Here is a 55,400-nt window from a genome sequence, read left to right as displayed (position 1 = left end):
ATTCAGAATACCCAGAAAACGGAAAATAGCCCCAAATGTTCATCAACTACTGAATGGATAATCAATGTGGTCTATCCATATAACTGGATATTATTTAGCCACAAAAAGGAATGAAGTACTGATTCCTACTCCAAAGCAGATGGCTTTGAAAACATTACACTAACTGAAAGAAGCCAGTCAAAAGACTATTTAGTATATGATTCCATTTATATGAACTGTCCAGAATAGGCAAATCTATGAGACAGAAGGTAGGTTAAGTTTGCGAGGGTGGAAAAGGAATTTTGGGGGAAGAATGGAGAGTGAGCACTACTGAATGTGATATCTGTTTGGGGGATGACGAAAATGTTCTAAACTTGGATTGTAGCCATAGTTATACAACTGAGGAAATAAACCAAAGACCATTGAATGGTATCCGTTAGATGATCCACCCGGATTTTATGGTACACAAACTATATCTCAATAAAGAAAAGGAGTGGAGGGAATGTTCCCATGGGTTCTCTTGGGTGCTTCCTCTTTATGCTTCTGGTTTCAATCAGGAACTAGGTGAGATTCCCCTACCTTGACCCCGCCTGTGGCCCATTGCCCTCAAATGGCATATACGGGCCTCTGGCCCTTCAGGTTTGAAAACCAAGCACTGGCCAAGGGTTCCCTGGAACTGATTCAGAGCGGATTCCACAGGAGAACCGACAGGATGCTCCTGCTGCCAGTCTCCAGATTGCTGTCCCACTGTCCAAGGACAGTCACCACCAGATTGTGACTGAGACTTTTCTCACAGTGGAAGTTGGGAGAGACGTGTAGGCTCTTTGGGGTTCTGTAACCTGACCAGAGGTTTATTGTCAACGATGTGACTAGAAGACGTGTGTCCTTCCTAACTTTTGTCATGTTAGCTATGCAACTTTAAAATGCTACCCAATCTCTCTGAGCTTGTTTCTCTCTCTAGGAAGTGCACATAAAATTAACTTGGGCAGTTTTGGATAATAAATGAAAAACTATATATATGAAAACTCCTAGCACCGTACCTAAATAGGTAGTACCTGGTGGAGTTTTGCTGAATCCCAAAATACTGTTTCTCCAGTGAGCCAAAAAATGCTAATACAGTCATGCGTTTGGGAGGTTAGTAAAAAGGTTCAGATTGTGGGAAGTAAAGTCATAATTCTGATTGAAATAATGCTACATGCCAGACAGTGTTGGGTGCTGGGAAACAGATGAATAAAGTGATTTTATTAGTCAGCTCTCTTGGGTTGAGAATTTAAACAGAATCCCAATTTAAACTAGTAGCAGTCGACAGGGGATGCAGAGGCTCACTAGCTGAGTTCAGTGGGAACTTGCTCTTCTCGTCATTTACACTGTTCTCTGTGGATGGGCTTTTGCTGTGTAACCTAGGAAAGTTCCCATGGTCCCTGGCTTACTGACATCAGCAGGAAAGGAGAGGACTGTCCAAACCAATCCCCTGTCTTCCTTCCTGTGGAATCAGAATGTCCATCGTGAGCCACGACAGGGCGGGACTGCAGTCAGCGCAAGGAAATGACAGAAGACAATTTTCCATCAGGAGCCCCAGCACTTCGAAGCCCGAAAAAAGCCTCAGTCCGTAAGGAGACTGGTGATGGCAAGTGACAGAAAATACAACTCAAACTGCACGAAACAGCCACAGCGACTGATTGGCTGCCAATAGAACTGAAGAGTGCCGTGCTGAGGTGGCCACGAGATTTATGGTGGCTCTGGCTCTCTCTGTGCAGTTCTCTGGGCTCTGCTGTCCAAGTGTGTCTGCTTTATCTCAGGTCTGGCTTCCTGCCAGGTGTTGTGGTTGTCACCATCACTCAGGGCAACAGGCTGCCTTGTTCCCATTTGGGTATAAGACAAGAAAAACTTCCTGCAGTCCCTAAAGGAAAGTCTGAAGCCAGACAAGGCCTACAGCTCCTGTAGCCACGGAGACAGGAGGCGTGGTGCTGCGCTGGTGGCTTGGATCCACCTGGGAGGTCCCAACCTGCCTCACAATGGGGGAAGATGGATAGACGCGGAGAATAGGAGCTCAACAGGCACCATAGGATCATAAACCTCATTTACAGGTAAGGAGATGGGGCCTAAGGATCTCCCAACGTCCAAAATCTAGTTTATGGCAAATCAAAGACCAGCTATCAGCAGTCTTGGCTGCAGGTCAGTTGGCTGCCTTTGAATCAATAATGACACAGAAGGCCTTGATGGAAGTCAACACCCCATCCCTGGGGAGCCTGAGGCAGGGCCATGGCATCATGGCCATAAAAGGAAGGCCCACATTGGTATCCAGGACCGGGGCCCCTAACGCGGAACTCCATGGGTCATGGTGGAGATGAACCCACTAATCCCAGGATGGGCCCAAAGTGAGGCAGGGGTGGGCTTGTCCTGTCCACTTTCTTGGATTCGTCATTTCCTGAGACCGACTCTGGCTTCCCCTCTGCTCTCTCCTCCCTGCCCTGCTCCCAGGCTGAGATGGACAAGCAGGAGTTGGTAATTGTGTTAGTTCAGTTTCCTCCCTGGCCCTGCCCTCCCCATAATCTGATTTCCAAGGGATAAAGGATGGTAGGGTCCAGGCTCAGGAAGAAATCTGTTCCCTTGTGTCTGTTGGACCTGCTAATTTGATAGAACTGCTGGCTGAGCTTCCACAGAACCCCCATTAGAAACAGATTTCATCTGGTTCCCGCAACCATGGCCCTAGAGAGCTTTCCTGTTCTCAGCCTAGAAGGAAATTCAGTTTCCAATTCAATTTCTGCATAAGCAAGTTAAGTCCTCATGATAAAAATGGTAACCAATGATTGAGCACCTTCTATGTGCCACTCTCCATGCTAGGTACCTTAATATCCAGGGATACACTAGGTATGCTATCACAGGTGCTCTGGGCCTGGGACTGTTTCCCTTGGCTGATCGTCCCCTTTTACAGGATTCTCCCTGTATTTGAATGGATGTGCCTTTGGGCAGGAGGACTGCAGTCAGCTTTTGAATGGTGCTCAAGAGTAGCCATGTTCTAGGGCAAGACACTACCCCAGTGTCCTCTCCTACCCAAGGACTCCCAGTGTCCATAGCCACTCTTCCCCACCATCCTGCCCCATTGTAGCAACGACCACCAGTAGCTACAAAGGCTCCTGAAGCTCATCCTGCCCCACTTCCTGGAAGGGCGAAGGGCAGAAAGAGAGTCAGAGGCTCCTGGAGAGAAGCAGCTCTGCCCTCTATTAGTCATGTTACCTAAACCCTGAGCTGAGGCTTCCCCATCTGGAAAGTGGGGATAATATAATCTACCTTACAGGGCAGTTAAGAATTACTTAAGGCTGGGGTATAGCTCAGTGGTAGAGAGCTTGCCTAGCATGCTCCAGGCTGTGGGTTCAATTCCTAGCATCACAAAAGGAGAAGATTAAAAACAAAAAAACAAAATGACGACAACAACAACAACAAAAAAAAAACACAAAAAGACTTCAACTTTTAAAAATTACTTAAAAGTTAAGAATACTTAACTGAAACTCTACCCTCCCACACATACCTCCACACATACAAGAGATGGCACTCAGGGCACTCTCTCACTGTGCTACACCCCCAGGCTTTTTATTTTTTGTTTTGACACAGTCTCACTAAGTTGCTAAGGCTGGCCTCAAACTTGTGCTCCTCCTGACTCAGCCTCCCAAGTCACTGGGATTCTAGGTGAGTGCCACTCATACCTGGCTAGTCTCGGTTTGAGGTACGAATTATGACTCATCCCTGGTTCCAGTGTTTTTCCAGAGTCTGGACCACATCTGGGCCTGGTTGTCATCAGCTCCCCCTGGACCTCCCTCCCGGGAATCCCAGGGTGCTCATAGTGGCGCTGGGCGGTGGGGTACGGGTTGCCAGTTAGCTCACCACACGCAAACTGGAGCCACCTGCTTGCTCCTTGAGGATCCCTGTCCCCAAGTAGCTCATGTTCTCAGCACACAGGGAATGAATGAACGTGTGAAGTGACATGTAGCCACACATGCTCTGTCCCAGCTATGAAAGAGGCTACTGGACACTGAGCTAAGGTGCTGGTATGACGGCCACCCTAGAGAAGTGACCAGTGATTCCCTTGTGCCACTCCACCAGACAGTAGGTACCCACTTCCCCAGGCAGCCAGCCCACTACTGGAATCCACTGGGGTGCTCCAAGGTACAGCTGGATTATCCCCCTCCCTGGAGAAGTCCCTTCTCTCAGGCTGCTTCTGAGGAACAGGCCTGGGCCCAGCCCCTGCTGCCCCATTCTGAGCACAGGTTCAGACCAGTGGCCCTGGACACTAGTGTGGAAAGGACATTGACACTCCCTCTCCAAGAGCTCCAAGCCTGGCTCTCCTATACTCGCGGCCCTGCCTCATTCAAATCTGTCCCAATGCCATGTCTCCAGGAGGACTTCTCTGCCATCTCACTGAATTAGCCAGCCCCACACATGACCACACCCCATTGACCGCATCCTGACGGCCTTAGCTTAGACTGCTTGGCCTGTTGAGCACATACTACTACGTGATATTTCATAGGTTCCCCAATTTCTTTCTTTCTTTGTTTTACTTTTTGAAATGTATTTGGTTTTAAATGCAGGTTCCCCAATTTCTTTGTTTTGGTCTCCCCAGGTCATGAGAATGTGAGATCCACATGGACAGGGCCTTGCACCTCTTATGGTCCCAAGTACACCATGAGCATTCGATACAGGCACGTTGAATGAATGAATGGATGGATAGGTGTATCAATGAGTGAATGAAAATATTATTTTTCATTGTTTTCCTAGATAATTGTTCATTTTAGTTTTGATTTCCTCTCCTATCTAATGATTAGGCATGTTTCTTAATTTCTGTATCCAAGGGTTCTGCATCCTCTGAGTCAACCAATGGCGGATAAAAAATATTTTTTTAAAAAAATTGCTTTCATACAAAACACATAGCAAACATTTTTTCTTATCATTATTCCCTAAACAATACAACAACTATTTATATAGCATTTACATTGTATTAGGTATTGTAAGTAATCTACAGATTACTTATACTATATAATGGTGATGCATGCCTCTAAACCCACGTTGAGGCAAAGGATCCCAAGTTCAAGGTCAGCCTCAGCAATTTAAGGAAACTTGTCTCAAATTAGAAGAAGAAGAAGAAGAAGAAGAAGAAGAAGAAGAAGAAGAAGAAGAAGAAGAAGAAGAAGAAGAAGAAGAAGAAGAAGAAGAAGAAAAGAAGAGGAGGAGCAGGAGGAGCAGGAGGAGGAGGAGGAGGAGGAGGAAGAAGAAGAAGAAGAAGAAGAAGAAGAAGAAGAAGAAGAAGAAGAAGAAGAAGAAGAAGAAGAAGAAGAGAAGAAGAGGAGGAGCAGGAGGAGGAGGAGGAGGAGGAGGAGGAGGAGATGGAAAAAAGGACCGGGGATGTAACCCAATGGCAGATTCCCTGGGTTTAATCCCCAGTACTGAAAAAAATTTTAAAAAAAGATTTAAAAATAAACTACATAGGAGAATGTTCACAGATATGTGCACATACCACACCACTTTATATAAGGACTTTTTTGAGCACCTGTGAATGTTGGTATCTGAAGAAGTAGTAGAACTAGTCCCCTGAGGATACTGAGGACAACTATAACTACACTTTTTGAGAATCAGGCTGGATGAGGTGGGCTGCTTGTAATCCCAGCAATTCGGGAAGCCGAGGCAGGAAAATTGCAAGTTTGAGACCAGCTTCAGAAACTTAAGGAGACCTTGTCTCAAAATAAAAATCATAATTTTAAAAAGGGCTGGAGGTATATCTCAGTGGAAGAGTACCCTGGGTTAAATCTCCAGCACCACGAAATCAAATAAGTGAGTAAATAAAAAGAAAAAGAACGTTAGTTGTAGTTCAATAATAGAATGCCTCTGGGTTCAATCCCCAGCACTGAAGGAGAAAAAAGGGATATTGGAATCATATATGTGTCTAATTTTATTGGATTATGATCAGAGAATATGGCCCATTAAATCTCAGCTTTTAAGTTTTTATGAAAGTTCTCTTTTTATTCATTTTCTTTTTTTTTTTTCATTTTAAAACCTTTTATATTAGAATAGTTCTACCGTGCACAAAAGGACAAAATATTGCCATGAAGCTTCACATCCCCATCATCGGGGTTCCACGATCATCAATTCATGGTCAGCCTTGTTTCTCTAACACCCCTCCCATTATTTTGAAGTAAATTCCAAAGTACTGACTTATGGAAAATGCCTCATGATCACAGGGAAAAATATATTCTATTTAGTGGATGCAATGAAAAATTAATTGCATCATTCAAACCCATTATAACTCTTTTCTTTAATGGTAGTTCTGTTAATTATAAGAGGAAAACTAAAACACTTTCATTTTTTATAAACTTCTGCTTGCGTTTGTAACAGTCTTTGCTGTCTATAATTAACTTCTATTTGGTGCACACAGGTTTATGGCTGCTTGCAGGCTAACATTTATTGAGCACTTTGGTTAAAAATAGGTCCAGAGAGAGAACCATTCAGTTCTCAGAGCTACTTATGAAAGTCCCCTTCCTATTGACATCTGGGATGGGAACAACACAGCCCGAATGGTAATGGTCTCAAAATTACCAGCCCGTGAAAATGAGGGTGGAGAATGAAACTGTTATTTGAGCCTATGCTGGAAAGAATTAAATTCCAAAACCCTGCATCCGGGTTCCACAACGAATGATGGTAAACTGTGTCAGAGGAAGCTAAGGTCACCTGGGGGGGCTCCATGAAGATTTCAGGACCCACAGAGCTCTCCCAACACACGTGATTCTTAGAGACACTAAGCCTGCAGGACAGGAGAGAGGTTAGAGGCTCATACACAAGGCAGGCTTCTAGAACCACAGCTCAGTTGCCCTCTTTAGACTTAATTCCTCAACATTAGTCTTAATTTTGTGTGGGTGTGTGTGAGACAGAGGTATTGAAGATGCAACCAAGGGCCTCATGCTCACTAGATAGGTGCCGTACAACTGAGCCAGACCCCCAAGCTCAATCAGCTTCTTTTCTTTAGGTAAGAATAAGGGACATGCTCTTTGGAAAGGCTGGTCTCTACCTGCCTACCTTCCTCTTTTCCTTCTTCCTTTGTTTTTAAATATATATTTTTAAATTTTTTGGAATTTCAATTTTTTTGGCATTTTGAAGGCTTTTTTTTTTAAAAAATCGGAGGTATAACTTTTAAACAGCAAGGCACACTCATCTTTAATGATAAATTCCAATCAAAAGTCCCTTTACAGGTGGCACACACCTGTAATCCCAGCAGCTTGAGAGGCTGAGGCAGGAGGATCACGAATTCAAAGCCAACCTCTGCAAAGGGAGGCACTAAGTCACTCAGTGAGACCCTGTCGCTAAATAAAATACAAAATAGAACTGGGGGTATGGTTCAGTGGTTGAGCGCCCCTGACTTCAGTCCCCAGTACCAAAAAAAAAAAAAAAAAGTCCTATAATTTTCACACACCTGTATAGCTGTACCCCAGATCAAGATGCTGGGTATTCCTGCCACCCAGGGCCCTCCCTATGTCCTTTCCTGCCCCAGCCTCCTCCACCTCCACTCCTACTCTGCCAGGAAGCTACTCTTCTGCTTCCCGTCTCCATGGATTGATTTTGCCTGTTCCCTAACTTCATAACGTGAATGTAAAGCCTCCTGGGAGATTTGGCTCTGACTCTCCCACACCTCCATGCTGGGTGGCCCCAGGAAGACCAGCCAGCTGTGCCGACAGCTGGCTTGCCAAGTACACAACCCAGTGAGACCAGGGCTGTCCCCACTGTCTGTTCTTGTTCAGATGGACACCATGCCCTGACCTACCAGCCCCCTCTTGTACTCGCTGACCACTGACCACAGACGCTCAGGAGGAGAGTGATGTGACAGGCAGACAACCCTCACTTCTGCCAGGAAGGTACAAAGTCATGTGGAACAGGGGTCTAACACCCTGGATTTTGATCCTTCTCCACTGATTGTATAACCTCCCTTGATCCCTCATCTTCTTCATCTGTAAAATGGCATGCTAATGATGTCTCCCTCACAAGAGAGAGTACAGGACAGTGCTTTACAAACCATCAAGTGCCATGAAAGAATAAGGAGTCGCTGCTGTTACCATAGGAGACTTCCAAACTCCAAATAGGCATGAGCCCAAAGGCACAGTCAACCTAAGCAGGCTGCCATGGCCCTTCTATAATGGCCTCTCTGCTTATTTTTCATGGCAGAAAACTGGAGTCTGATGGGAACCCCGGAAGGCTTTGATATAGCCTCTCCACCAGTCTATTATCAAGGGATCCTCGTGTGCCTAGTAAAGTCCTGAGAATTATACAAGCATGCTCTCCTTTACTTAGGGAAATTCCTCATAGATACTGTTATCGTTCAGTTGTACACATGAAGAAACTGAGGCACCGAGAGTTTAAAAAAATGCCAAAGTTATAAAGCAAGTGACAGAACTGGAATTTGAACCAAGAATTATGATTGGAGAAACTTCACACATTTTGTGGGGAGACGGTCCTGGGTATTGAACTCAGGGGCACTAGACTACTGAGCCACATCCCCAGCCCTATTTTGAATTTTTATTTTATTTTATTTTAGTTATACATGGACACAATGTCTTTATTTTGTTTTTTTTATTTTTATGTGGTTCTGAGGATTGAACCCAGTACCTCGCACATTCGAGACAAGCACTCGGCCACTGAGCCACATCCCCAGCCCTATTTTGTATTTTATTTAGAGACAGGACCTCACTGAGTTGCTTAGTGCCTCACTTCTGCTAAGGCTGGCTTTGAACTCATGATTCTCCTGCCTCAGGCTCCCAAACTGCTGGATTACAAGCATGCACCCCTGCACCCAGCTAGAACCTTCACTTTTTTTTTTAATATTTTTTTTAGTTGTAGATGGACACAATGCCTTTATTTATTTATCAAACCCAGGACCTCACACATGCTAGGCCAGCGCTCTACCGTTGAGCCACAACCCCAGCCCTAGAAACTTCACTCTTGAGCGGCCTCTCTGAGAGTCCCTTAACCTTAACCCTTAGATTTTCCATCATGAAAGAAATAACACCTTCCTTATAGTGTGATTGAAATAATACATGAGAAAATTTGGCATATATTATAGTATATGTTCTTAAATGTTGTTTCCTTTCACATATGTGCGTTGGGTCAATTTTCAGGGCAGATATATTCACTCTACCACCAATGTGGTTGCGCCATTTTTTAATTTTAATTTTTATTTATACTGGAGATTAATTCCAGGGATGTTCTACCACGGATACACCCTTAGTCCTTTTTAAAAATTATTTTTAAATCGTCTTTACCCTTGGGGCTGGGGATGTGGCTCAAGTGGTAGCGCGCTCGCCTGGCATGCGTGCGGCCCGGGTTCGATCCTCAGCACCACATACCAACAAAGATGTTGTGTCCGCCGAGAACTAAAAAATAAATATTAAAATTCTCTCTCTCTCTCTCTCTCTCTCTCTTTAAAAAAAATAATAAATTGTCTTTACCCATTTAAAAAAGTAAGTTATTTGCCTTCTTAGTGTTGAGGTGTAAGAATTCTTTTTATCTTTTGGATTCAAATCCTGTTACAGATATATGCGTTGCAAATATTTCCTCCCAGACTGTAATTTGTCTTCTCGTTTTCTTCACAATCTTTTTCAAAGAATAAAATGTTTAAATTCTGATGAGGTCTATCACTTTTTCATTTATGATCTGCAGGGGAGGGTTGGTTTGTTTTTGGTACCAGGGATTGAACCCAGGGGTGCTTAGCCACTGAGCCATATTCCCAGCCCTTTTATTTATTTATTTTTAATTTTTTTTCTAGAATTTATTTATTTATTTTTTAGTTCTCGGCGGACACAACATCTTTGTTGGTATGTGGTGCTGAGGATCGAACCTGGGCCGCACGCATGCCAGGCGAGCGCGCTACCGCTTGAGCCACATCCCCAGCCCCTTCCCAGCCCTTTTAAATTTTTTTTTTTTTCTAGAGACAGGTCTCACTGAGTTGCTGAGGCTGGCTTAGAACTCACAATCCTCCTGCCTCAGCCTCCCAAGCTGCTGGGATTATAGGTGGGTGCCAATTCCCCCCGGGGTTGCTCTGCAGTTTTGAGTTCCATCTAAGAAATCTATGAAACCCAATATCACAAAAATTTTTCCTACATTTTATTCTAAAAGTTTCGCATTTACACTCTTACCTTTAGGTATATAAATTCATCTTGAGTTAATTTTGGTGTAAGGTAGGAGGTAAGGGTTGCAATTCCTAATTTTCATATGAAAACCAGCACTATGTCTGGAAAATATTCTCTATTAATTGCCCTGTCACTTTAAAAACAAAACAACTGATTGGATATGTATTGGTCTATTTCCAGACTTTTCATAATGTTTTGTTGATCTATCTGCCTTTACACCATCACCGTATTATCTTCTTTACATAGCTTCGTAACAAGTCTTGAAATCAGTCAGTGTAAGTTTTCCACCTTTGTTTTTCCTTTACAAAACTGTTTTATCTAGGTCATTTCTAGTTCCATATACATTTTTAAAGTGAATTTGTTATTTTTAGATATACATGACAGTAGAGCATATTTTGACATATTATACATAGATGTAGTATAACTTCCCATTCTTGTGGTTGTCATGATGTGGAATTACACTGGTCGTGTATTCATATATGAACATAGGGAAATAAAATCTGATTATTCTGCTGCCTTTCCTATTCCCATTCCCCATCCCTTCTTTTCATTCCCCTTTGTCTACATTGAACTTCTATTCTTCTTCCCCAATCCTTATTGTGTATTAGCATCTGCATATAAGAGAGAACATTTGACCTTTGGTTTTCAGGAACTAGCTTATCTCATTTAGCATGATAGTTTCCAGTTCCATCAATTTATAGCAAATGCCATGATTTCATTCTTCTTTAGGGCTGAGTAATATTTCATTGTGTGTATACATTATATTTTTTTAACCCATTCATCTGTTGAAGGGCATGTAGTTTAGTTCTATAGCTTAGCTATTGTGAATTAAGCTGCTATAAATATTGATGTGGCCACATCACTATAGTATGCTGATTTTAAATCCTTTGGGTATATGCCGAGGAATGGGATAACTGGGTCAAATGGTGGTTCCCTTCCAAGTTTTCTAAGGAATCTCCATACTGCTTTCCAGAGTGATTATACTAATTTGCTGTCCCACCAACAATGTATGAGTGTACCTTTTCCCCCACATCCTTGCCAAGATTTATTGTTATTTGTATTCTTTATAATTGCCCTTCTGACTGGAGTAAGATAAAATCTCAGTGTAATTTTTAATTGTATTCCTCTAATTGCTAGAGATGTTGAACACTTTTTCATATATTTGTTGACTGACTATATTTCTTCTTCTGTGAAGTGCCTGTTCAGTTCCTTTACCCATTTATTGATTGGATTATTTGTTTTTTGATGTTAAGTTTTTTGAGTTATTTGTATTTCCTGGAGATTAATGCTCTGTCTGAGGGGCAGATGGTAAAGATTTTTCTCCCATTCCGCAGACTCTCTCTTCACATTCTTGATTGTTTCCTTGGCTGTGAAGAAGCTTTTTAGTTTGATACCATCCCATTTATTGATTCTTGATTTTAGGAGTCTTGCATTTTAGGAGACTTGTTGAGGAATTTGGTTCCTAAGCTGATATGAAGTAGAATTGGATCTACTTTATCTTCTAGTAGGTCCACATACATTTTAGAGTTAGCTTGTCAACTTCTACCACCATTAAAAAAAAAAAAAACAATTGGTTTGAAAACCAATTTTATTTGGGATTGCCTTGAACAAATACCTTAATTTGAAGAGAAGTGACATCTTTAAAATATTGCATCTTTCAGGGACTGGGGTTGTGGCTCAGTAATAGAGCACTTGCCTGGCATGTGTGAGGTGCTGGATTCGATGTTCAGCACCACATAAAAATAAATAAATAAAACAGAGGTATTATGACCATATACAAAAAAAATATATTAAATACTGCATCTTTCAATCCATAAGCATGATATCTATTTAATTCTTAATTTTTCATAGTTATTCTCTGTATAGTTCTTTGTATATATTTTGTTAAATTTATCCATATGAAATAAAGTTTCTTGACATTATTGCAAATGGTATATTTATATTTCTGATTATGCATTGCTAGTATGTAGAAATGCAGTTGATTTTTGTATATTGACTTTGTTCCGGTGTGATCTTGCGGAACTCACTTATTAGTTTTGATAGCTTTGCGTAGGTACTTTATGGCTTCCAAATTAGGCAGCCATGTTTTCTCTGAGTAAGAATAGTTTCCAGTCTGTGTGACTTTTATTCCTATTATGTGTCTTTTGTTCTGCCTAGGACATTGTGTTAGTCAGATTTCCATTGCTGTGACAAAATACCTGAGATAATCAACATAAGGAAGGAAAAATTATTTTGGCTCACAGTTTCAGTCCATGGTCAATTGGTTCTGAGCTTTGGGCTTTGGTGGCACAGTACATTATGGTGGGAGTACTGCCTCATGGTGTGTGGAGGAGGTTGCTTCATCTCATTGTCGCCTGGAAGTGAAAAATAGAGAGAGGAATGGAAACGGATCCAAATATACCTGATGACCGGACTTCCTTCAATAAGGCCCCACCTCCTACGAGTTCTGTCACCTCCCAATGTCACCACAGGCTGGAAACTAAGCCTTTACCACATGGGTCATAGAGGACAGATAGGTCATAGAAGGCAGTCTAGATCCAAACTATAGCAGCTATCTGGTAAAATGCTAAAATGAAGTGATCAAGGCAGATATTTTTCCCTTTTCCCACTCTTTGGGGGAATGTATTATGTTGTATATATTCCTAATGATTAATAAAGTTTGTGATATTGCTCAGTTGGTAGAGTGCTTGCCTTGCATGCACAAGGCCCTGGGTTCAATCCCCAGCACCACACACACACACCCCACAAAAAGAAAGTTTGCTAAATGACTTTTGAATTCTGTCAAACACTTCTTATAACTCTAAGGAGATGATCATGTAGTTTTAAAAAAAAAATGTTGTTGGTATGGTGAATTAATTGGTTGGTTTTCTAGTAGCAGTAAACAACCTTTCATTTCTGGAATAAACCTGATTTGGTCATGCCTTATTTCCCTTTTTATCTATTACTAGATTTGATTTGCTAAAATTTTGTTAAGCATCTATGTGTCTATGTTCATTAGGGATTCATTTCTTTTCTTGTAATCTTGTAATCAAATCTTTTGTCTAATTTGAATATAGTTGATAATGTGGGCCTCAAAAATGAGCTTAAAAGCGTCACTTTTTCTTTCATTTCTCTGAAGGAAATTGTGAGAATCGACCCTATTTTTTTTTCCCGAAATGTTAGTTGGAATTTACCACTGAAGCCTGGATCTGGAAATTTCTTTGAGGAAAGATCTTTTAAATACAATTTACTTTAACATTTTTTACTGAAATAAATATTACATAACATAAAATTCACCATTTTAACCATTTTGAAGTACACACAACTCAGACGTTTTCACTGTAGTTGCAACCATTGCTATTATGAATTGCAGAACATTTCCATTGTATTTCCTAATTCTTCCTTCCCTAATTCTCTATTAACCACTAATCTACTTTCTGTCTATGTGGATTAGCCTATGAAACGTTCATTTAAATGAAATAAAACAATATGTGGTCTGGAATCTTTCACTTAGCATAGTTTTTTTTAAGGTTTATCTATATGTCTCATGTATCAATACTGCCATTCACTTTATTACTGATATTCTATTGTATGAATACCCCATATGTTTATCCCTTCATCAGTTGATGAAAAGTGAGCTGTTCCAATTTTGGGTTATAAATAATGTTGCTATGGACATTCGTGTACAAGTTTTTGTGTGGACATACATCTGTCCATCTCTTGATTGTACACTCAGGAGTGGAATTGCTAGATCATATGGTAACTCTATGTTTAACTTTTTGAGAAACTGCCAGACTATTTCCCAAAGTGGCTGTCACATTTTACACACCCATGAGGCTTCCAATCACTCCATACCCTCGCCATTGCTTTTTATTATTTTCCATTTTCTTGGAAATAGATACCAGGGATTGAATTCAGGGGCACTTGACCACTTAGCCACATCTCTAGCCCTATTTTGTTTTTTATTGGCAGCAAGGTCTCACTCATCTGCTTAGTGTCTTGCTAAATTGCTGAGGCTGGCTTTGAACTCGAGATCCTCCTGCCTCAGCCTCCCACACTGCTGAGATTACAGGAATGCGTCACTGCGCCCAGCCTACATCTTTCTTTTAAAAAATACTATAGTCATGCCAGTGGGTGTGAAGTAGTATCTCATTCAATATTACCTTAATGATTGATGACATTGAGTATCTTTCATGTGCTTATCAGAACTTTTTTGGAGAAACATCTATTTAAATGCTGTTCTGAATTTTAAATTTGATTGCATTTTATTGTTGAGTTGTAAGAGTTCTTTACGTTTTCTGGATACTAGACCCCTATCAGATATATGATTTGATCCCCCACCATTCCTACTCAGATAGATGATTTGTAAATACTTTATCCAGTTCTATTGTTTCATTTTTAAAATTCTGTTTTTTGATGTACATTAGGCCATAACTTTTTTCTTTAGTTACTTGTGTTTTGGAGTCATGAGCAAGAAATGACTGGGCTGGGGATGTGGCTCAAGCGGTAGTGCGCTCGCCTGGCGTGCGTGCCGCCCGGGTTCGATCCTCAGCACCACATACCAACAAAGATGTTGTGTCCGCCGATAACTAAAAAATAAATATTAAAAATTCTCTCTCTCTCTCTCTCTCTCTCTCTCTCTCTCTCTCTCTCTCTCTTCACTCTCTCTCTCCTCACTCTCTCTTTAAAAAAAAAAAATGATTGCCGAATCTGAGGTTACAAAAATATATATAACTATGTTGGCTATGAACAGTTTTATAGTTTTAGCTTCTACATGCAGGTCTTTCATCCATTTTGTGTTAATTTTTGTGTGTGGTGTGAAGTAGGGGTCCAACTTCCTTCTTTGGCCTGTGGATGTCCAGTTGTCCCAGCACCATTTGTTGTAAAGACTCTCCTTTATCCATTGAATACACTTGACAACCTTATGGAAAATCAGTTGAGCATCCATGTCTGGGTTTATTTCTGGACTCTCAGTTCTATTCTATTGATCCAAATATCTATGCTTATATCAATACCACACTATTTTTTGTTACAGTAGCTTTGAACTAAATTTAGAAATCAAAATATTAGTCTTCCATCTTTGGAGTTCTTTTCAAAATTGTTTCATCTCAGGACTGGAGTTGTGGCTCAGTGGTAGAGTATTTGCCTAGCACATGTGAGACCCTGGGTTCAATCCTCAGCACCACATAAAAATAAATAAATAAAATAAAGGTATTGTGTTCAACTGTGACAAAAAATAAATATAAGAAAAATTGTTTCATCTTTTTCTGAGTTCCTTGAATTGCCAATGAAAATTTAGGATTGTCTTGTCCTGAATTTCTTCAGAAACCACCATTTTTTTTTTGTTGAGAAATTTTTATCTCTTTATTTTATTTATTTATTTTTATGTGGTGCTGAGAATCGAACCCAGGGCCTCACTCATGCAAGGCAATCGCTCTACCACTGAGCCACAACCCCAGCCCAGAAACCACCACTTTAATTTTTTTTTTCAAAGAGAGAGTGAAAGAGGAGAGAGAGAGAGAGAGAGAGAGAGAGAGAGAGAGAGAGAGAGAGAGAGAGAGAAATTTTTTTAATATTTATTTTCTAGTTCTCGGTGGACACAACATCTTTGTTGGTATGTGGTGCTGAGGATCGAACCCGGACTGCAAGCATGCCAGGCGAGCACGCTACCGCTTGAGCCACATCCCCCACCACCACTTTAATTTTAATTAGAAATTTAATTGAAACTATAGATCAACTTGAGGACTATTTTGAACTTAATATTAACTCTTGGGAAGATGGAAAGATCTCCCATGCTCTTGGATAGGCAGAATTAATATAGTCAAAATGGCAATACTACAAAAACTGTTATACAGATTTAATGCAATTCCTATTAAAATCCTAATGATATTCTTCATAGAACTAGAAAAAGCAATCATGAAATTTATTTGGAAAAATAAGAGACCCAGAATAGACAAGCACTCCTCAGCAAGAAGAGTAAAGCAGGAGGCATCACAATACCAGAACTTAAACTATACTACAGATCAATAGTAACAAAAACTGCATGGTATTGGTACCAAAATACACATATAGACCAATGGTACAAAATAGAATTTACAGAGACAAACCCACATAAATATGGTTATCTCATACTATATAAAGGTACCAAAAACATACACTGGAGAAAAGATAGTTATTCAACAAATGGTGCTGGGAAAACTCAAAATCTCTATGTAGCAAAGTGAAATTAAACCTCTATCTCTCACCCTGCACAAAAATCAACTCAAAGTGAACCAAAGACTTAGACACTAGAACAGATACCTTGTGCCTAACAGGAAAAAAAAAAGTAGAGCCAAATCTTCATCATGTTAGCTTAGAGTCATGTTAACTTCCTTAACAAGACTCCTAAAGCACAAGAAGTAAAATCAAGAATTAATAAATGGGATGGATTCAAACTAAAAAGCCTCTTCTTAGCAAAGGAAACAATCAATAATGTAATGAGAAAGCCTACAGAATGGGAAAAAATCTTTACCACACACAATTCAGAGCACTAAACTCCAGCATATATAAAGAACTCTAAAAACTTACACACACACACACACAACAACAACAACAATAAATGTGCTAAGGAACTGAACAGATACTTCACAGAATAAGAAATACAATTGATCAACAAACATATGAAAAAAACGGTCATCATCTCTAGCAATTAGAGAAATGCAAATCAAAACTACTCTGAGATTTCATCTTACTCCAATCAGAATGGCAATTATCAAGAAGACAAGCAATAAAAAGTATTGGTGAGGATGTGGGAGAAAAGGTTTACTCATACATTGCTGGTAGAACTGCAAATTGGTGCAACCACTATGGAAAGCAGTGTGGAGATACCTCAGAAAACTTGCAATGGAACCACTATTTGACCCAGCTGTCCCACTCCTCAGTTTATACCCAAAGGTATTAAAATCAGCGTACTACAGTGACACAGCCACATCCATGTTTATAGGAACTCAATTCACAATAACTGAGCTATGAACCAATCTAGGTGCCCTTCAACAGATGAATGGATAAAGAAAATGTGGTAAATATACACAATGGAATATTACTCAGACTTAAAGAAGAACAAAATTATGGCATTTGCAGGTAAATGGATGGAACTAGAGAATATCATGCTAAATGAAATAAGCCAATCCCAAAAAAACAAAAGCCAAATGTTTTCTCTGATTAGTGGATTCTGATCCATAGCGAGATGGGGATAGGGAAGAATGAAGGAACTTTGGTTTGTGTAGAGGAGAGTGAGAGGAGGGGTCAGGCTGTGGGGATGGGAAGGACAGTAGAATGAGACAGACATTATTACCCTATATACAGATATGACTACACTACTGGAATGACTCTGTACCATGTATAGCCAGAGAAATGAGAAGCTGTGCTCCATTTGTGTACAATATGTATTCTACTGTAAAATAAATAAATAAATATTAACTCTTCCTGTCAATGAATATGAGATATCATTTCCATTTATTTTACTCTTCTCTAATTTCTTTTTTTAAGTATTATTTAATTTCTTTCTTTTTTTAAGGTGTGGTTCTCTTTTTTTTTTTAAGAGAGAGAGAGGAGAGAGAGAAAGAGAGAATTTTAATATTTATTTTTTAGTTCTTGGCGGACACAACATCTTTGTATGTGGTGCTGAGGATCGAACCCGGACCGCACGCATGCCAGGCGATCGTGCTACGGCTTGAGCCACATCCCCAGCCCCATATTCTTTAATTTCATTGAACAATATCTTGTGGTTTTCAAAGTGTAAGTCTTGCACTTCTTCAGAAAGACCCATTTTTTTGGTACTGCCTCAGTCTACTCCTGTGACCTACAGCATGGCAACCAGTGCACCCAGGGATTGAACAGAGAGCTGCTGAGTGTTTAAAACACAGAGCCACATCCCCAGTCCTTTTTATATTTTATTTAGAGGCAGGGTCTCGCTAAGTTGCTTAGGTCTTGCTAAGTTGCTGATGCTGGCTTTGAACTTGCACTCCTCCTGCCTCATCCTACTGAGCTACCAGGATTACAGGCATGCACCACTATGCCAGGTCACATCTATGTTTGACCAGTCACTAGGCCCATTGAAATCTCCAACCCTTTCCTTCTGTATTCCTCACTGTCATTACCTGTGTAATAAGAGTAGGCTCCTTTTATGTATGTATGTATGTATTTATTTATTTTTGTGTGTGTATGTATGATACTGTGGATTGAAACTACTTCACACATGCTAGGCAAACACTTTACCACTGAGCTATATTCCCAGCCCTTTAAAAATTTCATTTTGAGACAGAGTTCTGCTAAGTTGCTGAAGCTGGCCTGGAACATGTGATCCTCCTGCCTCAGTCTCCTAAACAGCTGTAATTACAGACTGCGCCATCACGCTCAGCTTGCCAGAAGATTTTTAACCAAAAATCTATTCAATTTTTCTGTTTCTTAGGTAAGCTTTGATATTTTGTGTATTTCAAAGAATTTGTGCATGGCATCTATTGACATAAAGGTATTTATAATATTCCCTTATTCTCTTTTTAATGTCTATAGGATCTGCATTGATGTATTTAATTTTATTTCTGGTATTAGTAATTTTTGTTTTCATTCTTTTAAAAAAAATTTTTAGTTGTAGATGGACACAATACCTTTCTTTTATTTATTCATTTCCATGTGGTGCTGAAGACCGAATCCAGTGCCTCACACAAGCCAGGCAAGCATTCCACCCCTAAGCCAAAACCCTAGCCCCATTTTTTTTCTTGACAAGTCTATCTAGATATTAGTTAATCATATTCATCATTTCAAAGATCCAACTTTTGACTTCATTGGTTTTCTCTATTGTTTATAGAAAGTCCATTTCCTGTTTTATTAATTTCCACATTTTTATTGCCAGACTTCTACTTACTTTGATTAGTTTGCTTCCTGACCCCCCACTCGTGGAGTTTCATAAATTAAGTGTATTTCAGATTTGAGATCTTCTTACTTTTCTAATAGAAGCATGTGATGCTCTGAATTGCCTGTTACACATTGCCTTAACTGAACCCCACAAATTTTGATAAGTTGCTTTAATTTTCATTGAGTTCAAAACATTTTATAATGTCTTTCAGTTTCATTTTTTTGACCCATGGGTTGAGTGTCGTAATTTCCAAATATTTGAAGATTTCCCCAGAAATTTTCCTGATGTTGGTTTTAGTTTAATTCTGTTGCAGGGTGGCTGGGGATGAGGCTCAGTGGTAGAGCACTTGTCTGGCATGCATGAGGCCCTGGGTTTGATTCTCAGCACTACAAAAAGATACAAATAAGTTTCTTGTAGTAAGAGAATGTACTCTGATTAATTTTAATCACTTTACATTTATTTAGATTGTTTTATGGCCCAGAACGTGATCTATTTTTATATTGTTTCATACATACTTAGAAATGATGTGTATCACGCTTTATTACAAATATGTATTACAAATATCAATTAGGTCACGTTTTTCTATATTTCAACTGATTTTTTGTTGTTACTGTTTACTTATTTCATCAATCATTGAGAGAAGTGTTGATAGCTCAATAGTTATCAATTTGCTTGTTTTCATCCTTATTTCTTTGTGATATGTTTTGAAGGTATGTTAGGACTGTTAAATCTTCTTGATGAATTAACCTCTTATGGTTTTGAAATGTTTGTTATTACTCATTACCACTGATAATAGTTGTTATTCTAAAGTTTACTGTCTCTGACATTACATGTCACTTTTGTTTTATTTTGATTTTTAAGAGACAGGGTCTCCTTGTATTGCCCTGGCTGGCCCTAAATTCCTCTGTTCAAGTTATCCACCTGCGTCAGCCTCCAGAGTAGCTGAGACTATAAGTCCTGCCACCATACCCAGAAGTGTTCCTTATTATTATTATTATTTTTTTAAAAGGCTTTCCTCCTGGGCTGGGATTGTGGCTCAGCGGTAGATTGCTCGCCTGGCACAGGCGGGACCCGAGTTCGATCCTCAGCACCAAATAAAAGTAAAAGCATTGTGTTATGTCCATCTATACCTAAAAAATAAATATTTTTTAAAAAAAGCTTTCCTCCTTCTTCTCTTCCTCCTCCTCTCCCCCTCTCCTTCCCCTCCCCCTCCCTTTCCTTCTCCTCCCCCTCCCCCTCCCTCTCCTTCTCCTTTCCTCCTCCTCCTCCACCTCCTTCTTCTTCTTCCAAGGATTGAACTCAGGGGCACTCGACCACTGAGCCACATCCCCAGCCCTATTTGTATTTTATTTAGAGACAGGGTCTCACTAAGTTGCTTAGCTCCTTGCCAGTGCTGAGGCTGGCTTTGAACTCTCAATACTCCTGTCTCAGCCTGGGCAGCTGCTGTTATTACAGGTGTGTGCCACTGCCCGGCTTAAACTTTCTTTTTGTTTAACTGCTTTACTGAGGTATAATAAGTTGCATATGTTTAGAGTATACATTTGTTCATAAGTTTTAACATATGTATAGACCCATGAAACTGTCATCATGATCCATTGTTCTTTTTTATTTTTATGTGTGACACTAGAAACTGAACTCACGGTCTTGCACATGCTAGGCTCTGAGCTATACCCTCAGTCCTTTTTATTTTGAGACAGGGTCTTTCTAAATTACTCGTGATCCTCCTGCCTCTGCCTACTGGGTATTAGGGATGATAGCCCTACACTACCATGGCTGGCTCTCTTTTGATTGGCATGTGTTTTCCTATTGTTTCACTTTTAACCTAGGGGGGGTGTGTGTATGTGTATTCTTTTGTTGTTGTTGTTGTTGTTGTTGTTCCAGGGATTGAACCCAAGGGTGCTTAACCACTGAGCCACATCCCCAGCCCTTTTTTATATTTTATTTAGAGACAGGGCTTCGCTAAATTGCCAAGACTGACTTTGAACTCACCATCCTCCTACCCGAACCTCCTGAGCTGCCAGGATTACAGGTGTGCACAATTATGCCCAGCTTGTATCCTTTTTTTAACATTTATTTTTTAATTATAGGTGGACACAATATCTTTATTTTATTTTATGTGGTGCTAAGGATTGAACCCAGTGCCTCACACATGCTAGGCTAGCGCTCTACCTCTGAGCCACAACCCCAGCCCCCAGCTTGTATCTTTATATTTAAAAATGAGATCCTTCCTCTGTTTTCAATCCCAAATGACAATCTGGCTTTTTTCTTTCCTCCTCCTCCTCCTCCTCCTTCTTCTCTTCCTCCTCCTCCTTCTTCATCTTCTTTTTTATACTGGAGATTGAATCCAGGGGTCCTTTATCACTGAGCTAAATCCCCAGTTCTTTTTATTTTTTATTTTGAGATAGGCTATTGCTAAATTGATGAAGCTAGGCTTGAATTTGTAATCCTCCTGCCTCAGCCTCCTGAGTCTCTGGGATTACAGGCGTGCCCCACTGTGCCCAGCTGTAATAGCTATTTTAATGCCTTTATCTACTAATCCTATCATTCTGTCATTTCTGGGTATGTTTCTATTTTTTTTTTCTCGACATTGTTGGTCACTTTTTCCTGCTTTCTAAGTATATAGGGTAATTTTTAAATTACATTCCAGGTATTATGCATTTTACATTGTTGAGTGTTGGATTTTGTTTTGTTCCTTTAAAGAGTGATGGACTCTTTCTGGAAGGCAGTTAAATCACATGCAGATGAGTTTAATCTCTTTAAGCTCTTTTAGAAATGGACTGGAATAACCTTTATTCCAGGGCTAATTTAGCTACACTTCAAAGACGCGGTTCTCCTGGCGTCTTAATTGAAGGCCTATGCATTTAACAAGGTTCCTCTGCTTCGGTTTAGCCGCTCCAGGCTTCGAATGAGCTCTAGGAATTGTTTCATTTGCAGCTCCCCAATATAGTGGGAAATATCTTCACAATCCCAAAGTAGGTAAAGATTTCTTAAGCAGCACACAGAAGATGTAAGCATAAAAGAATTACATTGCCCTCTCCTAGGTGGGTCCCCGGCCTCGCTCTGTAACTGCAGGCTCTGCTGCAGCTCTGGTGTGACACCCCACGCCCACGTGAAGCCCCTCAGCCAGGACTCCCAACACCATGACACCCCAACAGAGAGGCTGCACCTGTGTTTGCACAATGTTTTTTGTAATTTACCTAACGGTTTCCATTCAAAGCAACTTAGTCCTTTTTCCTTCAACTCTGTCCTATGTACGTAAGTGATATCCTAAAAAATCATTGCTGTAAAATGCACATCTTGATAAAATGGTCGTTCGTCCCTATGATGTGTTAAAATTAATTCCCATTAGAATTTTTTTAAATGTGCATGATCAACCTAAAAGGATTTCATATCTTACACTCCTGGTTTTCACCTGTTCTTGGTATTATGTGTGTGAGTGTGTGGGTGAGCGTAGGTGTGAGTGTGCACGTGAGTGTGAGTATGTATGTGTGGCTGATGAGCATGGACGCGAGTGTGTCTGAAGTGTGACAGGTGCGCCTGAGGGTGGAGACTGAACGCAGTGTGGGACGCAGGTGGGAGGAGGACTGGGCTGTCCACACAATGAAGAGTCCTCTAGGGGCTGAGCCCCTCTGGCTAGATCCACGTGCATCAGGAACCAGGCAGGGCAGAGAAGAGGCACGTGGGCCAAAGACCCTCCAGCCACATGCCTGCTTGTTCTTCTGGGGCCCTCAGAGCAGGGACGCTCGCTGGCCGAGGGAGCACCTAGTTACAGCCCTGCATCCTGGTAACCATTGCCAGGGACTGGGAGTGCTTCTGGGAACAGCAGGAGCCAGCGAGCGGGGGCAGTTCCTTCGCTGCTATATTTGCAGGTCTGGATTTAGCACAGGACCTTGAGAAGAGGGACTGAGCTCCCAAGTTTTCAATACCCTGATCCCCCAGGCAACCTTATGCAAGGGAGATTTTAACAGGAGTTCAGAGAGGCTAAGGAAGTTGTTCAAGGTCACACAGCCAGGACATTCAGAGCCAGAACAGGACCCAAGTCTTTTGGTTTTTCAGGTCAAGGGCTTTTCTGATACAGTCCAGGCAACTCAACATCCCCCACCCCCCCTCACCCCCCAGACACAGTGACAGCCACTACCTGGATGTGAGAACAGGATGGCATGCCAGGTACCCCCTGATTCCATATGCTGTTCCCACATATGTGTTCTCAGTTAAATGGTTTTGATGCCCTTTTCTATGCCAAAACCCTCAGCGGGGAAGCAGCTGCTCTTTGGGGCACAGAAGATCCACCAGCACGAGTGATATTCCACCCAGGAGCAGCTGGAGCATTGGAGCATGGGGGGCACTTGGAGGAGCTTATGACTGTGGCTACTGAGCCAGCAGAAGGGAAGCCTTTCAGTATTTAAATCATTCTGGCATATTCTGGCTGCCTGTCAGCCCTGCCCAAGGGATCCTGTTTTTCACTTAGAGGTGGAAGATGAGGAAGTCCCTCCCTCTGACCCTTCCTCTCCCCCTCCTTCCCTCCCTTGTGTGTGCTGAACCCTTTAGTGTGTGGCACAACAGTGGTGACTGAAGATATGAGGATAATAAAATCCAGCTCCCTGGAGGAGCTCCTGGCTGCTTTCCTAAGAGATTCTCTCCCAGAAATCTGGCCCCAAACCCTAGGCTGTAGAGGTGGAGGGTCAGTGTGCTCAAGGTCCACGGCAGACTCATTGTGCACACAGGGAGGTCAGCCTTGAACCCCAGATTGTCTTGTGTAGGCCTCACAGAGGTTTCGCATTAAAGCCAGCAGAATCAATGCTGCCAGATTGATTGTGGCAGCATTGGACTGTGCCCGCTCAGGTTGGATGGCCACTGGGAAGGCCCTAGATTTCTGCATCAGGACCTGCCTTCCTCTGGCTTGATGGTTCTTTAGTGAACACAGAATCACTCTAAAGCATTAATAGGTATTTATTGTAATATGTCATGGAGACTATCTTAGTCTGTTTTCTGTTGATATGACAAAATACCTGAGACTGGAAAATTTATAAAGAAAAGAGGTATATTTAGGTTATAGTCCTGGAAGTCTGAGAACATGATGCTGACATCTGCGTGGCTTCTGATGGCAGCTTGGGCTGCATCAACTCATGGCAGAAAAGCATGTGGGGAAGAACTATGTGTGAGTGTCAGGGGTTGCCAGGCTCACTTTATAATGGTCCGCTCTTGAGGTAACCAATGTGGTCTCATGAGAGCTGGAACTTACTTCTGCATGAAGAAAACCATCAGTCCACTCGTGAAGGTGGGTCCCTTGTGGCCTAAACACCTCTTTAAAAGTCCCACTATCTCCCAACATTGTTACCCTGGGGACTATGGCTCCACATGAGTCTTGGTGATGACAAACCGTATTCAAATCATAGCAGAGACAAATGACAAACCTGTCAAATGAAGGGCTTCACCCTCATGGCTGCTCAGAACTTGGAGTCCTGGGGAAGGAGCTGGAATAACAGCTCTAGCAGAGAGTGGGAGAGAGACAAAGGTTCCCCCTAAAAACGAAATTCGAATGCTTTTTTCTAAAAAAGGGCAGAATACATGCTGGGTTGACAAATAACAAACTTCCCCCCAACCAGTTTAGGAGGATGGTGGGTGGTGCTGGGGACAAAGCACCCAACTCAGGGACCAAGGAAACCTGAGTTAAGACCCAGGGCTGGCACATTTGGCTTTGGAACTGTGGACATCCACCACTAAAAATCCAACTAGATTTTTAGGGGGAAAAGAATCCCAAATTCTGCCACGTGTGGTGGCACACTCCTGTAATTCCAGCAGCTCAGGAGGCTGAGGCAGGAGGATTGCAAGTTCAAAGCCAGCCTCAGAAAAATCGAGGCGCTAAGCAATTCAGTGAGACCCTGTCTCTAAATAAAATACAAAATAGGGCTGGGGATGTGGCTCAGTGGTGAGTGCCCCTGAGTTCGATCCCCAGTGCAAAAAAAAAAAAAAAAAAAGATCCCAAATTCATTCATTGTGTGATCTGTCCTTGAATTGGGGCCTGGACCAGAGCTATTCATCCTATCTGCAAGGTTCCTTATCCCCTCTGTGTTGATAAATAGCTTTCAGAGCCCACTTGCAGCCTCAACCTGCCTAAGTACCCATGAGAGGGACAGAGGCAGAGACAGGGATTGGCTCACATGAATCATAAGGACTGGCAAGTCCCAAATCTGTAGGGCAGATGAGCAGACTGGAAGTTCAGATAAGAGTTGAGGTTGCTGTCCTTTATTTTTTCTCAGTACTGAGGATTGAACCCAGGGCCTCACATATGCCAGGCAAATACTCTGGCTACACTCCCAGGTGCCAAAGGTATCGCTTTTTTTTTTTTCTTTTTTTGGTACCAGGGATCAAACTTAGGGGCACTTAACAGCTGGGCCACATCCCTAGGCCCTTTTTATACTTTATTTTGAGACAGGTTCTCACTAATTTGCTTAGGGCCTCACTAAATTGCTGAGGATAGCTTTGAATTCACAGTCCTCCAGCTTCAGCCTTCCCAGCCACTGGAATTATACTTGTGCACCATGGCACCTGGCCCAAAGTTATGGTCTTGAATTTAAAATCTGCAGGGCAGCAGGCTGTAAACTCAATCGAGGCTTCTATGTTGCTGGGGGGGTTTTTTTGTTTTGTTTTTTGATACAGGACATTGAACCCAGGGATGCCTACCACTAAACCACATTTCCAGCCTTTTATATTGTTTCTTTTTAAAATTTTTGAGATAGGACTTTGGTAAAATGCCCAGGCTGATCTCAAACTTAAGATTCTCCTACCTCAACCTCCTGAAGTGGCTGGAATTACAGACATACATCTGACTTCCTTCAGTTTTGATCAGTTTCCAGCCATTATCTCTCTATTGTCCTTCTGGAACTGGTAGCTAAGGTGCAATAAATCGTCTCATTTTTTCCCTCTATGTCTCTTATACTTGATTGCTTCCATATTTTTCTGTTCTTTCCTTGGTGCCCTGGTAGCAGAGATATTTTTTCCAGAGGCATTATCCAACTTGCTGAGTGTCTCTTTAGCTCCATTTTGTTCTGCTCTTTGAACCTTTTTTTTTTTCTTTTACTGGATTTGAATGAATCCAGGGGCTTTTTACCACTGAGCTACACCCCTAGTCTTTTTTTGATTTTTTTTTAATTTGAAGACATGGTCTTGCTAAGTTGCTGAGTTATGAGGGTCTTGCTAAATTGCTGGGATTGGTCTCAAATTTGTAATCCTTCTGCCTCAGCCTCCCAAGTTATTGGGATACAGGCATGCATCACAGAGCCAGCAATTCATTAGTTTTAATAAATAACTTCCTAACACTAATTTTTTACTTTTAGAACTTCTATTTAATTTGCTTTCCACAGACTTTTCCCATAGTATCCTGTTCTTCATTTTTCTTTCTATTAAAAAACTCTTTATAATCATTTTAAATGTTTATGTTTTTATGTCTTTCTATGACTTCCACTTCTTCAGGGGTCAGTTCTTTCATACTCAGTTGTTTTTGTCTTTACTGATCATCTTGTGGTTCATTTCCCTGTGTGGTTTACAATTTTGGTTTGAGAACTTGTCTTCAGTGGGGGTCATTTTTTTGCTGGGGATGTCTGTGAGCTCTGGGTTGTAAAAAGGTCATTACAAAATACTTTGGGTTTTGCTTGTGTCAGGAGCCTAGGTCCTGTACTAATTTTTATGTTAACTTTTTGGCACAGGAGTCCTGGGACCAATGACCCGTGTTATGGTTTAGATGTGAGGTGTCCCCCAAAAGCTCCTGTGTGAGAATGCTAGAAGGTTTGGAGATGAACCCATTGGGTTCTGAGAGCCTTAACCTAGTCAGTGCATCAATCCTCTGATAGGGGTTAACTGGGTGATGACCATAGGCACGTAGGGTGTGGCTGGGTGGGTCCCTGGGGTGTGCCTTTGAGGTGGGGCACACATTTTGTGAGCTAAGTTGAGTCCCTCTCTTGCCTCTTGGTGGCCCTGTCCAGACCTGCTTTCCTCTGCCACACTCTTCTGTCATGATGTCCTGCCTCACCTTGGGCTCAGAGCAATTGGAGTCGGCTGTCTGTCGCCTGAAACTATGAGCCCCCAAATAAACTTTTCCTCCTCTAGCTGTTCATGGCAGGTCTTTTGATCACAGCACTGATGACTAAAACATCATGCCAAACAGAGGATGGCAGAGAAAACAGCCCACCTCACCTCCCTGTGGGGAAGGCCTGCACTCTCCATCTTTCACAGAAACTTTTCTCCCACCCAAGCCTAGACAGTGAGGTAGCTTCTTCTGCAGGCCTGGTTTTCCAGCTTCATTTCCCTGACTCTTGAAGGCCCTAATCTCTGTTCAGGGGGATGAATTCCAGCTCCCCTGATGGAAACTGCTGGGGCTGCCTCCGGTCTCTAAAAGAGCCTCAGGCTTTATCCAGGCAAATACCCACAAACCTCAGTTTTAGCCTCACTTCTCTTTTCTGGCTTGGAGTTTTTGTTCTCTCTGGAACCTGGGGATTTTGCTTTACTTTCATTTGAGCTCAGCTGTGCCTCTTCAAGTGTTTTTTCTTGTATTTTCTGCAGCTTTTCTGTAAAATAGCAAGAGAGGGGCCATCAGGAAAGCTCAGCATGCCATGTTGCTGAAAGTGTTCTGCTGCGCGGGTCTGTGAATTTCCCCATAAGGTCAGCCCCTCCTTTAGACTATAAACTCCATGAGGCAGGATTGGGTTAATTTTGGTGGATGACCATCATCCAAAAGGGACTGAGCATATTGTTGATACCACCGGTGATCGGTGACGAGTTCTGCTTCCTCACATGTTGAAGTTTGAATATTAGAGAAGCACGCTAAGGCAAGCATATGAAGCAGAGTTTATTTAAAAAGGGGTAACACAGACTTCTCCTGGGAGGGAGAAGGGGACCATTGCTGGTATCCTGGTATCCCAAGAGATGAGGTGTTCTGCCGTTTTTTATATCCTAGGCTACCTTTGTTCTCCTGCCCTCTTCCCCTTATCATTCTCACTAAGCCCAGGAATGCTCCGTGGGAGGGCCAAAATATGGGGAACAGGTGGGCTGAAGGGGGAAGGGCAGGATGGAGCAACCCTTATAGCTTCCTGTATGGAGGGACAATTCCTGGGACAGGTTACCTTGGTAACTGGTTGGAGCAGGGACAGGTTCTTGATAAGGGTGGAGGAATTAACATTTCAATCCCTCAGGGGACAGTCTCCAACTTGCTGGACTCATTCAAAATTGCTCAAAATTGGTCTGACTGGATCTGACCTGACTCGATTTACCTATCTATACTGATTGCCTGTCTAATTCTGGCTTCAGAGTGAGGACTCAATAAGTATTTTTGAATGAAGGAATGAGGACATGAATACCTAATTCTGATGGCCCTTGAGAGAATACAGTAAGAGAATACGAAACATGCTTGGTTATGGTGGGGGTTCAGAAAAGCTAGCTTTTTTTTTTTTTTGGTACCAGGAATTGAATTCAGGGGCCCTTGACCACTGAGCCACATCCCCAGCCCTATTTTGTATTTCATTTAGAGACAGGGTCTCACTGAGTTGCTTAGTGCCTTACCATTTCTGAGGCTGGCTTTGAACCCACGATCCTCCTACTTCAGCCTGTTGGGATTACAGGCATGTGTCACCGCGCCCTGTAGAAAAGCAAGCTCTTATAATAATTTTGTCCATAAAAACAAAGACTCTGGGCTGGGGTTGTAGCTCAATGGCAGAGCACTTGCCTAGCACATGCGAGGCACTGGATTTGATCCTTAGCACCACATAAAAATAAATAAATAAAATAAAGGTATTGTGTCCAACTATAATTAAAAAATAAATATTTAAAAAAACACAAATAAAATAAAGGTATTTGTTTTGTCCACCTACAACTTCAATTTTTTTTTTTTTAATCCAAACCACACAAAGACTCTACCATGAGGGCTTATCTGATTCAGCTCCCCTCTGACCTCAGACCAGAGTCTTGACCTACCTAGAATGGAGGCAGCTGTGAGTGTGGCCTCCTGCGGTGGTCTTCCAAGAGTACAAGGTCAGCCCTTCCCACCAGAACAGTCAAAGCATCTTGGCTTTAAGGAGAGCCCTGGTGTCTGAAGATGAATCCCCCTCTGACTGGTCCTGTCCTGTGGGTAGTCCCTGACCATGCTATTAACAGTGATGCCTTTTCCTGCCAGGATTTTTTTTTTTTCTCTAGAAATTGAATACTTCAGAAGTTTGTTGAGAAAAACAAATGCATATGATAAGTAATAATTGATTTATTTTTGCTTTTTAATGAATCAGACATTCAGCTGCCTGAACTTCCAATCATCATGATGTCAAATTATTTCAGCCGAAAGCAAGAAAATGTGACATTTTAATCAGTGGGTGCAGTTTTTGCTGGGTGAATACATTAGAGACCCCCTGCGTAATTCTCCAGCAAGTGATCTAACGGTGACCCAAAGGGGGTTCTAAGATGAGGTTACCCAGGGGCAGCCTCATAAACACTATAATCCAAAGAAACTAGTCTGCAGCAGTGGGAGGTAAGAGCAGATCTGACAAGGCTTAGATTGATTGATTGATTGATTGATTTGGTACCAGGGATTGGATCCAGGGGTACTTAAAGACTGAGCCACATCCCCAGTCCTTTTTTGTATTTTATCTAGACACAGGGCCTCACTGAGTTGGTTAGGGCCTCACTAAGTTGCTGAGGCTGACCTTGAACTAGTGATTCTCCTGCTTCAGACTCTCAAACTGCTGGGATTACAGGCATGCACCACCATGTCCAGCAAGGCTTGGATTTAGATAACCTAGGGAAACAGTATTGAACATATGGGGTGTGTGTGTGTGTGTGTGTGTGTGTGTATGAGAGAGAGAGAGAAAGAGAGAGAGAGAGAGAGAGAGAGAGAGAGAGAGAGAGAGAAAGAGAGAGAGAAAGAGAGAGTTAACATCTCCTTCAACATGTTGGAAAGAGATCTAGTCAATGAGGGACTTAGAGCTATAGACCATAATAATAATAATGTAAGAAATGCCTATTATAGCAGAGCATGGTAGTGCATGCCTGAAATCCTGGTGGCTTGGGAGGCTGAGGCAGGAGGATTGCAAGTTCAAGGTCAGCCACACCAATTTAGTGAGGTCTTATCTCAAAAAAAAATTGTTTTAAGGGGGGTTGTAGGCTGGGGTTGTGGCTCAGCAGTGGAGCGCTTGCCTAGCACGAGCATGTGTGAGGCCCTGGGTTCCATCCTCAGCACCATATAAAATAAATAAATAAATGTATTGTGTCCAACTACAACTAAAAAATAAATACTAAAAAAGGGGGGTTGCTGGGGATATGGTTCAGTGGTTAAGTGCCCCTGGGTTCAATCCCTTGTATTAAAAAAAAAAAAAGGAATGCCTGTTTTATGCAGGAACCCTATTTAACTTAATGCTTTTCTTTAAAACCCAACTATAAAGTGGATACCATCCCCCACCTTACAAATGAGGAAACCAAATCTGAACAATCTGAAGAATCTCGACTCATTCCCGCCTGCAAGTAGCTAGTGGGTCAAGAGCCAACCTCATCTGATTTGCAAGGCTAGCTTTCCACCAAACGATTGCCACTCTACACATGACACATGAGTTGACAGCACTGGTTCCCAGTTTTGCTTACTGGAATCTCCTGGAGGGCTTTTAAAAAACGCAGATGCCTTTGGGTTGTGGTGGCTCAAATCTGTGATCCTAGGAATTTAGAAGCCTGAAGCAAGAGGATCACAAGTTTGAGGCCAGCCTCAGTAATTTAACAAGACCCTCTCTCAATAAATAAATAAATAAAACCTGGCGATGTAGCTCAGTGGTAAAGTACCCTGGGTTTAATCTCCAGTATCAAAAGTAGGACCAGTAGCAACATATAGTTTTATTCCCAGAGATTTTAATTTTGGGGTTCAGAATCTTTATCATATTTCACCACATAATCATCACAGCTTATTTTTTTCAGATGGTTCACCACTTAAAGGTAAAAGCAGCAACATCTTCCCCAGTGGCATTGGATGCACATTTGTCTTCTCAGGCACCAGAGTCCCAAGCCAGAATTCTCAGCGCTTGCACATGGTCTGTTCTATTTGAAAGCCAACTGGTTTGTTTAGAGTGCCCTGGTACTAACAAAAACACATCTTGGGCTAGGGTTGTGGCTCAGCGGTAGAGCGCTCACCTAGCATGTGTGAGGCCCTGGGTTCGATCCTCAGCACCACATAGAAATTAATAAATAAAATAAAGGTATTAATGTGATCAACTACAATTAAAAAAAAAAACTCACCTAAGAGTCTGTGGTGGACACCACCACATCAAATAAAAAAAACTAATGATAGCAGTGCAGAATCTTGGGGCCCAGAAGATTAGATTTTGCAAATCCATACTTTGCAACACTGTACGAAATTTTCTCAAGTGTAATATTTTGACTGTCATGCACTAATCAATAACAACTAGTGTGTTAACTTTTCTTTCAGACCAAAAAATTGTTCACTAAATTGTCATGAAGAAATGATGTGAGTCAAGGTGCACTATTTGATTTTAATTTATTTATGAGTATTTCATACATCCTAATCTTGCACTGAAGACAGTTTAGAAATAAATAATGTTTAAGTAATACTGGAACAACTAAAAAAGAAAAAAGAGCTGGGTATGGTGGCTCAGCTCGGGAACTTGAGGCAGGAAGATCACAGAGTTCAAAGCCAGTCTCAACAACTTAGTGAGGCCCTAACCAACTCAGCAAGACCCTCTTAACTTTAAAAAAAAAAAAGAGGCTGGGGATGTAGCTAAGTGGTTAAGTGCCTCTGTGTTCAATCCCCTGTGCCAAAAAAAAAAAAAAAAAAAAAAGAGAGAGAGAGAAAAAGAAAAAAGAAAAAGACTTCACATAATAATCCTACCTTACCTTTTTTGGAAGAAAAAAATTGGCATAAAATTTGTGACAATAATGTGGTGAAATATGGTTAAAAAAAATCCCCCAAAGATTTTTAACATACAGATAAGGCTGAGTGCCACTGAGCATCACTGACAGTACACAGCCCCAAGCCCACCTAGGTCATTTGCTGTTAATATCACCTAGTCTGTCTGACTATCCCTAGAATTAGGAAAAGGGCCAAAGAAGCCCAGAGGAGTATCCCAAACTCTAAGTCCAAGATCTGTAACTGGGCCTGGCCTCGAGCCAAAGTGGGAAACGGGCAATAATTAACAGCAACTTGATGACAGTAATAGTTGGAACAGTAATTTGACAATTTATTTCAATGCGACAGGTCATCTGCAGACTGTTTTATTTGTTCTCACAACAACACTCCTAGATAGGTGAATAGTAACTCTTAAAAGGACACAGGGGCACAGATATATGAAGGGGCCAGTCCAGAGCCACTCAGCTAGGTTGGGTAACAGTGCTCTGGACCACTACCTTTTCTGTGTTGTCTCTCCAATCGCAGGCCACTTCCAACTCTGCAGCCCCTGGGCCACCTCAGGACTCCCCTACCACTCACAGTTCCCTGGTACCTGATTTACGGAGTGCTTGCTCTGCCCTGGGGTGGTGAGTCAGGCAATGAATGTGGGTAAGATGGGCATCCTCCCCTGCCCCTACTGAATCTCAAGGTCAGGGAGAGATCAGACCAGAACAGGTGGAAGGATACATAAGAGGACTGGGGTGGTGGTGCTGAGATTTAGCAGATGGAGCCCCTAGTTGACCGAGGGATCCTAATCCCTGGTCAGCAAGCTCCCAAGGTCACCATAGTCCTCAGGAAGCAAACCTGGGCCTGGATACTGGAGCCCTGTTTCTGCTCTTGAAGGGAGAACCTTGTTGAGATTGATTACAACTGAGTTCAAGGCCAGGAGCCTCAACTCTGTGGACCTCATTTTCTCATCCATAGTAGCCCCTTCATGGCAGTTTCTCTAAAAAGACTGGGCAAGCCCAGACGCGGCCAGACCTGGCAGGGTGGACGCCCACTCGCCCCCTCGCCTGCAGCCGTTCCCTCCCCTCCCCCTGCTCTCATCCCTGGCACCCAGCCTGGCTGCAAACCACTTTCCAGCAGTGTCTTCCATGGGGAATGGAAACTCTGAGAGGAACCATTTCTCTTTGTATTTCCCCAGCAACCAGCAGAGGCCTGGCCAGGGAGCCTAGGGAAAGGCCCAGCAGACTGAATTGTCCACAGCTGGCAGTCCCATGGAATGACTCACACTCCCGGAAAGATGCCCGCCTGTCCCCACCAACCCAGCCACTCACCAGGTCACCGCCTGGTAAGTCAGGGGCTGTCAACCCTGGCTGCAAGGCGGAATCAGCAGGAAGAGAACTAGGGGAGGGGGGCGGGAGGCCTTCAAAATTCTAATGCCCAAGACACAGTGGAACAGACAACCCAAGGGCCCTGAGGGTGAAGCTGGGCATCACTGTTTCTTACAGTCTTTCTCATGTCATCTGAAGATATTTTATGGGAAAAGACCAGCATGTTTGCTTAAAATGCAGCCTCCAGGTGGAGGCCCACAGCAAATGGATCAGGCTCTGGGGATGGGTTCTAGAATCCAGACCCTTAACCCCCTTCCCTAGAATTTTTTCTTTCTTTCTTTCTTTCTTTTTTTTTTTTTTCTTTTCACAGCAAGTTTTAGGAATCTCTGCTATTTGGAGGATTCCACTGTGAGGAACAAACAGGTCCAGCTGCCCACAGACCCATTGTTCACTGGGGGAGGTGAGAGGGTTTGCCTGGCCCTGAGGCAGTTGGGGAAGGAAGGGCTGGAGGTGGAAGAGAGACCTCAGCTGAGGGAGGTGCCTTTCTGGAGGGCCAGGAGAGTTGGGCCTGGGAGGCTTCCTGCAGGAGACAGGGATGCATTCCTCTCATTCCTTAAGGGTGAATTTCTAAGGGTAGGATTTCAAGGGTAGTAAATAAAAGGGCAGGTGGAATATCTATTTATTTACTCACTTATTTCCCTTAGTCCGCTCCAGGGTTAATCTGCTTACTCTACATCAGCTGGAGCCTCCAAGGTGGGGGTGCTAGTCTACCCAGGCTGCTATTACAAGATACCACAGCCTGGGCCTTGGGGTACTGGGGACTAACCCCAGGAGTGCTCTACTGCTAAGCCACATCCTCAGGCTTTTTTTTTTTTTTTTTCATCTTTTATTTTAAGACAAGGCTGGCCTCAAACTTGTAATCCTCCTGCCTCAGCCTCTGGAGTCTCTGGGATTCTAGGTGTGCTCACCCTGCTCAGCCAGGCTGGGTCCTCCTTACACAGCCTAAATTTACATGTCATGGTTTGGGAGGCTGGAAGTCCAAGACAGAGATAACAGCAAGGTAAGTTTCATCCTGAGGTCACTCCTCTTGGCTTGGAGGTAGCAGCCATCTTGCCGTGTGCCTGCTTGGCCTCTTCTGTGAGGAAGAGAGAAAGGATAAGGCAGTGGGGAGAAGAAGACAGAGTGGGAACACCCACGTTGCTCCTTTAGTTGGCTCTCACTAATCCCACTGGATCAGGGACCCCCACCCTTAACAGTCTCTTTGAACTACTTACATCCTTAAAAGATCTATCTCCAAAGACAGTTGCATTGAGGGTTAGGACATCAACACAGGGAATCTGGGGGACATGATTCAGTCTATAGCAGTGGGCTTCTCAGCTCAAAGAACCATACAGGGGCTTACAGGGTCATCCAGGGGAACTGGGCCCAAGTGGCAGAAGGAAAAGAACCACCCATCAGTCCCCCTACTGCACCTACATTCCTGCTCATCGTTCAGGGCTTTGACCTGGGGGAGGCAGAGGAAGCCCTGCTTCTTATCTTAGGCCTCTGGAGACCCAGGATTGGGAAAGAAGGAGACTGGGTCCAATTGGCCCATGAGGCTGGCCAAGGGGGTCCCTGGGAATCAGACACAGAGAAGCAGCAATGACTCAGGTGACCATGGACTCGATGCAGCTCCCTCCCCAGAGCATCTTTCAGGGGCCCAGGTGGCCTCCTGGGCATCTCCTCTCAGCTGTGTCTGCAACTACTTCTGTTCACCCCCGTCCTCTGCTCTTCCCTGTGTCAGGCAGCATGTGGCCCCCGCAGGTTGACTGTGAACAAGGCAGAGGAGCCCTGCTGTCAAGGAGTTCACATCTGAGTGAGTCCGGCAGCAGCCAATAGAACAATAAAGAAGTTGAGAAGTAACAGTCAAGGCTATTGGTTGGTCAGGAGCGAGTATGAGGTGAGGCAGGAAAGACAGAATAGTCGATGTGCAGGGAGGTGAGCTATTTTTGCTCTGGGCTCAGGGAAGTCTTCTAGAGAAGACACTGGGCGGAGAGAGACCTAAATGAAGGAAGGAAGTGGGCATGGAGATTTAAGGAGAAGAGCATTTCAAGAAGGAACCGCAAATATGGTGGTTGCGAGGCCAGAGGAACTAGGCCTGTGTGAGCCATAAGAAGAAGGTCAAAGGGCCTGAGGGGGTGGAGCAAGGAGAGCCCCATGGTGAATGGGGCTGAGGGGTCTGCAGAGCCAAATTACAGGGGCCTGTGGGGTTCACCTTCTTCTCTGTGTCTGACAGGAGGCCATGAAAGTTTGGGACAGAGGAGTGATGTAACCTGACAGGCTGACAAGGATTGCTCTGCTATGTGGAAACAGAGGACGCGTGGGGAGCAGGCAGGAAGAGCCAAGGTCAACTGCAGTAGGTCAGGGGGAAGAGGCAACAGGGGATTTGCTTTGGGGGTGGCTATAAGGGATGGATCAAGAGCCACCCATTGAAAGTTGAGCTGAGGGTGGGGTGGCGGTGCCCTGTGAGGGGCAAGGAGTCAAATTCAACTCCTGTGTCGGTGTGAGCTTCTGAGTGGATGGTAGTGGCGAGGGGGAGTTCAAATCCTGTTGGAACCTATGAAGTTCAGAGAGCCTGTCACCACCCCAGTGGAGGTGCTGAGTCTCTGTGAGTCTGGAGCTGAGGAAGGCCACGGTGGCTGGTCAGGCTGGAGAAACGCATTTCATCTGCTTTCACGTGGGACCTGCTGCAGGGGAGAGATGGGATTCCCTGGGGAAACACCCAGCAGGGTAAGAGGCGGGAGGACGTCCAACATGGGGAGGTCAGAAAGAGGAGGCCCCACCAGCCTAAGATAGGGAAGAAGAAGAAGATTCGCTCTGGGGGCAAGTGCACAGAGAGGACAGCTCAAGGGTTGGTGAGTGAGGTGAGATACGGACAACCTGGCTCATGAAATCTGGAGAACTGGGCCACTCAAAGGGTGGTAGGGACCAAGGCCTGAGAAGAGCCTGGGTGGGGACAGGGCAGGAGACGGAGCTGCAGAACAGGCAAGTTAATTGGGGGATTTTGCTGTAAAAGACAACAGAGAAATGAAGCAAGGCACCAGCGAGAGGAACCTGCCAGGACCAGCAGGTTGGTCACCAAGGGCCTCTCTGTGAGGTTTCAGAGCTGCAGAGCAGCCTGTGGGATGCTGTCAGTCAGGAGTAGGTGTGTCCTCCCTGAGAGGGGACTTTAAGGCATAAAGGTATCAAGGACTTGGTAGGGGATAGTGGGCCTCTGCCAGGAGTCTTTTTTTTATGGTGGGAGGGGGGTACCAGGGATTGAACTCAGGGGCACTCCACTGAGCCACATCCCCAGCCCTATTTTATTTAGAGACAGGGTCTCACTGAGTTGCTTAGCATCTCCCTATTTCCTTGCAATCTTCCTTTCTCAGCCTCCAGGGCTGCTGGGATTATAGGCGTGTGCTACTGTGCCAGCCAGAACTCTTTCTTGCCAGCCTGAAATTCCACTATCACTGTTTTTGCCAGCTGGATTTGTTAGAATCATGAAGACTGGAAGTGTCACTCAGGGGTGGAGCGCTGGCCTCACATGCACAAGGCCCTGGGTTCAATTCCCAGAGCCATGGGAAAAAAAAAGAAACAAACAAAAAAATGCCATCATGGAATAGTAACTAAAAAAAAGCCTACCTGTAGTCCTACCCCTGATCACCAGCTCAGTGCAGCTGAAGTGACAGCTGGGATGGCAGGACCCAAAAGTAAGGAGGAACTCTAGGTAGAGCCCCTGTGGCCTGTGGCTGAACAGCCTGGGTATCAGATCAGAAAGGATGTCCTGACTGAGGCAGCAGGTACCGGCAGGACACAGGACCGTGGAAACAGTTTGAAACCTCATGACCAGGGACTCTACTTTCTGCCAGCTCACGTATTGATTTACAAACCCATCGGCAACCACCGGGGACTGGTGACACAAAGCAGCTCGTGGACCTTTGGCAGGAAGGAGCCTTCTGGTTGTCTCAGTAGGAAGATGACTCACCCCAACTCTGTGTGTAAATACGAGAGTGACCTTTGCATTCAGGAAGAGGAGGACACCTCTAGCCAGAGTCACAGTGACCCTTGTTAGTCAAAATGTGATCCCTTGATGCCTAGCATGGGCTATATTTTTATCAGGGAAAAAAACATCCAGAGGGTCCCTTGGTTCTCAATGAGCAAAATAGATCACCTTTAGCAGCAAGGAAGTCTGCAAAAATGAACTTTTGTCCTTTTCTATGGTAGCTGGGGATATAGCTCAGTTGGTAGAGTGCTTCCTACCTCACATGCACAAGGTCCTGGGTTCAATCCCCACCACCACAAAAAAAAAAAAAAAAAAAAGGCAGATTTACTTTGGGGCTGGGGTTGTGGCTCAGCGGTAGAGCACTTGCCTAGCACATGCAAGGGGGCTGGGTTTGATCCTCAGCACCACATAAAAATAAATAAATAAAGATATTGTGTTCGACTACAATTAAAAAATTTTATTAATAAAAAAAAAAAAAAGAGGGCTGGGGATGTGGCTCAAGCAGTAGTGCGCTCACCTGTCATGCGTGCGGCCCGGGTTCGATCCTCAGCACCACATACAAACAAAGATGTTGTGTCCGCTGAAAACTAAATAATAAATATTAAAAAATTCTCTCTCTGTCTCTCTCTCTGTCTCTCTCACTCTCTCTTTAAAAAAAGAAAAAAGAAAGCAACACGTGGACAAGAAGCCTAGAAATGTCTATTAAGTAGCCAGTTATCAGTGGGTACCATAAAATGCACACAGGAGATGGAAATGCACATGTGGCAAACTTGACAAATTAAATTATTTATAAGTTAAACGTTTAATAGAAAAAACAGGAAAGATCAGGATCTTCTATTAGTTTTTTGTTGTTAATTGATTTTGATCTATTATTTTTCTGGTTAATTGATTTGTTTTTTGTTTCTTCAGATAAAAATATTCAAAAGATTTTCTTTGAAGCCCAGGATTTGCATTTGAATGTAAATTTTGTGTATTGTACCTTGATCAATGTTGCAAAACTCAGTAAAGACATAGGTAAAGAGATTAAAAAGCAAGGTAATAGAACACATTTATAAATGCTTTTCAAATTAATAAATGTGTCTGGATGCCATGGCACATGCCTATAATCTCGGCAGCTCTGGAGGCTGAGGCAGGAGGATCTGCGAGTTCAAAGTCAGTCTCAGGAATTTAGCAAGGTCCTAAGCAACTTAGTGAATCTCTGTTTTATGATAAAAATAAAAAAGGGCTAGAGATATTGCTCAATGGTTTATTAAATTCCCCTGGGTTCAATCCTTGGTCTCCAAAAATAAAATAAAATAAATCAAAGTAATAAATGTGTTATCCAAAGCTGCTATATTATAAAAACCATGTAACACAGAAATTCTACTCTTGGGAATTAGTCTTCAGGAAATAATCATGGTTGTATTTCAGAAGCAGTCACTGCTTAGCCGCTTAGAAAAGAAATGGAAATAACCTAAGTGAGTAACGATAGGGGATTGGTTGGATGACACAGTCATACAATGAAATGCTATACAACCATAAAAATAGCAGTTTTTGATGGTATTTAGTATCATGAGAAAATTTCAAAATATTTTATTAAGTAGGATAATTACCTGTAATCCCAACAATCTGGAAAGCTAAGGCAGGAGGTCATAAATTCAAGCCCACCCTCAGCAACTGAGAGAGACTCCATCTCAAGAAAAAAGAAAAAGCAACATATAAGGTAGTATATAATGTAGTCACATTTGTATTGTTTAAGGGTTTGTTGTTGTTGTTGTTTGTTTTTTTGGTAATCCGTCAGAAGGACCCACAAGGATTGAACTCAGGGGCACTCTATTACTGAGCTATGCCCCTAGACTTTTTTTTTTTTTTTTTTTTAGTTGTAGATGGACACAATATTTATTTATCTTTACGTGGTTCTGAGAATAGAACCCAGTGTCTTACATGAGCTAGGCAAGCACTCCACTCAACTACAACCCCAGACCAGACCTTTTTATTTTATTTTATTTTTTTTAAAGAGAGAGTGAGAGAGGAGAGAGAGAGAGAGAGAGAGAGAGAGAGAGAGAGAGAGAGAGAGAGAGAATTTTTAATATTTATTTTTTAGTTCTTGGCAGACACAACATCTTTGTATGTGGTGCTGACTATCGAACCTGGGCCGCATGCATGACAGGCGAGCGTGCTACTGCTTGAGCCACATCCCCAGCCCTTTTTATTTTATTTTGAGACAGATTTTTACTAAATTTCTGAGACTGGCCTTGAACTTGGAATCTCCCTGCCTCATCCTCCCCAGTTGCTTGGATTGCTGGTGTGTGCCACCACGCCCAGTTCTTTAAAGTATATATGTGGTAAGGGGAAAAAAACACAACACTACAAGGAGACACTACAAAAATATCTTCTTCCTAGATGATAGGATTATGTAAGAGTTTGGGTTTTTTGTTTTGTTTTGATAGAGCTCACTGATATTTTATTCTTTTATATTTTATGGGAGTGGTATAGGATATTGATAGACATACAATGAAAATCTTCCCTTATTCTAATAAATACGGCCAATAAATAAAGGCCACTCATCCTTTAATCATTTGAGAAAAAAATTTAAACAATGTACTTGTTTATTTGTAACGTTATGTTTTTTTCCTGTATTTTTTATTGGTGTATTATAATCATACATAATAGTGGGATTTGTTGTTATATGTTTGTATATTTACTTAATTTAACAATCTAATTTGGTTAGTATCATCCTCTTGTAAGATTTTACTGTGTTTCTACTTTTTTTGTTTGTTTGTTTTTGCAGTGCTGGGAATTGAACCCAGGAGCCTCCTGCAGGCTAGGCAAGGGCTCCACCACCAAGTTACCCTGCCCCCAGCCCTATGTTTATAAAACTCAGATTAAGACCCAGACTTTCCTTTCTCCCCCTTCTTCCCACCCCAACCCCACTCCCTACCCCCAGGTTAAGCAAGAAGCTTCTCGGGAAACATTCTCTCTCAGAGTGTTTGCCCAGGCTTCTGGAGACCCAGCCCACTTGGCCAAGTTTCGGTTTCAGTGGAAACTCTCAGTGTTTCCATTGTCTGACTGGAGAGTCTTCAAATTACTCTTCTTAATTAAGTGGCCTAGGTGTTATTTTGACAGAGCCTCAGCCCAGAGATTTTCTTCACCTCTGTGTTTTAGAAGCCAAAAATGAAAGGGGTTTAGAGAGGGGGCAGATTGAGGGCCTTGCAGTGTGTCCATCTGAAAGGCAGCCATTCTGCTGGTAGAAATGACAGTGGGCCCCAAGGTGGGCCTGACTTCCCACACCGAGGTTCCTTAGAATCTTGAAGGCCAGCGAGAACTGTTTGCAGAAGTAGCTGCCTGGGTTTCAAGGTGAGTCAAATAACATCTCTTGCCTAAGTACCTGGTGGTGGCTTCACAAATAGACATTTGTCCTCTCTAACTAAGACGTGCATTCTTACTCTGTGCCAGGGGCTGGGGGTAGAGAACAGGCAAGCGACAAGGCCCTTCCTCAAGGGACTTATGATGGGTCTGGGGCAGACAGAACAAATGAGTGAACCAACAATTAAGCAAGGTAATACCAGAGAATGGTAGATGCCAGGGAGGAAATAATGCAAATGTAAAAGGAAAGGCAGTGGTGTGGGGGAGGGAACAGGTCTAGACACGTGGCCATTTGGAGATGGTGACATTGGAACTGAGACCTCACCAAACATCTTCTATGGGTTGAGGGGCCCCCAATGGTCCAGGTCTTCAGGGTGATGGTATTGCAAAGTGGCGGAACAAGACTTTAACAGGTTGAAGGTCTTTTGATTATTAGGGGTGCTGCCCTCCAAAGGGATTCAAGAAGTTTTCCTGTGACTATCTTGGTAGTTCTCTGTGGAAGATTATTATAAAGAGAACAAAGCCTGGCCCTGCCCTCTCTCTGCTTCCTGATTTGGGATGTGACCACCACATCTTATTCCTGCACAGTCTCCCACTGTGATTTGATACCAAAGGGCTCATCCAGTCTTGATTTTTTTTTTTTTTTGGTACTGGAGGTTGAACCCAGGGACGCTCTACCACTGAGCTGCATCCCCAGCTCTTTTTAGTTATTTATTTACTTATTTTTTGAGACAGACAGTGTCTTGCTAAGTTGTCCAGGCTAGCCTCAAACGTTCAATCCTCCTACCTCAGCCTCCCAAATGGCTGGAATTACAGGCATGTACCACCACATCCAGCTCAATCTTGAACTTTGAACCTCTAAAACTGTGAGCTGATTAAGTAGTAGTATTTTCTTCATAAGTAGTCTGCCTCAGGTATTTCATTATTAGTGATGGAGAGCTGACTAAGAAAACATTAAATCATAAGCAACTCTGGGGAAATAGGGTTCCAGATAGAAAAAAATCCAAAGGGAGGAATTATGTGGGAATGAACTTGGCTGTTTCTAGGAAAATAGGGAAGACTGGAGGCCTTTTCCTTGGATAAGTTCCCAGACTGGGATGATAGGACCAAAAGTTATGGACATATTTATGACTCTTGATATACATTTGCAGGATTGCTTCCTAATTATTAACAGTCGTCTCCGGGGAGTAGGATGCAAGTGTCAGCAAGAAAGGAAAGGATCTTAGTTTCCATCTTCTGCATATTTTGAATTTCTTTTTTACCAAGAACATATATTATTTTTTAACTTAAAGAGACCTAGAGTTGTAAAACATTGGTAATAAGCAGGAATGCTGGATTCAACACTCTACTATTCTATATATCATATACATAAATTATGTTGTATATGAAGTGTTTTATAATAAATCTCTATTTTTTTTTTTAATAAAATGTATTGGCTGGGTGCGGTGGCGCACTCCTGTAATCCCAGTGGCTCCGGAGGCTGCAGCAGGAGCATCGGGAGTTCAAAGCCAGTCTGAACAAAAGCCAGGTGCTAAGCCACTCAGTGAGATCCTGTCTCTAAATCAAGTACAAAATAGGGCTGGGGACGTGGCTCAGTGGTTGAGTACCCTGCCCCCTGAGTTCAATCCCCAGTACCCTCATCCCTCAAAAAAGTACTAATTCAATTGCCACCAGGTAGATATAAATGTGGCAGTTTTACCACATACTCTAATAATTTTCATTCTTTTTTGGGGGTGCAAGGGATATGGAGAGGTACTGGAGATTGAACCCAGGAATGCTCTACCACTGAGCAACATCCCCAGCCTTTTAAAATTTTATTTTGAAACAGGGTCTCACTAAGCTGTGGAGGGTGGCTTTGAACTTGTGATCCTCCCGTCTCATCCTCCCAAGATGCTGAGATTACAGGCGTGTGCCAGCCTGTACTCTGTAAAAATGAGCATACCTGGCTCATTTTTTGCTTCTTTGTTCCAGTTCAGTCACTGTTTTGCTTTGATTTAGATGATGTTGCTTTAGTCTCCATAGGTTTCATTTTTTATCAAACAGAAAGAAAGATCTATCCATCCTCTCCAATTCATGGTATTAAATAAAATAGCAAAATGGGACGGCACTCTACAAAGTCTTGAATTCAGTAGAATACAATAGACAAAGAGAAGAGGGAAGGGATTTTCATCTAGAATGTTCATATCTGAAGCCGACCCTGACTCTTTCATTCACCTTCATCTCTGTTTCTAAGTTCCATCTCAAAATGTTCTTGGACCTAAGGCTGCATGACTTGACACTCTCATTGTGGTGACCACGCTATGACTGTCATTTTCTCCAGAGAAGGGTCCAGTGAAGACATGGAGTCTCAGTGGCAGAATTTTAGGCATTAGCCAGCAGGTCAAAGCAATCAAATTTAGGGGAGAGGATGATCTTTTCCAGATACTAAAATTTTAGGAAGTTAGATGTGTTGGGAAGAGCTTTAAGTTAGGCTTTCAAAGAACTAGGACCTAGTTCTGAGCACATTGAATCTTATTATCTTTCTATTTCAGTTTCTTGAGCTGTAGAATGGGGCTGTGGATAATTGCCCTGCTCACTTTCTTATGGTGTTTGGGAATTTTGCGAACCAACGTATATGATAAAGCTTTGGAAATGGCTAGGTTTGTGGACCTATAAGGGCCTAGTGCTGCTACTTAATGGCTTCAAGTGTGCCCAGCAGATGTACACACAGGTGTCTGCACATGAGGGATGCATACACATAACGTTTGCTGGCTGATGCTGAATGGAAGGGATTCTCCTTGGTAGCTCTGAATGTCATGGCAGAACTTGGTTCATCATTCTCCAGTTTTCCTCTGCTGCCCAGCATATTAGGAGACTGTATATCTCAGCTCCCTTGAAGATGGTTGGGACCTTGGGACCAGTTTTGAACAATGAAATGACAGTAGGAATTCACTACCAGGTAGAGTGAAACACCCCCACATGGTTCTCCAGTCTCTCTTATCCCTGTCAGTTGTAGAGGAGGCCCTGTGTTCACACAGGGGTCAAAAGATCAAAAGCAGCCAGGATCACTGACTCACTGTTTGGAAGGCAGCTGTGTTAAGGGGAAATACACTTGAATTGTGTAAAACTCTGCGATTCTTGGGACTATTTGTTACTACAGCACAACCTACCCTATCCTGCCTAATATAACCTGAATCTCAGTTTCACTTCTTCTCAAATCATAACACCTATTGCATATGGTTTGTAGTAAAGATTTAAGGAGAGCATGTGTGCAAAGCTCTTGGCTCAATGTTGGCTCATGGAAGAAAATCATTAAATGTTAGAATTTTGCCCTCCTCTATCTAAACCGTGTACTCCTGGCAGTGGCGGATAAGCCCACCTGACTAGACCTTTTCATAGCCTCATGGACATAGCAATGAGGTCAGTAGTTCCTTGTGGAAGCAGATACAGAATCCCTATTATGCAGCAGGGATTATAGTTCTGTCTGTCCACACTTCCCATTTTGTTTCATGTAAGTCCTGGGGCAGTAATTTGGGGCTGTTGAGAGAAGTGGTACTGACAGCCAGGATACCCACCTTCCCTTTCCAACAAGCTGTGGCAACTCCACTCTCCCCACCTCACCACCAACCACTGGCCTTCATTCCGCTGGTGGAGGTGGGACTAGAGATCAAGGGTTAGGGAAGGAAACTTCCTGTCTCATTTACCAGGAGCTGACCTCAGCATCAAGAAGCACAAAGTAGGGCTGGGGATGTGGCTCAAGTGGTAGCGCGCTCGCCTGGCATGCGTGCGGCCCAGGTTCGATCCTCAGCACCACATACCAACAAAGATGTTGTGTCCGCCGAGAACTAAGAAAAAATAAATAAATGTTAAAATTCTCTCTCTCTCTCTCTCTGTCCCCCCCCTACTCTCTCTTTAAAAAAAAAAAATTTAAAAAAAAAATTCTCTCTCTCTCTCTCTCTCTCTCCCTCCTCTCTCACTCTCTCTTTAAAAAAAAAAAAAAAAAAAAAGAAGCACAAAGTAAACATTTTGGAATATCAACATTCAGAACTTCTGAGCCTCACTTTGTCCCTGCCTCAACTCTACAAATCAAAACAAAATAAACACAAAATAATAAAAACAAGAATCTGAGCCATGGGTACATTTTATTTTGTTTCATTTTTTTATGGTACTGAGGATTGGACCGCCTCCAAAGTTATTGAAATTATAGACATGTGCTACCGCATCTGGCTCCTGTTTTTGTTATTATTATTATTATTTTGTTGTTATAAGCAAAGTTAGATGAAATGGAGGCAGTGCTGGGAGAAAATCATGACCATGAAACCTCAGTGAGGAGAAAAAAGAAATCACATGGAAAGCAACATTCTCTTGTTCAGAATGGCCTGGGTTGTCTGAGATATGTTTCTGTTTGGGAGTCTCTGCCGTCAGGCTGATCCTGAAGAAGGAAAGCAATTTCTCGAATCCTACAGAGAGGGATTGGAGCAGCTAAAGAGTCCTTAGCACAGTGTGGTGGCAGATAGCTGAGTGCTGAATCCCAGTACTCAGGAGGCTGAGGCAGGAGGATCTCTTGAGCTCAGGAGTTAGGGGCCAGCCTGGGCAACATAGTAAGACTCGGCCTTAACATAAAACAACAACAAGAGGCCTCAGACAGGTAAGTCAGGATGATATCAGCCTTCTCCAGAGGCAATGATGAGTACTGCTCACCTGGACACCTTTCCCACCAGTGCCTTCCCACTCCTGTGCGCATCCCTCCTTCTGGTTATGGAGGAGAGGATGGGATCAACGGGAGCAGCTTTCAGCCTATAATGGGAAAGAAAGAAACTCAAACCCTTTTTCAAAGTGTAGGCCCGGCTGTTGGTGGGCCTGGTCCTGGGCCTGGCCCACAGGAGCCTTGGTTAGAGTTGCAAGGGACTACCAGACAGCTCAGGAAATGGGTTCCGTTCCTGTCCTGCATCTTAGGAGAAACAGGCAACTTGCTCTGAGATGGCAAACACCTTCAGAATCCATTGTTACCCCTTCTTTGTTCCAAAGCAAACACTTCCTTGGCCTCTGTTCTCACGCCCAGACAAGCTGTGCAGGCGTGGAGATGGCAGAGCCCAGCACCTGGACAGATTTCATGAACACAAGTGAGTGTGACCAAGGAGTGGGGAAGGGGAGAAGCTGGTTCCCTAATGACGTTCCAGACTTACATCCAGTCACCTGTTTGGTCACCAGGTGAGCCTGGGTTGACTTTAATGGAAGCTCCATTGCCAGCCCTCTTCCCCAGCTGGGCTAGTTCATGATGATGCTCTCACAGGGAGCTGGTCCCACGGATGTTCACAGATGACGTGAACACACGCTGGCCACCTCTGGTTCTGTCGTCACTTCCTTTTTACACAGTTAAAAAATACCTTGGGACCCATGTTATTCCTTTTATCATAAATCTACACCATCATTTTATTTTACTTTCTTTTGGAGGGGGGTACTGGGGGTTGAACTCAGGGGCACTGGACCACTGAGCCACATCCCCAGCCCTATTTTGTATTTTACTTAGAGTCAGGGTCTCACCGAGTTCCTGAGGGCCTCGCTTTTGCTGGCTGACTTTGAACTCATGATCCTCCTGACTTGGCCTCCCGAGTTGCTGGGATTACAGGTATGTGCCCCTGTACCCGGCTTATTTTACTTACATAAATATATTTTATTGGTGCATTAGGGTTGTACATAATGATGGCATTACCTAGTTGTACATGAACACAACATAACAACATAATTTGGCCAATGTCACTCCCCAGCACTTCCCCCCTCTATCCCCACTTCCTACCCCCCCTCCCTTTCCTTTACTGATCTCTATTTGATTGTCATGGGATCTACTCCACCTTTCACTTTCTTTTTCCTCTCTACCTTCCACATGCAAGAGAAAACATGCGCCCCTTGACTTTCTGAGTTTGACTTATTTCTCTAAACATGATGGTCTCCAGTTCCATCCATTTTCCTGCAAATGACATAATTTCATTTTTCTTTATGGTTAAGTAAAACTCCATGGTGTATACGTATCACATTTTCTTCATCTATTGAGGGACACATAGGCTGGTTCCATAGTTTGGCTCTTGTAAGTTGTGCTGCTATAAACACGGGTATGCATCTATCACTGTAGTATGGTGACTTCAGTTCTTCAGGATACACACCCCGGAGTGCACACCATTATTTTAGACAGAAGACTCTGCTATATCTCCTCATCTCTTTGTACATTCCTTTTTCCGCTCCAGATAATCTCCTCCTGTCTACAGGTTTATTTCTGAAACATGTCAGGAAAAACATGCCCACACACTTGATCTACTGTCCTTTTCAAAATTTTTTTGGAGATTCTTTGGGGGAGGGGGTAGGTTAGCGTCTTTCTGGCCAGAAACTAGGTAGTTTTGTTATGATAGTAAATATATCCTATTTTTTGTTTTATTTTTGGTAATGAGGGTTATACCCAGCGGTACTCTACCACTAAGCTACACCCTCACCCCTTTTAATTTTTTTATTCTGAGACAGAATTGCTAAATTGCTGAGGTTGGCCTTGAACTCCTGCCTTAGCCTCCAGAGTCACTAGGATTACAGGCATGTGGCATGCTCCTCGACTATATCCTGATTTTAGATGATGGAAAAAAAGGAAAAAAGGGGCTGGGGTTGTGGCTCAGTGGCAGAGCGCTTGCCTCACACATGTGAGGCACTGGGTTCGATCCTCAGCACCACATAAAAATAAATAAAACAATATAAAGATGTTGTGTCCATGTATAACTAAGAGAATATTAAAAGAAAAAAAATGAAAGAAAGCATTAAAGAAACTAATAACAATACCCAGGAACTAAGTTTTTGTGTGCATTAATGGCAATAATTTTGTAGAAAAAGATTATATTTGCAAATAATACAATGGACCTCTGGCCCACCAGGAATGGGGGGGGGGACTAACAATTGCAGCAAACCACAGACCAGCTACAAGATTATATGTACCCATCTTTTCCATTCTTAGTACTTGAAAACATGTCAACACGTTCAGTGCTAATAATTCTCTTTCTTGCTTCTGTGGAGAAAAAGGTCAGTGAAGGAACCCGGGATGGACTGCCGAGGAAGACAGGAGGACCTTTGAGACTTGGACACCTTAATCCACGAGGTTCCTTCTCGGGGCAGCTCTCAGCAAAGACCTGAGAACATGGTGGCCCACATGGGTTACAGGGAGTGTGGAGGAGGGTTTTCCAGAAGGCAGGAATGTGGAAGAGGGACTTGAAGGAAAGGTGAGTGGGAGGGTGTGTCAGGAGGGCCATGAGGTAATGTTCCCAGAGTCCTCTGAGCCTCCTAGTTAAAGGACCATTTATCCACGAGTTATTATCCTGGCTCTTACTTGTGTCTGTAATAACAGCCGTGACAATGGATTCTGCAAAGGTCAACCCTGGGGCCCCTGTTGCCTAATGCATGCGGTAAGGGCTGGAGGCAGAAGGAGCTGATGAGGTTGGTTGTTGATCCAAACAGGTTTCAGCTGGCCGAGATGGTGGAGGTCTGTGAGAAACCCCAGATGGAGTTCCTCTTCTCTGGGTCCCAGGCAAGGATGGCAGCTAGAATCTAACTTGAACACATACAAGGTAAGGTATGCAGAGCTCACCTCATCCTGTAGGATTCAGGGTGGAGCCCTGAGAGGCAAGGATCAGCCACAGAGAGAGGGCACTCACTCCAGTCAGGGCAGAGGCCCTCCTTGGTCACCAGAGCATCCAGGGGAGGGCTCTGGGCTCTCCTTCTGAACACTTCCCCAACCCCAGCAGGTCAGGGCTGCCCTTTTCTATCTGGAGTTGTCTCAGATCCCACCTGGCATTTCTTGGTGGGATTGTAGCCATTCTATCCCTTCATCTTACATGATGTAAAGGAGGCCCTTAGAGGTGGAGAGACTGGCTCAAGTTCACCCCACCCCATGGAGGCTGAGCCTCCACCAGCCTTGGCTTCCTGTTGGAGGATCTCTAACCTCATCTGCAGTCCCCTTACCCCATCGGAGGCAGGCAGATAGTAGCCTCCTAGGCCCCAGCTGTGGGAGACAGGAAACCCAGAGACTACCCTGTTCACACGCACCCGGATTGTGCCTTCCAGTAAATGCCTTTTGAGCACCTATTACATTTCATGTACTGTCGTGCCTGGGGGAGAAGGACGTGAGGTTTAGAGTCAGACCTCGGTCACTTCATCCCTCAGAGCCTTGATTTTGTCACCTGAAAGAATGTGCCTAACACATATGGTGACTACACCTTGAAAGGTGACTGGAAAAGATAGGAGCCAGGCCCTCAGGGGAGCCAGAGTCATGAGCAAAGACATGCAGTGGGTCTGAACAAAGGGGCTTAGGAACAGAGGAAGGAATAACTAACTCTAACTAAGGTTCGGTGGCAGTGTTTGCTCTGCCGCTTACCAGCTAGTTGACTGACCATAAGCCAGTTCCTCAACCTCTCTAGAGGAGCCAGAATTTTCTTAATTATAACATGGGACAATGTAAGTAGCACATAAATGCAGGGTTATGCATTCATGAATTGGAGATAATAAGAAACATTTGATACTCAGTAGACATCCATAAAATAGGATCATTATTTTGGAAGGTGAAGTCAAAGAAATCACAGAAGAGGTGACACTTGAGTTGCATTTTAAGGGATGAACAGAGCCCACCAGGCATGGTGGCATAGGCCTGTGATCCCAGTGGCTCAGGAGACTGGGGCAGGAGGATCTCAAGTTCAAATCCAGCCTCAGCAATTTAGCGAGACCCTGTCTCAAAATTAAAAATAAAAAGGAAAAAGAGCTGGGGATATGAGTCTGGGATGGAGCACCCCTGAGTTCAATCCCTGATACCAAAAAAGAAAGAAAAAAAAAAAGAGAGATGAGTGAGCTTTAAAGGGAGATGACAGAGGACAAAGGTGAGGAGACATAGAATTAAATGTTTAGAGAAACTTGGAGGTTCTGGAGCAGGGTTGTGCGGGGAGCAATAGAGAGGAGACGGAGCTGGCTGCAATGGGCCTTGTGCCCAGTGCAAACAAATGTGGACCATAAGGGCCATTGGAGGCTTTTTCTTTTTTGTACCAAGGATTAAATACAGGGGTTCTTAACCACTGGGCCACATTGCCAGCCAGATATATATAAAGGGGGATCAAAGCCAGGGCTTTGTGCATGCAAGATAAGCACTCTACCCACTGAACCACAATCCCAGCCCCCACTTTTTATATTTTATTTAGAGACAGCATCTCACTGAGTTGCTAGGTGCCTTGCTAAATTCCTGAGGCTGGTTTTGAACTCTGGATCCTCTTGCCTCAGCCTCCCAAACTGCTGGAATTACAAGCATGCACCACTGTGCCGGGCCACTGGGGGCTTTGTTAGGTCAGGATCAAATCGGTATTTATAAGATAAGCTTCATTAGCACTTTCATGGATGACTTTTAGTTCTGTTTTGTCAAGACCCATATTAGTAGTCAAAATACGATGGCGATAAACTTCTGAGTACCTATCAGAACTCTATCCGTTGCAAGTGTCAGAAAAACCAAAATCAGATTACATGTGGTGGTTTTAGAATGAGTCCGCGGATTATTTGATACTCCTTCCCTCAAGGGGTGGAGCCTGATTCCCATCCCCTTGAGTGTAGGCTGGACTCACTCACTTCTAATAAGTGGAGGTGACCATATTTGACTTCAGACTAGGTCACAGAAGGCTCCGAGGGTTCCTCACTCGCCCTGTGTTTGACAACTCTCCTTGGGGAAGGCAGTGCCATGTCATAGGGCCACACAATCAGCTTCAGAGAGCCCAAATGGCAAGGAGCTGAAGCCTCTTTGCCAACAGCCTGGTGGAGGCCCAGCCTTCGCTGTCCTTGCTAACGTCCAGACTGAAACTATGGAAGATCCGGTGCCAGAAGCATTTGGGTTAGGGTACCCCCAATCCTTGACCTACAGAAACTGTGAAATGTTTGTTCTTTTAAGCTGCTAAGTTTTGCAGTAGTTTATTAAGCAGGAATAGAAAACTCATACACAATTTATGCAAAAAGGGAATCAATTGTGCACTGAGAAGTCTTGGATGCAAGACACCAAAAGATGTCACGTGGACTTGGTTCTCCTCTTGTCTTCCTCTGTCGTGGCTTTTTTGGGGGTGGGGGGGTGGGGGGTGGGGATTTAACCCAGGGGCACTCAACCACTGAGCCACATCCCCAGCCCTATTTTGTATTTGATTTAGAGACAAGTTCTCACTGAGTTTCTTAGCACCTCGATCTTGATGAGGCTGGCTTTGAACTCAGGATCGTCCTGTCTCAGCCTCCGGAGCAGCTGGGATTACAGACGGGCGCGGTGCACGGCTGCTGTGGCTTTTTTCACGACTTCCAAGATTCCTGAAAGTTCCAGGCACATCTTTACTGCTGGGCTCTTCAGGGGAAAGGACTGTGTGCCTTTCTCTCTGGAGTGCCTGCAAGAGTCTCATTATGTATCCTTCATTCTGATTGGGTCCCATGGTCATTCATAAACCAATTGTTGTGCTCTGATTGGTCAGATGCCCACTCCTAGTGCTTGGGGGTGGAGTCAGCTCTACCTGAAGCTCTGGGACCCGGGCAGAGAGGAGCCTCCCCTGAGGAATATCAAGGCGCGGTTGCCTGGAGGGGGAAGTGGTTGCTGGGCAGCAATACAACAGGTATCTATTGTACCAACATTTGTATTGTACTTTTCAGTGTGTGCCTGGGGCACGTCATTTCAGCAAGCCACTGTGATCTCCTAGCTATTTCTGGAATGCTTTTGCTTCCTCTTCTCTTTCAGGTCATAAGTATCATTCTCCCTGAACACCCTTTAAATCACGTAATCTCCTCTACTTCTCTGCATACTATTTCCCTTCCTTGCCTCTGTTTTTCCTTAGAGCTTAGCACATATTATTTTACTTATTTATTTTCTTTTTAGTGTCTCCTATTGAAGTGTGAACTCCAGCTATAAATGGTGGTGCTTACCTGTAACCTCAGGCAGCTGGGGAGGCTGAGACAGGAGGATCACAAATTTGAGGCCAGCCCTAGCAACTTAGGGGGATCCTGTCTCAAAATTTAAAAATAAATGAAAAGGGTTGTGAGTAGCTCAGTGGTAGAACACCCCTGGGTTCAATCCAGAAGGAGGGGGAGGGGCGGAAGAAGGAGAAGGAGAAGGAGAAAGGAAAACAGCTTCATGGGTTAGGAACTTTTGTTCATTTTGGCCCCTGCTACATCTTCTGTACCTGAAACAATGCCTGGCACATAGTAGGTACTCAATAAATGATTGAATGAATGCGTGTGCAGAGCCATCCTGTGAAGTAGGTGGGATAAAGGTAGCTCTCCTGTTAAAGAGCCCTGAGATTCGAGAGAAAGATCCTGTTGGCACAAAGACTTAAAAAAAGAACTTCACAAACTAATTGTTAAGTGTTAATGAGAAAACAACAGAGGGGAACTTTGTGCATTATACTGTGTTCCCACCAAGTGAAGGTTAAATGATGCCCTGATATAGTGGTTCAGAGAGAGAACGTGGTAGGAGACTTGAGTCATCTGGTATTACATCCGGAGCAAAGACCCACCTGTTCCATCACAGTCAGACCTAAATGGGAGAAGCAATTTAGTTTCAGCAAATGGCAACAATCACATTTAAATTAATGTGGCTAATTTGAATCTTACTGGTTTTATAGTTTCTTTTAAATAGAATCTGTAAGCTTGTTTCGATTTTATTGTTGATGGTAAGCCTAAAACCTTAACTTTGTACCTAGTTTTGCATTTGTATACATTTAAGGAACATTAGAACTGAAAATTAAGTACCTTCTAGGATTTGTATCCATTATAAAGAAACTTAGTAATTGAGATGGCAAAACACTTTCCAAAAAGATTCCATCCCTGTGGTCATTCGAGGTTATGAAGGAGGAGTCTGAGAAGGGTATTCTTAGGTGACTGCTCAGGAGACCTAGCCAGAAGTTTCCAGACCACCTGGTGAGTCCAGGCTCTGACTTTGTAGATCAGTGGCCCAGGCCCAGAAGCTCTAGATTCCCAACCCCAGGGCTCTTTCCCTGACCATATTAGAATACCTGTCTCCCAATGCTGTCCCATCATTTCCCTAGAAGTGATCTGGGCAGGCCTCTAGCACTGAGCATCCATCCTTGGTAGGCCAGGGGACCCAGTTGCTAAGAGCTCTCCTGCCACTCCCTTTCCCAGCCTGCAGTCTGCCTGCAGGCTCCCCAGGGAAGGGGAGTGTTTCTCAGCAGGAATTTCCCCACTGTGATTAGAGCATGGGCTTTGGTCTTTGGTGTGAGTTAGAGATAGCTGGGGGAGAGCTCCCAGCCTCCCTTGGATCTCAGACGTGGCTATCTCTGCTCTCAGAGATTACTTCAAGGTCATGACCCTAGGGTGCTGCTTTAGTTTTATCCCTAGAATTTGGGGAGAGACATGATCACTGGAAAAAAGAGATGTTCCATCACCTGAGACAAGAGAATTAGGCATCTCCTCCCCAAAAAAACCCCCAAAAACCAAAAATAAAAAAATGACAACAACAACAAAAAACGAAAACCTTTCTGCTTACTCCAGTACAGGCTTTTTTGGTTTTTTTTTTTTTTTTTTTGGTTGTTGTTGTTGTCATTGTTTCAGTACAGGGGACGATTCCAGGACTTGGCACATGCTAGGCAAGTGCCGTATCATTGAGCTACATCCCCAGTCCTTCTTATTTTATTTTATTTAAAAAAATTTTTTTTAGTTGCTGATAGACTTTTATTTTATTTATTTATATGTGGTGCTGAGACTCGAACCCAGTGCCTCACACATTGCAGGCAAGTGCACTACCACTGAGCCCCAGCCCCAGCCCATCCCCAGTCCTTTTAAAAATTTACTTTGAAACAGAGTCTGGCTAAGTTGCCGGTTCTCGCCTCCAACTTGCAACCCCCTTGCTTTAGCTTCATGAGTAGCTGGGATTCTGGGTGAGCACCATTGTGCCTTACTTCTGATCAGTCTTTTTAAAAAGATCCTGCAAGAGGGAAACTGCTGGTGCTGGGGATGTGGCTCAAGCGGTAGGGCGCTTGCCTGGCATGGGTGCGGCCAGGGTTCGATCCTTAGCACCACATACCAACAAAGATGTTGTGTCCGCCGATAACTAAAACATAAATATTAAAATTTTCTCTCTCTCACTCTCTCTTTAAAAAAAAAATTCTCAAAAAAAAAAAAAGAGGGAAACTGCTGGGGCTGGGGATGTGGCTCAAGCGGTAGCGCGCATGCGGCCCGGGTTCGATCCTCAGCACCACATACAAACAAAGATGTTGTGTCTGCCGATAACTAAAACATAAATATTAAAATTTTCTCTCTCTCACTCTCTCCTTAAAAAAAAAATTCTCAAAAAAAAAAAAAAAAGAGGGAAACTGCTGACGGTCCTCTTGTCCCTGACCAGCCTTGGATGGGAAAGAGAGGAATGGCCACATGGCAAATAGCCCCCATCACCCCCATCAGGCAGCAGCTGACCACTAGGAGTCGGGCCTAGTGAAGGCGGACAGTGGCTGGCTGAGGCACACAAGAAACATAGTTGTCTCAATTTCTCCAGCGGCAGCTTCTCAGGAAGCTTAAGAACTTAGGACATCCTTATGTGGACTCTGGCAGAAGACTGGCCTCCTAGGGCTGCCCGTAAATTGAAGCAGAGAGATAGAACTTGACTAAAGCCAGATTTCATTCGACCTAATAAAACATCTATTATGTTAGGCTATGTGTCCTACTGTCCCTGTGAGGGGCAGAACCTTTTCTCATCACCGTAGGGATGGTTAGGAGAAAAAATGTGGACAAAGAGCTCAAATAAAGCAGAGAATGATTTCTCAGTCACAAATGGTACACTGTGGAAGTTCAGGGGAAAGAGTGTCCATTAATTAGATTCCTACTGGGAACAGGGAAAAAGTGAAGCCTCTGGCTTCCTGGGATTTCCAAGAAACCATAGTGAGTTTTCCTACCTTCATCTAGCCTTCTACAAATATAGGTTGTGTATCCCTTATCCGAAATGCTTGGGTCTAGAAGTGTTTCAGATTTTAAAATTTTGGAATATTTATATATACATAATATGATATCTTGGGGATTATATACAAGTCTAAATACAAAATTCATTTATGTTGCATACACATCTTGTACACATAGATTGAAAGTAATTTTATACCCTAATTTCAGTACACCTGTGTGCTTTTGTGTGTATGTATGTGTGTGCTGTACTGGGAATTTAACCCAAGAGTCCCTTACTACTGGGCTAGATTCCTGAGCCTTTACATTTTTTATTTTGAAATAGGGTCTTGCTAAGTTGCTGAGGCTGGCTTCAAACTTGAGATCCTCCTGCCTCAGCTTCCTGAGTTGCTGGGATTACAGGCATGAGCCATCATGCCTGGCTTGCACCTGTGGGATTTTTTAAAAGAGTTTATCATTCTTTAACAAATATATATATTTAACAAATATATATATACACACACACACACACACACACACATGTTGTATGTGGACACAATTTATTTTTATGTGGTGCGGAGGATTGTACCCAGTGCCTCACTTATGCTAGGTGAGCAGTCTACCACTGAGCTACAAACCAAGCCCCTGCACCTGTGTTTTGACTGCAACCTATCACACAAGATTGGATGTGAAATTTTCCAAAGATGGTATTATGTTATCACTCAGAAGGTTTTTTTTAAAAAAAAATTATTTATTTATTTATTTACTTATTTTTAATTTTTTTAGGTATAGATGGTCACAACACAATGCCTTTATTTATTTATTTATTTTTTTATGTGGTGCTGAGGACCAAACCTGGGTCCCGCCTGTGCTAGGCAAGCGCTCTACCGCTGAGCCACAATCCCAGCCCACTTGGAAAGTTTTT

At 43.2% G+C, this 55,400-nt stretch overlaps 1 long non-coding RNA gene across 1 annotated transcript; it reads left to right on the top strand.

The window, feature by feature from the left end:
• The first annotated feature begins 34,131 nt into the window (after positions 1-34,131).
• On the top strand, positions 34,132-37,692 carry LOC144377546 (uncharacterized). The gene is made up of 2 exons (XR_013438541.1): positions 34,132-34,273; positions 35,489-37,692. It is a non-coding gene; the product is annotated as an uncharacterized LOC144377546 (long non-coding RNA).
• The last annotated feature ends 17,708 nt before the right edge of the window (positions 37,693-55,400 follow it).

Source organism: Ictidomys tridecemlineatus, chromosome 5 (assembly GCF_052094955.1).
Source record: "Ictidomys tridecemlineatus isolate mIctTri1 chromosome 5, mIctTri1.hap1, whole genome shotgun sequence".
In the NCBI taxonomy this organism is placed as follows: domain Eukaryota; kingdom Metazoa; phylum Chordata; class Mammalia; order Rodentia; family Sciuridae; genus Ictidomys; species Ictidomys tridecemlineatus.
This window is presented reverse-complemented; position numbering and strand designations above follow the sequence as displayed.